The 72,089-nt window shown below is 40.4% G+C and overlaps 1 long non-coding RNA gene across 1 annotated transcript; it reads left to right on the forward strand.

Moving 5' to 3' along the window:
* The first annotated feature begins 13,013 nt into the window (after positions 1-13,013).
* On the forward strand, positions 13,014-51,141 carry LOC309862914. The gene is made up of 3 exons (XR_014310791.1): positions 13,014-13,046; positions 14,142-14,212; positions 51,094-51,141. It is a non-coding gene; the product is annotated as an uncharacterized lncRNA (long non-coding RNA).
* The last annotated feature ends 20,948 nt before the right edge of the window (positions 51,142-72,089 follow it).

Below are 72,089 nucleotides of genomic sequence, written 5' to 3' on the forward strand. Positions count from 1 at the left end.
CTGGTGATAAAGCTTTAAATAAGGATATTGAAATAACCGAGACAAATGATAGTGTCATCCTTTACCATAATATATTTTCATAATGTCTAACAGTCCCTCATTTAATCAAGAGATTGGCAGGACAGGGAACAAGTTGATAATTTGCAGTTGGGATGTAATAAAAATGTTATAATTCATAGATGAGACACCCAGACTGCATTATGTATTATGAGTCTAACTTGACTTATAACTCTTTCTGGAATTTAAACTGTCATATCCAACCATATGCGTTGACTTTTATAGTGATTTAATGAGTTGTTTGGTGAAAATAAATGTTGACAAAGTTACAAAATTTTCTTTCTTTCTTCCTTCCTTCCCCCCCACCCCCAAAGCCTGTTGTTTTCTTTTTGGATCCTAGAGCTGGCTGCTTTCCAATAATCTAAGAGTTTCTCTTTCCTCATCATCTAAAGATAGGATCTTGGCCTTGGATAGGTCTTTCCTGCTTGATCTTGGTGGATGAATCGTGGCAAAGAGAACCTAACAGAATGTGGTGATTAACCTTTGGTGCAGCAGCAAGATAATAGTGTAGGTTTGGAAATAACAATCCCTTATATCTGAAGGCTCAGCTGAATCCCCAGGAAAGTGTTTCATCTTCAGGATGTGGTTTGGTTTCAGCTGAGGCCCCTTCGCTGAGGGGCTGTGTTGCAGCGATTTGGGTTGCTGGTCATGATGTGGGGTTTAAAGGGTGAATGATTATCTTGTAAGAAACAAAACAAAAGAAAACAAAACAAACCCAACCAAGCTTAATTCCTATGGAATCTCAACGGAGAATCTCAGCTACTGGATTGATGCTGTGGATACTGAAAGAAATGAAATAATGCCAAATCGTAGTAGTAGCAGCATAGCAAAGAATCTTATCAAATGAGCTGTAATTTGAGCAGGCACACATTATACACTCATTAAGAAAAGTGAGGAACAACTAATTGGCTTATTATGTACTCTTTAATTGGTTCAACTAACTTTTAGTTACGGCAGTAGGGAATAAATGGGGAATCCTGTTTTGGGATTTGGCTAGGCCAGAGAGACCTCATGAAATTTCCCTACATGAGAAAAATGATTAGATGCACCACCATTTAACAAACATAATAAGGAAATAACCCATAATCTATTAAGGGCTGCCTAACCATCCTGACTGTGTGGTCAATGAGCCGGCATGAACTGAAAACACCCTGGGAATAAAGTGATCTGATGTGTGGGAGGGAATGACCTCCTTTAGGGCACCTAGTACCCTGAAGAGAGATTTACTCTCTTATCCTACAAAAAGCCATTTACCTCACAGGGGTGACATTTTTCTTACCCATGAATTTCACCCCAGCTGCTACTGTTATCTGTATATGTAGAGGGAAGTGGAAATTTGAGGTAATTACCTAGATCATATGGACCCCTGAAACACTTTCTCTTCAGTTGCCTAGATATTTCAGTTAAATGGTTTTTGGCCTCAGTGAGGACTACCTTAAACTTGCATTTCACATTGAATATGGGAACTAGACTATGTCAAAGGAGGGAAATATATTAAAGTCGTAGAAGGGAAAATTTTCCAAAATATTTGAGATAACCCATAACATCAAAGAAAATTTGCTTGTGATGTACAGTCCCATGATAATTGATGCATTTTTATCCTTCAGTACTCATTATTTAAGCCCAGGTTTTAAATATTTAGATAAATAAACAAAAAATAATAGCTATAAATAAATAAAAATGGGTTATTATCTTAATGCAAAAAAAAATGGAGTTTAATACTTTTAGCATCAAAACCTGATCACTTCACACCGTGTCCACTGCTAAGACCCGTTGAAGGAACCATCATCTCGCACTTGGGTGTTTGCAGGTCTGCCTCATCCACCCTTGATCTGGCTGCTGTGCTTTTCTACTTTCCACACAGTGGCTGGAGTTTTCCAATGAAATGCAAGTCAGTTTTGTCATTTTCCCTAAAAACTCTCCATGGCTTCCTTTTTCACTCTGTGCAAACACAGTGGTCCTCACTATGTGTGAGATTGGTCTCCAGCAACCTCTTTGTCATGTTCTTGAGTGGTTGTTGCTGATCTGAACACACTGGCATACTGGTCATTCCCTGACCACATGAAGCACTCTCTCCCCTTGCTATTTCTTCCTTCTGGAATATTTTTGCTCTACCATCTGCATGGCTCATTTGCTCCAGAATCTCTGCACAAATGGCCTCTTATGAGAGAAGACTTTTGCAACCATTCTTTATAAAATAAACGATACTCTCAATACCCCTTCCTTTTCCATATTCTTTTTCATAGAATTATTATCATTTAAGATTTCCTGCATTTATCTCTTGCTTTTTTTATTGTTAGGCTCCCTTTGTAGACATATGCACAAGGGCAGAGACTGTTTTTTTTTTTTTACTTTTCATAACATATATGGGTTTGCAAGATGGCCACAAGAGCTCTTCTCTTCTCAGAATGTGACATTGACACTCTTCCATTGAGAGATGTGTGGGTCTATGCTTCTTCTCCTTGAATCTTGGCAGGCCTGTGGCTATTGGCAGAAGTGATGTTATGTGATTTTCCAAGGCTAGCTCATAAGAGGCAATATGGCTTCCTCCTGGTCCTTTGGGATTCTCAGTCTTGGAACCATGCAGCCATGCTGTGAGGAAAGCCAGACTACAAGAATAAGCTATGTTTAACTGATACAGTGACATCTCCAGCTGAGGTCCAGAATTAACTGCCAGCCATGTCACTGAGGGAAGTCTTTGTGTTGACTCCAGGCTCAAGTCACCATCTGACTCAAACTGTTTCAGAGACCCCAAGAGACAACTGCCTAGGTTATCCTAGTCAACCTTTAGAACTATGTAGCTTAATAATAAAACAACTGCTATTTTTAAGCCACTATATTTTGGATATCTCATTTTGTAGTGGTAGATATCCAGAGCATTGCTATGTCCCCCAGAGTCTAGAAGAATAATGGAAAGATACCTCCTTAATAAATACTTTCTGATTAGCCAAATGATGGCAGAACTCTGGAGGTGAAAGCGTACTGGTTTCTTGCTGGAGACTTTTTCCAGTCTTCTGTAACTGAATGGTAACTCTTGACTAATTGATGTACATACTGTGCACCCGCTGGTATGTTTGGAAATTTCAGGTTAGCAATTTCCTTTGAATTTTTAAATACATAAATAAAAGAGTACACAACTCACAAGACTTGAATAAAGGAAGGTAAACTGAATAGGAGACTTAAACAAATTGTCTTTTTTCAGCTTTTTTTTTTTTTTTTGTCATTTCATTATATGTGAACCTCTTCAACAGAGAAAATGAGAGTAAGACTAGAGAAAAGGCTTTCATGAGCATGAACTAAGGTTTTTGTATTACCTGTTGATTGCTATTAGGCTTGCTGTATTACTTCCCAGTTGTCTTTGCTGATGGTGACTCACCCAGGGAATAGAAGAGCTCCAGCCCAGTTTACATTTTATATTATTACTATAGTAGAATTTCAGACAAAAGCAAAACCAAGGCAAAAAGAAAAAAGAAAAAAGGAAACTAGTTTTCAAAATCACCATAACTTGCCTGAAGTAAAATTATTTTAAGAGAGGCTCCTTTCTCAAAAAGAAAGAGCTGTGACATGTGGGACTATATTGTTTTCCTCTTCCCAACTCGGTGTCGAAGCAATGGGGTGTTCTCAGATGTAACCCTTAAAAATGTCACCCATGTCCAATCTTAAAAGTCACCCAAACTGACTGAGTCACTTGACTTGAGACACAAGGAGTCAAGCTTCAGTCTTGGGACAGTTTCAAAGAGGTCTAGGAATGGCCTTTCTTTTTTCATTCTTTCATTCAGAGCTGCTCCTCTCCTGGCCGGACTCTGTATGACAGACAACATTCCTGTCACTCAGCTCATGGTTCAGACGTGTGACTTGGGCCTCGTGCAGATGAGGTAAAAGGTCAGGGCCAGCCGCAGTTCTTTTTCTTCCAAAACATGCAGGAGAAACGCCGGAAAAGGCCGCCTCATTTACCGTCTCATCCTGAAATGTACAAATCGACCATCTCTTCTTGGCTCAAAGAGGAAACCTGAATGCTGAGGGCTACCCCAGGGCAGGGAAAGCAGCGCCTCACTAACACTTTTCAAATCTCCTGCCGCTTTCTCGACTTGGGCTCTGGGGAGAGTGGAGCCCTTCGGGCAGGGCTCCCCACGTGTTCTGTGGGCCTCTGTCTCTCTGATCTGGATGCTGTTCTCTTACTCCTAGAGGCTGACAGCAAGTTTGCAAAACAGCATGAATGAATAAAGTCGTATTAGGGGTTTAGTGTGGGAATAGGGCGGAACACAGGAGTCAGAGTCTAAGAGCTGCCTCTCAGAGGCAGTTCCTCGCTGGAGCTGGGGGTGAGTGGCACTTCAACCCCTGCTGAGGGATCCCAGCTGGCTGCCAGGGAGCTGAGACAAACCTTGTCTACCAAGCCCCACATTGTTTTTGTTTTGGGTCCTGAGTTTTTATTTTATTAAAAAAAAATTTTTTTTAGAAGATTTTATTTATTTATTTGTCAGACGGGGAGAAAGAGAGCACAAGCAGGGGGAGCAGCATAGGGAGACAGAGAAGCAGACTCCCCACTGAGCAAGACCCTGGATTTGAGCTTGATCCCAGGACCCTGGGACCATGACGTGAGCTGAAGGCAGGTGCTTAACCAACTGAGCCACCCAGGCGGCCTGCAATTCTTTTTGTTTTAAGCTACTAAGTTTTGGGGTAGTTTGTAACGCCATAGTAAATATTGGACCGCCATTCCCAGTCTTGCCTCCCAGAGGAAAACACATTTGATTACTTCTCTTTTTGGGATCTCCTTGTGGCTACTGACAAATAGCTGAAGAAATTTTCTGTTTTGTGATTTATTAATTATAGACATTGTATCTTGATTTTATCCTACGGTGAGTACATATTGCTAAGTTAGAATTTTATTTTAATTAGTGTTTTTGTTTGTTTTTAAGGCAAAGAGGATGATCAGGCTTGCAGTGGAAGAGCACGATATGGCCCCATTCCCTTCACCCTTAATTTCTGCTTCCCAGAGCCAACAATTTCCAATGCTTTTAGCTCTTATCTTGGTATTAACCTTTGAATTTCTCCATAACATACTTACACTGCAATCTTTTGATCTTTACATTTTACACATTATCTATTGACTTCCTATGATAGAAGCTAAGTTTCAGCTTTCTTAAATGGCACACCCCACCACTACCCACGTGTTGCTACGCACACTTTCATTTCTTTGTACTCTCAGTGGAATTATTATAATTTTGGTGTAAATTGGTATTTGGTGTCTACATTACTATGACTTTATAAATATCATTCACAGCTGGGCTACATATGTACTTTAGTTAACATTTCTTTAACAATCGCTTCCTCCCCTAGAGTTAATAATTATTCCAATTTTTCTTCTGCTCAGCTTTTTTTGGTACCTGTTAACACTTCCAGTCTGAAATGAAGTGTTTGTGAATGTATTTAAATGTATATTCACATTGAAGTAAATGAATGCATGTCTCTCTACCAAAAAAAAAAAAAAAAAACCAAAAAACCCAAAACTATATAAGCTTGTCTTATATAAGCTATATAAGACAATTATATCAGTTCTGATTTTTTTAGGTTGGGAGACATCCTTCCTTAGAGCCCTCTGGCTTCCTTTTCAACCCCAGACTGGATGCTAAGATTGCTCCAGGGCTGTTCCCCTGGGGCTTTCTTATCTTGGGAATTCCATTCACTTCTCCTCTGGGTTGGATTAATTGTCTATTCCTGTGTAACAAATCATCCCAAGATTTAGCAGCTTAAAACAATAAGCATTTATTTTCTCACAGTTTCGGTGGGTCAAGAATCTGGGAAGAGATTAACTGGAAAGTTCTGGTTCAGGGTTTCTCAAGAGTCTGCAATTAGTTGAAGCTTGACTGGCGTGGGAGAATCTGCTTCTAAATTTACTCTTGTGGCTCTTGGCAGGAAGATCCGATCTCTCACTGAAGGGACGTCTTTATGGGTTGCTCACATCATGGCAGCTGGCTTCCCCCAAAGTGAGTGACTTGAGAAAGAGTGCAAGAGAGCAACCGAAATGGAAATCTCAGTGTCCCTCATAACCGAATCTCAGAAGTGGCAGATTGTTACTTCTGCCATTTTCTATTGGTCACACAAACTAATCCTTGTCAAGCATATGAGGGAACGGTACAAGGGTGTCCCAGGAGGAGGGGCTCATTTAGAAGATGGGCTACAAATCTTTTATCGTGGATTCCATGTTTTTTCTCTTTAGTTGACTAATTCCTTTTGGTGCATTACATTTTCTTTTCTTTTTTTCAAAAAAGATCTTATTTATTGGTGTGTGTGTGTGTGTGTGTGTGTGAGAGAGAGAGAGAGAGAGAGAGAGAGAGATTGAGCAGGGGGAGAAAGAGGGGTAGTGGGAGAGAGAGATGCAGATGGAGGAGCCTGATGCAGGGCTTTGAGACCAGGACCCTGACATCTTGACCTGAGCCCACGTCAGACCTTAACTGACTAAACCACCCAGGCGCCCTGCATTACATTTTCTAGTAGCATCTTGAAAAAGGTTGGCTGGGAAGTAATCTTTTTCAGCCTTTGCCTTTGTGAACATATCTTTAATCTACTCTCATCCCTGAACAAAGGTTTGGCTTAGAATTCTAGGCTGATATTATTGTTCTTCAGAATTCTGAAGACATTGTTCCATTATCATCATCATGTAGTTTTCTGAGTTATTATTGTCAGTTCAAGCCATTCTGAATCTCCATTGTCATTATTCCTTGTTCTTTTTTTCTAACAACTTTGCGACTCTTCTCTTTATCCTTTGTATCCTGGACCTTCATATCTAGGTGTGTGTGTATTTTTCTTCTTCATATATCAAGCTTCCTTCTGGAGCTTGCCTGGGCTTTGCCTCTTGGTAAATCGCCCACATAGAAAGAGATATCACCTGCTTGTGCCAGCTAAGAGAGGGGACCTAGGAATAGGGATTTAATTGTTTCTGAGACAGACTTTGTCCTGGATATGTGACAGACTCTTTCATTTGAGGAGCTCGAGCTCTTTAATTTTGTGAAGTTTTTATTTTTATTTATTTGATGATTTTCTCAGGTTTCTTTTTTGGGGGCCAAATTTATTGCCTATTTAATTTGTATTGCTTCTCTGGTTTTCTTAGTGGTTTTTTTTTTTTTTTCTATTTTTCTTTGATCTACTTTTTGAAGGATTTCCTCAACTGTATCTTCCAAAACTTTTATTGATTTTTAAATTTCTGCTTTGATATTTTTAACTTTCAAGGAGTCCTTTGTTGTTTGATGAAGGTTTATTTCTTTTTTTCAAATTTTTTGCACTTTAATTCTGCTGTTCTCATTCGGTCTATTTTTTTCCCCATTGGATGATTTCTGAAAATGTTTAGCTCAGTAATGTTGGACTGTCTCTTAACACCGAAGAGTGATGCATCAAAAGCAGATTGGAACAGTGTGCAGGGGCAGGCCTTGTCAAAATGTGGGCTTTAATTTAGGGTAATTGGTTGGTATTGTTTCATTGATGGATATCCCAACTATCAGGATTTATAGGTCTTTTTTTCTTGGGTTGTTCGATTTCCTCAGAGAAAAATTACCCAATCTTTTGCTTTGGATGTGCGTGTTGGGGAATGGATAACAAACTAGGCTGCCAGGAATTTAAAAGCCAAATGGGGCCAAGGCAATTGGGATCTCATTGCACCATATGCATGATTTCACCCAGTTTTCTTATTTTAGTAGGGTGTTTCTCAGCTCTGGCTGACACCCTGAGTCTGGAGCTTGTCTGGCTTTGCCTCTCAGTACATTTATTTACTTTATTTGCTTTTGTAGCAAATGAAGCAAATAAAGACTATGGAAAGATTATGGAAAAGCATAAAAGAGATAGTCACCAGAGGTAAGAAAGGAGACCTAGGAGTGGGGAATTAAGTACTTCCTAGACAGGCTTTCAACCAACACTGCTTGGTTCAGACTCATCCTTCCTCCAGCCTTCTCCTTTGGGGGAACGTGTTGCTTTGCCATAATAGCATGTAAAGGGCCATTTATTAAAAATGGCGGTTCCCAGAGTGTGTTGGGCGGGGGGAGGGAGGGTGGGGATTCTGAAAGGTCAAAAGAATTTTTATAATAATACTAAGATATTATTTGCCCTTCTCATTCACATTCTTCTATGAAAATACAGAAAAATTTTCCAGAGGCAACGTGATGTATGATATCACAACAGATTGAATGCAGGAGCAGATAAGAGAATCTAGCTGACTTCTGTGAAGCCCAGACATGACAGAGATTTGTAAAAATGTGCAATAAAGCCATTCTTCTCACTGTATTTTTTTGTTTTGGGATATATAATTATTTTTCACAAAATATGTTATTTTTGTTAATATGGGCTGGTTTTGCTATTATTATTTAAATAAATTAATAAGTAAGTACCAGCTTTACAGTAAATATCTCCATGTCTATATTTATACATATAATACCAAACTGAACAAAAGTTCTTCCAGGTCTTCAATAATTTTTTATAGTGTGAAAGTGTCTTGAGACCCAAAAGTCTGAGATTACTGCATTAGAATAGTACTCCTGGGTTCTTCCTTCTCCCTCCTTTACTTCTCCCAAGGCAACAAGAGTGACTTAATTATACGGTAGGGGAAAAGTAGGCAAACAGTCTTTTCCTCTTTCCTTTCTTTTAGGTGATCCTAAAATCTAAAATCTTAAATTTGAACTTTTAAATTTTAATTTAAAAATTTAATTTAAATTAAAATTTAAAACTTTAAATTTAAATTTTAATTTTAAAATTTAATTTAAATTTAAATTTAAAAGTTTAAATTTAAAGTTTGTTCTTGTATAGAGTGTATAGCACTCTATACACTCTCTATATAAAGTTTGTTCTTGTATAGCAGCTTAGGGCCTGCTGGTTTACCCTGTGGTGGGGCTGGAATTGGCACTTCATTGCCTATAATTATGATTGGGCAGATCTTGTTCAGGATTGGAGTTAACTCATTCATCTGATTCAGGCAGAATAGCCTGTATTTTCTAATAAGAGCTTTATCAGTAATAAAAGAGACATTTAAAAAACATTTAAATGAAACATTTTTGAAGTCATTTTTAGACTTATGGCCAGGTTGCCAAAATAGTGGAGAGTTCCCATATAGCCTTGGTCAAGCTTCCCCCCGTGTTAATGTTTTATTAACCATGGTACAAAGATAGAGAGCAGGAAATTCACAGCACAATACAGTAAACCAATCCACAGACCTTATCTGAATTTCATCAGCTTTTCCACACATCCTTCGGGTCCAGGATCCAATCCAAGAGTCTTCTTTAAAGGTGACATTTTGATCTTCAATGGTCTGGCTCCCACATCTAGGTCCTAAATGATTATCTACTCCAACGACAAAGATTGGAGTTTAATTTATCAGTCAGCCTTGTCTCCCAGCACTTCCAAATCTTGACTCTTTCTGGAATCCTATGGTGTGAAGAGATAGTACTTTTTGTCTTTGCCCCATATTCTCCACTATGATACTTTCCAGCCCTTCCTCTTTAACTAAGTAAGTTACCACAAGGTCACCTCTTTTCTAGCTTCCAGAGCTATACTGATACTGTGATTTGCTTGCTGGGAGACTTGCCCTCTCTCTTAATCTAGGGTCAGTTGCCAAGCCCTTACCGGTGCTCTGAAAACACAAGAGTTAATATATTTTTATTCCTTTAATATTAATATTCGTTGGATTTTAGGAAGGAGCAGAGATAAAAGGCTTAATCTCCTTGTTTAATTAGAAATCTGACCCCTGATATATAATCCTCAATTTGTATATTTTTACTCTTCAGTTGAAAACCTTATTCAATACTTTTAATGACTACTGTGCTTAACTGAAGCTTAGTAGCCACTCTTAAAGCAAATAAAGACTATGGAAAGATTATGGAAAAACTGGGTAACTTAACTAACTTTACTGAAATACCTGTTTATGGTAATCAGACACATGTTGGCCTCGATTAGAATGCCTTTGTAGCTGACCTTGAATTGCTTGGCTTGGAATCAAAAGCCATGCCCTGGGATTTGCTTTATCCTTTAGGCTTGACTGGTGTCATGGTGCCTCCAGCTACTCACTGCTCCATTGACTACAGGTCTCTCCTGGTCTCCTCCTCTTCCAGGTTCTGAAAAGGAAGAATTGCCGAAGGAGGAAAGTGTTTTATCTCTGGTTCCCAGCTCCCAATTTCCTTCTATCATGTTCTCACACTCAGCTGAAAAGGAGGAGTGAGATTATGGCTGTGCAATACTTTTCTATAAAGTGTTCGACTGTCCTTGATTACTTTTCCTTGAATTCAAAAGAAATCAGTTTCTTTACACTTTGCAGTATTTATAGGAAGAGTAAAGCATTCTGTTCCCATCCCTTATTTTAGAATTTCACCTTGGTATATATCTGTTCATTGTCTTTATACTTTTGCTTTGTATTTCTGTATCCATAAATAATGTGTTATATTATTTGTGGTATATTTAGAAATTGCGTCCATTGTTTCCTGTTGGGACAGAAGGTGAGGGACGGGAAAGGCATTGGAGAAGAGTGTAGGGGACAGTATCTTTGACAGCAGTGCTTTTTCTTAATAGAGAAAGGTTTAGGGCACATCTGACAAAATATTAATGTTCTTTTTGAATGGCAGGAGGGATGTTTATGTCATTTGTACTAAGCATTTTTAAAATAAATTTTCCCAAATTTTGAAATAACTGTTTTAAGTAGGAAGATATAGCTTGGTGTTAATAGGAATAATAGTGATTACTTGGTCTTCTATCATCTGAGAATGAGTCATTTTCCATAAGTGCTATCCAACTGAGATGGAATTTATAGGTGTGTTATCTGAATTTCCCAGGCTACATCTACCTTGGTAAAGGAGACTAAAACAATAGTCACAGAGCAATGTTTCTGTGTATCTGTTCTCACTTGGTCCACAGAAAGTTCAACTTTCTCAGATTTGGTGACCTAGTCTAAAGGTCTCTAAGAGAAATATCTTCTCTCCTGACTTCCTGTAATGATGACTCCAGTTACTGTGGATGCCACGCTCAGCTGTGACACCAGCGCCCACCTCAAGTACCACAGCTGCCAATGTTCTTGTTACTTAATGCTGGGCAATGAGGATACTGACCTCAGTGCCCTTGATATGTAGGGCTTTGAAGCTGTCACCCTCCATGGAGATAATGTGCACAGAGCTGCCACCACCTGGCCACCACTAGTGCCAATGTTGCTGCTATGTTGTAGTCTGGGGGTCACATGGAAGCTTCAGAGAGAGAAGTATTTTGGTTCCTGTGGGTGTAACCTGCCACGGGTAGGGCTGGAGGAAAGTCTGAGTGACAGTCACATGCTATGTTCTCATTCATGTCTTCCTTCCAATCCAGACCATTGACACTATCCTGAGGATGAGTTCTTTCCTAGGAAAGACATTGGTCATTATTAAATGAGATCACTGGTGAGCTGCACCACTAGTCTTTTTGCAATGTCCAGAGAGACTAAATTTGAGAAGAACATATTCAGATTCAAGCTGGGACCCTGTTATAAGTTCTGAAGCACTTTTGCATATTTTACAAAGTTTTAGTTTTAATTCCAGTTAGTGTAATATTAGTGTAATATGACTTTCAGGTGTACAATATTAGTGATTCCACACTTCCATACAACACCTGGTGCTCAACACCAGTGTCCTTCTTAATCTCTACCAACCATTTCATCCATCACCCCACCCACCTCCTTTCTGGTACCCAGCAGTTTATTCTCTATAGTTAAGAGTCTGTTTCTTGATTTGTTGCTCTCTCTCTCTCACTTTCTCTTTGCTTGTTTGTTTTGTTTCTTAAATTCCACATGAGTGAAATCATATGGTTTTTGTCTTTCTCTGACTGACTTATTTCGCTTAGCACAATACTCTCTACCTCCATCCACATTGTTGCAAGTGGCAAGATTTCATTCTTTTTTTTATGGCCGAGTAATATTCCATTGTGTATATATACAGCACCTCTTCTTTATCTGTTCATCATTTGATGGACACTTGGGACTGTGAAACATTTCTATTTTTATTTTATTTATTTATTTATTTTTTAAATATTTTATTTATTTATCAGAGAGAGAGAGAGAGAGAGGGAAAGAGAGTGAGCACAGGCAGACAGAGTGGCAGGCAGAGGCAGAGGGAGAAGGAGGCTCCCTGCCGAGCAAGGAGCCCAATGTGGGACTCAATCCCAGGACGCTGGGATCATGACCTGAGCCGAAGGCAGCTGCTTAACCAACTGAGCCACCCAGGTGTCCCCATTTCTATTTTTAAAAACATGATATAAAAAGGAACTTCTCGTAATGTGGATTATTTGCCATCCTCACTTTAGAAATTATTTTTTATAAATCTAATGTAGGCAACAGTGAAAAGAAGGTACTCTTCAGTCTCTGGGAATTATCTATAAAATCAAAGCATAGTAATGACATTGGATATATGCAAAACATGACTTAAATACAGATACTGCTCAGATCCAGAAACAGAAAGTACAATAAAACTGGCTCTATTAGTTTGTCAAAAGCTATTGTGGGTTAAGCTGTATTAACATGTTATAAGAAAACACATGGCAATCAGAAAAGGAAGTAGATGGTCAGTAATGGAAGCTGGCAAAGTCACAGAGGCACACTGCTCTCCATCCCAGCTCTGACTAGGAGGGGATCACTTGGCCAGCAGGCTTCCTCTCCCTGACCCCCAAAAGAACAATCAATCACATTAAATAAACATCAGAATCTTAAAACCAAATATTATTAATTTGATTCTATAATCACCAAATCAATGAGATACAGTACGATTCCCCAGCAGTTAAATTTCTTAAAGACGTAAGTTGCCTTTGGGTTTATATATTAGTCTTTTGTAGGCAAGGTTAATGGGTGTTCCATAGGGGAGTGATCTCTCAGGTTGTGAAAAAGATCAACTATTTGAGATCACAAAGCCGAAGAAAAGATTCTAGAGTGCTTTGCATTTACCAAAGTTCTAACATGAGAATTCTTGGTAGCAAACTGCCCACTCTGGAAATACCCTACCCAGGTACATTGCCCATGATTAAAAGTAATGTAACTACTAACTACAGCATTAGAATATGGAAGAAACCAGTGGCATCCCACCAATGTTACAATTTTGATGTTACTATTAACTATTGGTGTATTTACACGTAAGTGTGTGTGTGTGTGTGTGTTGTATATATAATTTAGTTCCTGATTTTTAAGTTTAGCTTTATATATGGTCATTTAACAAATTTTTATTGAATTGTTATTATATTCCAGATGCTGCTTTAGGCATCTAGGATAAAATAAAAAAATAATAAAAATAAAAGCTTTTGCCTTCAAGGAGTATACCTTCTAAAACAAGGGACAGGACAGAAACAAAAGAAAGATTAAATACATGACATGACAAATTTTTATTGAATTGTTATTATATTCCAGATGCTGTTTTAGGCATCTAGGATAAAATAAAAAAATAATAAAAATAAAAGCTTTTGTCTTCAAGGAGTATACCTTCTAAAACAAGGGACAGGACAGAAACAAAAGAAAGATTAAATACATGACATGTCAGAGGATAATCAAGGACATGAAGAATAAATCAATCCATGGAAGAAGATTGGGGAGGTGGGTGGATCAGGGAAGCCTTCTTGGAGGAAGTGACATTAAATAAAGGCCTGACTCAATATTCAAGAGGATGTGCTATTAAATGAAAAAAGGGAGGATCTAGATTGAATAAGATTGGGATTTACTGATATATACTACTAAAAGTCAATTTATTTTTTTAAGACTTAAGAGTGGGTTAGATATATTATGGCTATTAAATCTCTAGTAGCTCTGGAATTTTAGAATATTGGACACATTTATTATCTTTGAATATAGGTGTGTATATTTGTGTGCACATTCATTGGAATAGACAGGAAAGAGTAATGTGTATATGTGAATGCTTCTGGGTGAGAACGAGTCTCCTGGCCCTCCTAAAAGATTCCAGGTCTTTCAAGAATCTCACTCTTTCTCTCTCTCTCTGTATATTAAATGCTAAAATAAAGTAACCCACCTTAATGCCTTCAGATGTTAAGTAGAATCACACTTCTAAGATTTTCCTATCATTTCTAAAATTTTCAGTTTGTATTCTCCAAATTAGGGTCCAGGCTCATGTCCTTGATAAGGCTTTCACAATCAAATGGTAAATGTCTGAATCATATTTACCATGAAGTAATTTCTGACCTCTCATTTCTAGCTAATCTACCTTTCATCCGATCAACACTACTCAAGTTTGTATTATGCACCAGTTATTGAAGAACTGAGACCAGGGATGGAAGAGAAAATCTTTGTCTTGACAGAGACTTACTAGGGGAAACACTCAAGGGAACTGTAAGATGGCGGGACCTGTTCTGTGATGGAGGCAGGTGTAGGGATTGGAGAACAAGGGTCTCTGGAGGGCAGGCTGGAAGCAACTTGTGAGGTCTCCAGAGTCCTCATTTTGAAAGAAGACAGATATTAAGAATATGTACCATAATTTAGTTAGCAGTTCCCTTATTTGTTGTACATGATGATTCCTTCTAATTATTCATTGAAATAAAATAAACCAAAGCCAATTCCACTTCTAAGTATACATCCCAAAGAACTGAAAGTAGGGACTTGAGCAGGTATTTGTATACTAGCATTCAGAATGAATAAATGGATGGATGAAATGTGGTATATACATACAATGGAATATTAGCATTAAAAAGGAATGACGTTTGGGGCGCCTGGGTGGCTCAGTGGGTTAAGCCGCTGCCTTCGGCTCAGGTCATGATCTCAAGGTCCTGGATCGAGTCCCGCGTCGGGCTTTCTGCTCAGCGGGGAGCCTGCTTCCCTCTCTCTCTCTCTGCCTGCCTCTCTGACTACTTGTGATTTCTCTCTGTCAAATAAATAAATAAAATCTTAAAAAAAAAAAAAGGAATGACGTTCTGACGCATGCTACAATATGGATGAATCTAGAAACATCAGGCTACCTGAAGTAAATCAGACACAAAACGACAAACATTGTGCCATTCCACATATATGAAGTACCTAGAATAGTCGGATGTATAGAGATAGGAAATAGAATGGTTTTTATCAGGGGCTGGGGGGAGGAAGTAATGGAGAGTTATTGTTTAATAGGTACAGAGTTTATGTTGAGAATGATGAGGACGTCCTGGAGATGGTTAGTCGTTGCTTAACAATGTGAATGTGTTTGATACTACTGAAGAGTACACTTAAAAATTGTTAAAATGGTAAATTTTGTGTGTGTATATTTTACCACAGTAAACCAAAACAAAACAAAACAAAACTGGATGATGTCCTAATGCATATAGGAAATGCCTTTGTCCTTTTGTGTAATACAGATTTCCCAGAATGTGGATTATTTCCTTATTTTTATAGAAAAGCTCTTACTCAAGGTTTATGGTACTTGATAAATATCACCAAATTATTTTGTGAAAACTGTTATGCAAGTTCACGTTTCTCTCAGGTACATACAAAGCATTGGCATCCATTAGAGAAACTCACATCCTTCTCCTTCCCAACTCCACATGATTTTGGTAGGGTTAGGACAATAAATTATATGAGATTTACCTGATATCTGGTCAAAGTATTGATACCCTGACCTCTAACCCTGACTACAGGAAAGAAAGTCAGTTTAATAATTCATAGTAAAGGACCAAACACTAAACTTAGGATCCACATTAAATTATAAGTAAAAAAATGAAGCCTTGTTTTAATGTGCACTTCTTTGTTTATTAGTGAGGTATATACTCCTTTGGTGTCTTTTTTTAAAGCTAGATTTATTTCCCATTGTGTGGATTCTCTGTGCTTTTAGAATATTTTAAAATTTATATCTCACTTTGTTTAAGGCAGCCTAACAAAATATGTACACAACCACAGAGTGTTTTAAAAGTGAGGAAAATTGAAGCCAAAGGAGAATAATGGTAGGAAAACAAACATGAAGACAAGGTAAGTTGTTATGTATGAAGCTTGCCAAGAGGTCTGGCTAGAGGAAGGCAACATATTTGTCTCTGAGTTTTCTGGAAGCCAGTGGAAAAAAGAGAAACAAGATCCACAGCTCCATAAGCTCAGCCAACATTTTCTTGGGTAGTATCACATTAATTCCTGGTGTAGGATCTGAAACAAATTCTTCCTGTGGGTTCATAGCGTAGACTCCAGCAAAAATCACAGGTATGATCTTTTCCATCCCATGTGATTTTCCTTGTCACTTCCATACAAGGGGTGTAGTCTATCTCCCCCTCCCCCCAACCCCCTTAAAGCTGGTGTTGTGACTGCCTGCCTTGATTAATAGAATATGGCTGAAGTAAGGCTGCAGGACTTCTGGGGCAAGGCCATAAAAGACAATACAGCTTTCTCTTGGCTCTCTTTCTTGGGACATAGGCCTTGGTAGCCTTGAGCTGACCTTGAACTGACATACTGGAGAGATCCCCTAGCAGAGATGAAGAACCCAGCCAGGGTTCCTCACTGAGCCCTCCTCTGGTTGCCGACTTTTGAGTGAAAAGAAGCTTTGCTTGTTGCTTTACGCCTCTGTGTTTTAGGGTGCTTTGTTTTGTAGCAGTAATAACTGGAACAGTTTATTTAAAGAGCGTTTAAGATCTGTGAATGGTCCTTTATGACATCTGTGGGCTACACACACACACGCATGAGGGGTGAAGGGCTGTTTTTTCAAGGGTACTCTGTACGCGCTGAAGTCAGAAGGCACAGAGCCTATCTGTGAAACAGTGATGTGGGGTTCTGAAGCAAAACAGTTGGAGTGCCTCTGAGTTTCCTGCACAGTTTTCTGGAACATGTGTCCCTCTTAGTAGTATGCCTACAGTGTGTTCAGCTCATAAAAAAACTTTTTAACATAAGACTATTCAGAGTTTCTTCTTAAAGGCCATTTGACTTTTGCCGAGATCATCTTACATAAAACTTCAACCGTTCCCAGGCAGAGTCTTATATTTATTTACTGGCAATCTATAGGATGTCCTAGACTTCCTTTTTCAAGAAAGGATTTCAGGTAAACCAGAAATAAATTCCAGATACCTTTTAAGAGCTCAAACTATATGTGCATCATTCAAATCCATTATTAGAAGGGTAGAGGAGTGATAAATACTGACTCATACTGCTGTTAGGCTCCTGTAATGCGCAAACTCTCCACAGTTGGGACCCAAGTGAGGAGAAAGAAATCTGGGCCTACCCAGGAAAACTGTGACTGACTGGAGATTTATATAGGACATTCTCCTCCGTGTTCCTATTTATTGACTGAATGGTCAATTCCTATAACAAAAGGAGGCAGGCCTTGCCCCAGCTATGAAAGCCAGCAGAGAGTCAGAATGTAGCAGGTTACCACAGGTAAGGACATGAGTGAGCATGAACTCTGGATCCAGAGAGCCTGACTTTAAATCCTGCTCACACCATTCACCAGCTGAGTGACTCCAGGCCAACTACTTAGCCTCTCCGTGCCTCAGTTTCCTTCTCTATGATGACAAAAAGGAGCAAGAGTTAAATAGCTTGAAAGTCCCTAGAATAATGTGTGGCCCTGAAGACGTGCTAAGTATTAGCTACTACTATTACTGCATACTATTAATGGGTACCCAGTGAAGTGTGTTGAATGAACAGATGCGTGAATGACTGCTACTCTGCTGTGTGTTAGAGTTCTCCTTTTATATATGTTCCTACAGTTTTTCTACTTCCCAACTCCATTCACCTTAGCTTTGGAAGATCCCATACCCCCTAAGGACTCTTTCATAGCATCGACCTGAAGATTTATCCATATCAACATTTCATTTTATTCACTCTTTGGCCTTCCAGGGCTCCAGAGCTTAGGTCCTCTTGTCCCTTCTGACCTTGATCATTTAAATGAAACTAGTTCATCCACAGTAAAATATGTGGAAGAACACGGAGGGCTCACCTTCTTCTTTTTTTTTTTTTTTCCTTGCTGCTTGTTCAGACTTCCCCCTTACTCATATGCCATTCCTTGTTCTCATTCTTTCTGGACCCTTGATCATTTGCCTCCATCAATAGCTCCTTGATATCATTTCTTCAGTTTACAGGCTTTGATCTGCTCTGTTCAACTTTCAGCTTGCACCTCTTGGGTCTTTTCTGTTTGTTTTCACCTGCAGGATGCAGGAGCTGTAGCTGCTCGCCCCACCTTTGATGATCCATGTCAGCCAGTGTGCTCTGACAGAGTCGCCACGAAGAGTTCTAAAACACACACCTCAAGGTCACCCTCCCTAACTCTGATCCTGTCAGGTCTGAGGCCGCATTCCACCCCAACCTGGGAGCATTCATCTGAATCCTCCATCAGTTTATAGACAGAAATTAGAAAGCACATCATACTGTGTTTCCATCATAGTTCCTATTAACACATCCCTCGAGTTGCATTTAAAGCATTTTGATGGAAAGCATTGTGTGTTTGTGTTGTATGGGGTGGAGTTTGTGTCTGTCTGTTCTCGATTTATGTTACAGTTTCTTGACATGATTTCTCTCCGTTTATGGATTTAGGATCTGTTGGTGGAAATAAGCAGGGAGGTTTAACCTCTGTGATGGAGTCTGTCATGTCTTGTCCAACTTTTTATCAGTCCTCTCCTCACTTAAGTGGGAGTTCCTTTGCTCTTAGGTTTCCATTGTGTGCTAGACATCGCATGGGCTAAACGGTTGGAAGATCTTGATTCTTGCTTCAATCCTTTGGGCAATTGGGCAGTTCATTTCAGTTCTTTCCATCTCAGGTTTCTAATTTATAAGAGAGCAGCAATAATATCCCTCGGAATTGTCTGAGGATTTCAGACAATAATTCTTGTCAGGTTCCCTGCTGGTACACAGGAGGGCTTTGTGAAAATTAGAAACAGGTGTCTGTACCTTGGGGGAACCGCAGTCCTGCATCAGGACGTGTCCCATGTGAGCAAGTGTGGGCTGGGTCCTCACACTCAACCTCTCAGCTGGAAGGGTGCCCGGGGACGGGCCACACATTGTACAACTGTGTGCAGAGGGTCCGTGACTTTTAAAGTTCAGTTTGTGATGACAAAATATCATACAGGTACTGGGAATTATTATTAAGTTCCATCTCTGTCTATTTTTCCATCTATCATTTCTGTTTAACCATTCCACTCTTTCCACAAAGGATTTGAGACGGCATTGATTAAATTATAGAATCACAGCTAATATTTGCCTAGTGTTCTCTCATTGATCTAAATTACTTTATTTAACCCTCATAATGGTCCTGTGAGGGGAGTATCCCATCTCTCATTTTACTGATGAGCCACGGGGCCTCAGATACATAGAGGAGGTGATGGGGCTAGGATGGGAACCCAGATTTTTGGACTTATCTTACCAATACCCTGCCAACCAATTAGCTTGTCGTTATAAGCTAATACAGTACGATAGAACTATTTTTGTATTTTCTCAGAAGTTGGGGCTGTTCTTCAGTAACTGAAGCTGAACAAAAATCAACATTTATTGTTATAAGCACAGCGGAGACACACAGAGTCAGTTTTCTCTTGGTTCGTACTCCGTCTTTAGCTGTTAGGGAATTTAATTTAATTTATATGGGAGAGAAGGAGCACATGCAACAAAGGATGTGGATTACATAGAAATGAGCTATGTTCAAAAGGGACTCAAGTAGCCAGAGGAAAGGGAGAGGAGGGCAACATTAACACTCACAGCTTAGGTAATCACTCACATCATGGATTGTGGCGACTGTATATTGCTATATAAATATATCACATAGGATCTTATACAAGGGGGATTTCTATAAGGAGTATTATTGCTAAACACAATTGGATTTTAGATAAATCTCATACATCCGTTTCATATCACCCTTTGTTACCGGATTTCAAAATGTTTGTGAAACAGTAAGGAAATGAAACGATATCTAACTTTTATCAAAGGAGCCAGAGTATTGCATTGATGATTATGAGAAACATAAGTCAAGCGATATCTTGAAATTGCATGTATGCCACTCAGAAACACAACCCCCAGCTTCAGAGAGCACCCATTGTTAGATATTTTCCTAGAAAAGATACATTTCCATGATTCCTTTTTTTGTGATTACTCATGCAGTTCCAACTTCATTTTATTGTTCGGAGTAAGCATTGTATTTTTTATTTCAGTGGTATCAAATTTGCGAAAATGTCACAAAGTAAACTGGATATATTGCCATAATTCCAGCTCATGGAGCACTCCTCCCCCACCCCCAAAGAAGAAGGTAATGGTTGACATCTCATCCCTGGAGCAGGGCCAAAGTCCGTTGGCTTTTGGAACCAAGAGATCCTGGTCTTCTTGTGACTGATGTTGAAGTATAAGAAGAAAGAGATTGACCCCTTCTTCTAGTTCTTGTTGGGGAAACAGGACAAACACATACACTCTAGTCTAAATTCATCAGCTATGTCTTAAGAGACATGATTTGATTTGTGGCAACACTGAATCCAGATTAGAGAGAACAAGAGAGCCCATATGGTGCCTGGCATTTTGGCAAGAAATGTGATATAGGAACTTACTGGTTTTAATCTCAGAATTATGGAGTTATTTTAGGGATATAAGGGAGCTCTAAGATAGTTTAGTCCAATATATTTGTCTTCTACAGGAAACTGGCTCTAGAGTGGTTAGATGACTAGCCCGTGCTGATGCCCAACCCGAGGCCTTTCAGATGCCAGCCAGTGCTTCACCACTACACCATTCGACTACTTCCTTTCTTCCTTCAAGATGAAGACAAATGTATTTATGTAAAATAAAAATCACAGAGATGAAATTTATTTAGAACTTTTTTTGTATATTGGGCACTGCACTTTCTCTATTATTTCATTTAATCTTCCTGAACCCCTGTTAAGTCCAAGTACTATACTGCACTATTGCTCCCCTATCTAACGGATAAGGAAACTGAGGCTTATGGAGGTGATTAAGGATCTTGATCCAAAACACACACCCTGTGAGAGCCAGGATTTCAACCCAGTCTTATCTCTGAGATTCTGCTCTCAACCCCCACCTGAAACACCTCTCCTTTGCTCCAGTCTTTCTGCTCTGGGTCACCTAGTGAAGGAGTTTCTGTTGAACAATAGCCCAAGTGATGGAGGCCGGGAAGAGAGACATTTCACTTTCCCACTGGTCACTGTCTGCTTTCTTTTTTTCATACTTTTCTTCCCTCTTCTTTCTACAACTGTTGCTCCTTGCACAATCTTGAAACCAGAAGGAGCCGATATCTGACTGAAGCATTCCACTTTCAAATTCCCATTTCCAGCTCCATCTGAAGTTTTCCTTCTTGTTTTATTTACATGTTTGATTGTAAAGGTCCTTAGAGCAGAGACTTTACTGTTTGTTTGGCACAGTATTATTTATTATATAAGGTCTTGTGTACTTTGGGCACACATATAAATATTAAAAAAATAGTATTACTCATTTCTATGGAAAGAGATTTATAGGTGGCCATTCCTTACAAAAAAGCAGGCAGTTTGTTCAATGGCTATTGTGAGGGAGGTTTTAAGTGGGTCCTTCATCTTTTCTCAAACTTATGCTCATTCTTTCTATGGGAGGCAAAGGAAGAATATTTCCTCTCTGACTTCATTGGAGTTTGGCAGCGTGGAGAATACTTGTTGCATTAAGAACATTTTCCTGTGTAGTTGAATGGTTTGCTGTCTTTGTCTCTGTATTTAAGAAAATACACAGTTTGTGAGTGAAGAATGCAACAGTGAGGGGCTTTGTAGCTAAAAGCATTTCTACAAAATGATAGAGCTTGATTTATGTGTGAATATTGTTTGGGGGACATAAATATGCAGTGGCTTCAATCTTTATCCCAGTAATCCAAACCACACAATTTCTTTGCACCCAGGGTCACTCAGTAAGTGAGATTTGTATGCCTGTAGTTGGGATAGGTTTGTACTGGTTTGTATGGGTTTGTACATGCATGGTTTAGATGTGTCTAACCATAACTAATGAACCTGGGACTGGACAGATGAAAGTTTTCCATTTGTTTTATTGGAGGCTCTGTAGCTTCCTAGGATGGAACACAAGCAGTATCCCCTGTTGGCGTGAAGATGGGTCTGGGCATTTCCACTGACCTGGTGGGATGCCCACTGAAGTCTATTTGCAGGGTGCCATGGAGACTTCTGGGAAAGCACCTGTCTTAAGTGAGGAGAGAGCCAGTTGTGAAGGGGTGAGTCAAGAGCAGGGGGAGTTGTTTGAGTATTGTTATGGGGCTTGGATTTGTCTCCTTGACACAGCCCCCCGCCCTTGTGGCTATAAACGAAAGCCAGATTTGTTTAATTGACTCTACCAAATAATGGTTACAAATCATGCTGCTTAGCCACTTCTAAGGAACCGTCCACAGAGAGAAGTTGTCCTTTCTTCCTTTTCCTCACTGTAAACCCTGCCCAGCTTGGCTCTATTAGGTCCTTTGATTGTCTCATTCTAGAACATTCAATTCACTGACAATCACTCTGTCATCCCTGCTCTGCAGAAAGCTCCATGCAAACAGGGATGACTCCTGTCTTATTTCCTATGGTATCACCAGTGCTGGTGTGCCTGCCTCACAGAGGCTCTCCATCAATATGCTGTTGGATGGATGAAGGTTGGGTGGGAAGTTGGGTGGAAGAATGGAATAACGCTTACGTCTGCCCGGGCGTTCCTGGCAGAGCTGGGGTGAACTCATGTGCGTTGTATGGAAGTGGGAAGACCTGGGGAGTGGAGCTACCCTGGGCTGTCACCCAATCATTAACTTCTACTTACTTCTAAGTCAGAGAGGACAAGGTAAACTGATACGTGGGCTTTTTGTTTGTTTCTGTTTTTCTTTTCTTTTCTTTTTTTCCAGTTTGCCATTGTTTCTCCAGATCTCAAGTTTCGGGACTGTCTCTGGTTGTCAGTGCTGCTCACTTTCTGGCCCCAGAATCAGAAGACTTTCACGTCCCTCGGCCTGCTTTTCCCACATTACCCCTTGTTATTTTGGTGCACCTGCTAAGTCCTGCCTTTGCTGTTGGTTTTCTTTTTTCTCTTTTTTCTCCGCGGAGCACATCTCAGTTTAAAACTTTGTCACCCAGTGTGGTTTTCACACCAGTTGTGAGAACCAGTCGCAGTTACAGATTAGTCCTGTGACACCTGCTAATGAGACCGGACGTGGACACAAGGAAGGAGCATGTTCCTAAGGGGGCCATTAAATCTCATTTCCATCAGAAAGTCGAAAACCTAAGAGGGATGAAAAGTTCTATGTGATGTTTCTGAGAGAAGAGAATTGTTCTGGCATCTAGGACAATGTTGCGGAGATTACTAGACAGCTAAACCCCTGCATAGAATGGGTAGTGATGGCATTTGTGGATGTTGCTAGGACAGTGAGGTCAGGATTGGCTTAAAGAAGCACCCTGGGTCTCACTATTTTCCTGGCACTTTCCTTGCTGGCCATGACTCTAAGTTTTCATAAGGAAAACCTATACTCATTTTTTAAGATTCAGCTCCTTAGTGAAGCTTCAACAAGTTCCCAGATGGAGTGAGGAGGGGCCCCGATCCCCTACCACATGCTTCTATAGCACGGTTCGCTGCACATCTATCTTGTATTCTTTACCAGGATATAGGGCAGGTAAAGGGTCAGATAGGAAACATTTTAGGTTTTGCCAGCCATATGGTCTCTGTTGCAACTATTCAACTTGGCTGTGAGAGGGTGTTAGCCATCATAGACAATATCTAAATGAATGAGTATGGCTGTGCTCCAATAAAACTTGATGACAGACCCAGAAATTTGGATTTCATGTATTCCTCATATGTTACAAAATATTCTTCTTTATTTCATTTTTTTCTCCAAGTATTTAAAAATGTAAAAATGGTTCTCAGCTCATGGACCATGCCAAAAACAGGAGTGGATTTGGCCCGTGGGTTTTGTTTGCCCACCCCTGATGCAGAGCATTTATTCAAACATGTCTGTCTCTTGCCTTTGACTGTGAGCAAGTTGAGCTCGAGAAGTGGAATCCCCAGGATATGGCATAGTTCCTGGCACTCTGGAAGGGCTCAATGAGCATGTGTGAAGTGAATGCTCACGTGGGCGTATGAAGCAATAATACCTCCCAGTATTTGTTGAACACTTATTATGGTGTCAGGCACCCTGCTGAGCACTTTATGCACATTTTCTCATTTAATCCTCATTTAATTTTGCTATCTAGAGACATTAAAGGCAACAATTATCATTAGACACTGTGCTAAACACTGTCTTTGTAGTCTCATTTAATCCTTTCCACGACCCTATGGTGAGTACGTACGGATGAGATCTACTTTTACAGCTGAGGGAAATTAAGTTTGGAGAGAGGATTTGCCTTAGGTTACCTGCCTGGGAAGTAGAGTGGGGTTAAGAAGGAGCCCAGGTCACTAGGTTTGAGGGTCTGTCCTAACTGCTAGCCCCATGCAGTAGAGTCCCAGGGCTTGGGTGCCCTATTGGTGAACTTGAGCTTGAGACAGGTTCTGGACCGTGGGAATGCTGAAACAGGCAGTGCAGACCGTCTTTTCTCCTTCCAGCCATTAGGTAATGTGTTAAAGAACTACCACAACTCTGCTCCTAACTGGCTGCAAAATGTTCAGAATGTTGCTTAACTTTTCTGGGTTCAAGCCTCTCACTAGGATAGCACGGAGTTTGAATTCCACGCTGTCAAAGGTCTCCTCTTCTGATAAGTTTCTGTAGTTTGGTTCTTGGCTGTTTTCTGCTTATATGTGCTATTGCCTGTCTCAGTTCTTCTCCCAACTGTTGACTACAGAAATCTCAGGTCCCATGGGGTCGCTTGGACTTGGAGGGCAGGAAGGGAGGAGGGAAATATCTATGTAGCCACAAATACATTTTTAAGTCCATGAAGTGGCCATTTTAAGTATATTTGCTTTTTGACTTTTCCTGATGAAAAGGTAGCTTTTCCAAGAAAAATAAGCAACATTGTCTATAAAAAAGTGTCAATAAGATAACATCTTCTATTTCTACAGCACTGTTTAAATGTATTTTTTGAGGGTATTATCTAATTCATTGTTCCAATATTCCTTTGAGGCAGGTAAGATGCTTTTTTATTAGAAGATCCTTTTATGTAGTGACAGAATGAGCCTTTCTTTGTTGTAAACCAAAGGTACTGAGTGTCCCAGAGAGATTTCAATAGCAGGCCACTAGGTGACCGGTCACTTCCCAGACTGATGGTCACAAGTCTTAAAAAAAAAAACACAAAAAACCAAAAAACCAAAATCCAGGCTTCTGCCAAGCCTTTTAGAAATGTAAAAATATATTTTCCTCCTAATATAAATGTGGTTTTTGATATTTAAAGACCCAATATCCTTGTATAGCTGGTGAATATGAGTCCGTTGAATTGTATGGTGTGGAAAGATCCAACACAGTCTAAATAACCCTTCACTGAGGAAGTGAAGGGATGATTGAGACATCTTCAGAATGGCAGGGACGGTATCTTTGGGGACTTTCCATGCAAGTGGCCATGTCTCTAGGTCCAAGCAAACTCTGAAGGCAAGCTCTTTAGTTTCTGTTAGATTTGACTATGCTTAAGCAACATCTCTGTTTTTCTATAGCTATTAAAATGTCTCTAGAACAATAGAGCTACAAAGGTAAAATTAAAAAAAATTTTTTTTTAGAAGTTTTTATAAATAAACAGGTCAAATGATCTTTTCTGAATACAACTTTTAGATTTATATAAAATACAACACCTTCAAAATGTCTTTGCAATGAAGGGCTTTTTATCTTTGTTAGGTAGTGATTACCACCAATATACCCTGATGACCAGGGAACCTCTTTGGTAGCATAACAAAAGAGACAGAATTTGTTTTGAGGGACTTGCAGCTTCCCTTTTGGCACCCACATCTCCACATCCTTGCAATGCCCTTGACCTCCCCAGACATCACCAGAGTGTCCCACCTCAGGGTTCTAACCCTCAAAACAACTCTACTTCTGTTTATCCTTTCTCTTCTTGCTTTCCTCTTTCTTCCCTAGCGCACTTAGCTCTCTGAGTAGGAAGTCAAATTGATAAGTAAATTCACATTATGGTATAGTTCAATGCTAAGATTTTGAATTTTACAAATCAGGGAAATTTAGACAGTTTTGAATTGTCATGTTCCCTTTCAGTTTCTATAACAATAATTTAGTAAAATAAAGGACAGCTTAATACCTTTAAAATTATGTTACATATAGTCTTATAATAGAAGGTATTTCAGCCTAATACAGGACAATTGGCAACTTTATGATGACATATGTATATATATTTTAATGATTATTTATTTGAGAGAGAGAGCGTGCAAGCATGGGGAGGGGTAGAGGGAGATGGAAAGGGAGAGAGAATGTCCAGCAGACTCCCTGCTGAACTTGGAGCCCGATGCAGGGGATCCTGTGACCCTGAGATCATGACCTGAGCCAAAACCAAGAGTCGGACGCTTAACCAACTGAACCACCGAAATGCCCGTGACACATATTTTTTAAATGGCATATATGTTTAGAAGATCGAATTAAGTAATATGACAACATTCATTTTTATTTTACCATTTTATATGTAAAATGGTCAACTGCACAAGCTGTATGAAAAGACCAAGGGTTGTTTAACATGAGCTGGAATTTTTTTTTTTTTTTGAAAGCATACTCATTGTCAAATACCAAATTTCACTTGGAAGAACTTGACAAATCCATATGCTTTCTTTTTAATTTGTTCATTCCATAGGAAATGTTCTGGGTGAACTGTAAAAGAAGTCCAGGGACCACAGTCTTCAAGTAGCCCAGTCCTTTTGCACAACTTCTCTTTGCAGGGCTGGTGAGAAGCCTGAGAAATTAAGCTGTGAGCAGGGTGTCTGGTTAGCAAATTTTCTGAAAAAAGACTATAATGTGAGCACCATGCAGCGTCTGCTGGCAAATAGGTCTATGAACCTGAGGGCCTGATTCAGCCAACCTGGAGTCATCAGAAATATAACTAAAAGGATAAACATTGGGGTGCCTGGGTGGCTTAGTAGGGTAAGCACCTGCCTTCAGCTCAGGTCATGATCCTAGAGTCCCAGGATTGAGCTCGGTGTTGGACTCCCTGCTCAGGGGATAGTCTGTTTCTCCCTCTCCCTCTGCTCTTTCCCCAGCCCATACTCTCTCTCCTCACTCTCTCTCGCTCAAATAAATAAATAAATAAAAGATGGGGAAACATTTCTGCTTGCATATGCCAAATGCTGACCAGTCTTTGAGAACTATTTGTGCAAAAAGCACCATTTACTTCCAAGGGTAATTTGCATTTGAAGAGCTTGTTAACCAGAGAAGTGTCCAGTGCCTTAGTTTTAGTGCGCTCAGTGACCCTTGGGGGAATCTTATGAGAGCCCTAGACACTTTCCTCAGGAAAATGTCACAAGCCCGCAAAAAAATTATACAATTTCAGGAGATTTATGGATTTACAAAGCTCTACTCAAAATAAATGGAATTTGGGAAGCATAAGGATGAAGTAAAACTTTTTAGAAGTGTGGGCATGGAATCTTCCCTACAATTTTAAATCATATCTATGGTAGGTACAAGTAGCCTTGGTTTTAATGTCTCAGAGTCTTAGGTATTTTTAATTAAGTACCTTCTTTGTCATACAACTGGAAATAAATAGAAGTATACTTATCACCTGATTGGAATTGAAAGGGATATATTTTTTGTTCTTCTAGCAAATTAAAGGATTGCTGAATTATAGCAAAATGGTCTTAGTTCATGCTTTGTACAGAAAAATACAGAAGGAATAATTGCCTTTTTATCTTTGAAACCCTCTTGGTGTTTGACCACTTAAGCCAAGGGATTCTAGACGGCCATGAGGAGTTCATGCTCTGATGTAATACAGCAACACTACTGGCATTATGTTGTCCTTCTACCAAACTCTGTCTTGTAGCTGTGATATTGAGAAGGTGCATAGTTTTCTTTAAAAAAATATTTATTTATTTTAGAGAGGCGAGAGGGGCAGATGGACAAGGAAAGAGAGAATCATTAAGGAGAGTTTGCACTGAGCCTGGAGTCTGGTGCGGGGTTCGATCTCAAGACCCATAGATCATTACTTGAGTTGAAACCAAGAGTCAGTTGCTCAGGCGGCTGAGCCAGCTAGGCGCCCTTAGTACAAACATAGTTAATACCTGGGTAATATTCCTTGGCCTCAAATTCTTCCAAGTATAACAAAATATGTGCTTATCGAGTCCTTGAGTTTTATCTCTGATATTTCTCCTTTTTCCAGTTTTATGGGCAAATCACAGACATATATCATTGTATAAGTTTAAAATGTACAATATAATGGTTTGATTTACATGTACAGTGGAGTGAGTACCAAAATAGTTTCAGTGTAGGTGCCTGGGTGGCTCAGTCCCTTAAGGGTGACTAAGTCCATTAAGTCTATTAAGCTCAGTCCATTAAGCTGCCTTCAGCTCAGGTCATGATCCTGAGGTCAAGCCCTGCATTGGGCTCCCTGCTCCCTCCCCCAACTCATGTGTGCTCTCGTTCTCTCTCTTTCAAATAAATAAATAAAATCTTAGAAAAAAATCACTCATACTTAAAAAAATAGTTTCAGTGAACATCGATCTTCTCATACAGTTATGATAAAAAAAAAAAGGAAAAAGGAGAAGAGAAAAAAAATTCTCCTTGTGATGAAAACTCACAAGATATAGTCTCTTAACAACTTTCCTATATATCCTATAGCAGTGTTAGCTCTGGTCGTCATGGTATACCTTGCATTCCCTACCACTTATAACTGGAAGTTTGTACCTTTTACCCACATTTCTCCAATTTCCTATTTGCTCCACTCCACACCTGTAGCCACAAGTCTGGTTGCTTTTTCTATGAGTTTTGTGTCTCTGATATTTCTATTGGTGAAAGAGATGTTAACAATTAAGGAGAGATTGCTTTGCTCAGTATGCTGCATACATTATTCATGATGCAGAGGCATGACTCCCTTTTCCTTGCTGTGCTAATGCAGACCATCCATAAGGTAAAGTGATTACCTATAAGCTCTTTCTTTTTATACCAATTTGTTCAATATTAGAAGACGGGTTTTTATTTTTTTTAAAGATTTTATTTATTTATTTGACAGACAGAGATCACAAGTAAGCAGAGAGGCAGGCAGAGAGAGAGGAGGAAGCTGGCTCCCCACTGAGCAGAGAGCCTGATGCGGGGCTTGATCCCAGGACCCTGGGATCATGACCTGAGCTGAAGGCAGCGTCTTTAACCCACTGAGCCACCCAGGCACCCCAGACGTTTTTTTTTTTTTGGACACATCACACACACACACTTTTTTTTTTTTGTATTGACTATTTCTATTATAAGCTATAAAAAGACATAGTAGAATATTTTTACACTTCCCCCACCCCATTTACATGAGAATTCTAAATTTTTGAATCTCTTAAATGCATATGGACTGAGAGGCACCTGGGTGGCTCAGTTGGTCGAGGGTCTGAATTTTAATTTCCGCTCAGGTTGCTGATCTGAGCGTTGTGAGATTGAGCCCGTCATGGGGCTCTGTCTCTGGATGAGGAGCCTGCCTTAGGATTCTCTCTCTGCACCCATCCCTCCCCTCACCAGATCGTGAACGCTCTCTCTCTCTTAAAAAAAAAAAAAATGCATGTGGACTGAAATAAAACCCATCAGCTAACAGACCAGTATAATTTTTTATTATTATGTAACCTTAAAAGTTCATGGAATTGACCATAAAAGTAATTTGAAGACAGCATCTCATTTCTCTTCTACTTTCATAAATAAATCCTGGCTGAAATCTTACTGTGTAAAACATTTATGGGAGGTATCTTCTGACAAAAGTTTCAATGATCCCAACTCTTGTATTCATACCCTTGTGCAGCACCCTCCCCTTGAGTGTGAGCTGGACCTAATGACTCACTCCTAATGAAAAGAACATGGCACAACTGTTGGGATCTTGCTACCGTGACAAAAAAACCTCTAATTTCTGTCTTGCTAGCCCTCTGTCTCTTGCTGGCATTTTTTCCTCTTCTCATTTGTTTGCACTGATGAAACCGGCTGCCATTTTGTGAGCTGCTCTATGGAGAGGCCCGGGTGGTCAGAAAATGAGGAAGGCTTCCAGTCAATAGCTGACCTAGAACTGAATCTTGCCAACAACCACTGGAGTGAGTTTGGAAAGCAAGTCCATTCCCAGCTGGCCCTCAAATGAGACTATGGCCCCTGCCAGCACCTAGATTACAGCCTGGGAAAGATCCAGAGCTGGAAGACTCAGCTAAGTCACGTCCAGATTCCTGAGTCACAGAAACTGTGGAATACTGAATTATACTTTAAGTCAGTCACTAAGTTGTGGGATAATTTTTAGGAAGCAGTAGATAACTAACATAGTACTCTCTCAGTTGATGAGGATATGATGATGGCTAAAGAATGATCTATCCTTAAGGAGCACATGGTTTTAGAGTAGGTTCTAGAGTAGCTATAGGAACAGCATTTTTAAAAAATTTTTATTTATTTATTTAGACAGACAGAGATGACAAGTAGGCAGAGAGGCAGGCAGACAGAGAGGGGGAAGCAGTCTCCTTGCTGAGCAGAGAGCCTGATGTGGGGCTCGATCTCAGGACCCTAGGATCATGGCCCGAGCCGAAGGCAGAGGCTTTAACCCACTGAGCCACCTAGGCGCCCCAACAGCATTTTTAAGGATGGAGTGGAGAGTGCTATTCTTTCTGCCAGGTGTTGTTAAAGGAAATTGTGTTGAGTTACTGGTTCTGGGCCTGATTAAGATTTCTTTACCTTAAAGAGTAAGAAGAGGACTGAAAGTGTGGGAACCAGCAGGGACAGGTGTGAGAGGAAATGGCATGTTTGGGAAACATCAGGTGGTCTAGTGAGGCGGGATCACAGGTGAATGAGGGGGGATCTGTAAGAGTAAGTGTGGGACAGGAGGCTGCAGAAATTAGTTCAGATGGTAGGAGTTGTTCTTTTTCTAGTGATAACATGAAGGACTCTGGGTTGAAAATGTGTCTATTGAAATTGTTGAATTGGTAAAAACCAAGGTTTGAAGAACATAGAACCCAAATATAGGGCAAGAAAAAAAAATGCCTTTGATATTTTATCACTCACATAGTCTGTGCCTAGATAATACCAAACTAACAAATTAAAAGATTGTCACATTATTTGGTTTGATACTTAAAATGGTTTTGTCTGATTTTTCATTCAGTTCTTTTTGTGTGGGTAAATATGTTTAAAATCTGTTTTGAGGTGATGGATGTATTAACTAACCTTATTGTAATCATTTTGCAACATATACATACATCAAATCATTACATTCTGTATCTTAGACTGACACAATATTACATGTCAATTATATCTCCTTAAAGCTGGAAGGAAAAAAAGTCTGTGAAAACACGAAATGAAACAAAAATCTATTCAAGGAAACTTACCCTTTTTTATGGGTTTCAAGGGCCTTTTGACAGAAAGCCATAGTCTTTCCCTAGGAATAACGAGGGAGAAGTCCATTTTTTTTTTTTTTTTCCCACTGAGCAACCCCTCCCCTTCACTTTGCATACTACTACCATATTCTTGAACATGGAGGTGGAGGTAGGGGTTGGGCTGTGTATTTATATTTAAACTCACCTATGGAGAGAATCAAAGTGCCAGAAAATTATTATAGCATTAAATCTCTATGGGCTATGTAAATAACAGAATCAGATACTTCGCAAGTTGATAACCGCATAGTGTAAGTAAATCCCATATGGTTCCACCACCGGTATTATTAATGAGAGGACAGTGATTCAGCCTGCAGCAAATGCTTTTGAAAAAAAAAAAAAAAAAAAAAGGTATTTTCCAATCCGCATTAAATGGGAAAGTTAAGATTCTGTGCTGGTGCCATTTTGCTGGGAAAAAAATGTGCCTTTGAATCATAAATACACCACTTCTCAAATTTCACGAAGTTTGTGTTCGACTCTTTCCCAGTTAAATGATCAAATAGTTTAGCATTACCCATTCTGCTCATATTTCTTCTGAAGTTTTACATTTTTCCTCCCTTGGGTTTATTTGCTTTATCCTGGGCCCTTTTCCCCACTGGTAGCCAGTACTAACGGCCTTCTTGGATAACTGATATTTGCTTTATTAGCTGCCCAGCTGGTGTTAATATTGGGATGCCCATTTTCACGAGAATCAGCAGGGCTTTTGAGAGGGAGGGAACTCCTATTTGTTGCTGCATGAAGTAGGACTGATGAAGTCCTGGGCTCCCCAGGGCTGGCCTGGCTTGGTTCAGTCATTGGCGCTCAGGGATGTTGATTCTGATGATGAGTCTGGCTTGTTAGATTCACTTTTTGCACTTCTTTCTCAGTTGGGGACATTTATTCAAGAATCATTGCTATAGCAGGCTGAGTGAATGGGGTCACCTTGGTGTATATGAAACAGCAGCACACATCTATCAATCCCAGATCTGGGCATGTTTAAGCCTGCTGCTTGAGAAGGGACAGACTCATTCCCTTGGTTGAGATTTATCTGATGCCTGATATCAATTGCACTTAAATCTCACTCCCCCACCTGGAGTTCCTGCTGATATCTAAGTCCTCTTTTGCACACTTCAAGTATGGTGGTTGCAGTTCCAGAAGGAGAAAAGGTTGAGTGGAGGTCAGGTCTATAAAAATATCAGAGAAAGCTTGGGTAGGTCTAAGAATCACTGTAAATTTTTACAGCTCCTCTATGTTCTCTAGTCTTACAAAAAAAAAAAAATCACATTTCTTTAAACGAACACTAAATCCAAATAAAAAAAATGAAACTATCTCTTTTGAGTTATATTCTACGTAACACCCTAACCATATATTTCATTATACCAGTCTTAAACATTCATTAATTCCTTTTTAAAAAAAAATTTTTTTTTTGAGTTGTGTTTTCTCCATTGTTGTCACTTATAACAAAGAACTTTCAATAGCTAGGGCATAAGAATATAAAAAAGGGAAGAAAATCCCAATCTCTGGGCTTCTCCCTATTTGGAGTCCTATTATTTCTACGAGATGTTCTAAGTCAAGAAAGTCAGGTTGTTTTGAAGGGTTGGGTGTTATTTCCTTTTCACAGTTTTCCAGAGCCAAACGTTTTATGTCCCCGTTCAATATTTCTTTTGTTCACTTTGCTGGTGAACGTTTCTCTGTAGGCCAAAGTAAAGCAGTGACTTGGTGTCTTTCTTCTTTTAGTGCTGACAGATGCTACTTTAGTGTTAAGAATGTCTCATAGTCTGTATTAGTCAGGACATGCTTTGATAACAATCAACTACAATCAATTACAATCAACTACAAACAATTTAGTGCTCAGTGTCCCACGTCCTCGTCACTCTTCCTTAAGCTACCGTATTCATCTGGCACATTGTTGCCTTCTGAGTTTTTACAGGCGGATAGTTCACTAAATATTGCACCACCATATGCTAGAGATGGTCATCCTTGGAGATTCTGATAATAGTTTCCTTTCTGTCCTCTCCCTGACCTTACAGTTAAGTGTTCTTCTGGTAGAGCAGAATTCTACTTGTAGGTACTGATTTCTGAATCAGTCAGGATTTGGATAGGTTATGCTGTAGGGAAAGACAACTTCAAAATTGCAGTGGCTTAAATGATAAAGTCTTCTCTCTTACTCCTATTTTAAGGGCTTCAGGTCTGTATTCCTCACCCAGAGCTCCAGGCTGAAGGAAGATCAGTATCCTCTTCTTCAGTTGCCCAGGATGGGGTCTTAGCTTACCTACTGCTGGGTAACAAGCAACTCCAAAACATAAACAACTATTACTTGCTCACTATTTTGTGCCTTGGGTTGTGCTTAGCTGGACAGTTCTGCTGTTCTTGCCTGGGATCACTTATGCAGCTGCTGTTAGGTGGTGGCTTGGCTGGGGACTGGCTGCTGCTGGGTGGCCTCAGTCACATGTGTGGGGCTGGATCTCTTTAACCACCCAGACTTTAATCTTCAAGGCTCCAGCCTGGGCTTGTTTACATGGCAAGACTGTTCCAAGAAAGAATGAGAGGCAAAGTTTTATTTTGTGGATAGTGTTCACATTGTCACGCTCGCCACTTTCTATTGGTCAAAGCAAGTCATAGAGCCAGCTCAGATTCAAAAGGAGAGGAAGAGTCCACTTTTTAAAAAATTTCTTTATTTTTTATATATAATGTATTTTTAGACCCAGGGGTACAGGTCTGTGAATCGCCAGGTTTACACACTTCACAGCACTCACCACAGCACACATCCCCCACAATGTCCATAACCCCACCCCCGAACCCCCTTCCTCCCAGCAACCCTCAGTTTGTTCTGTGAGATTAAGAGTCTCTTATGATTTGTCTCCCTCCCGATTCCATCTTGTTTCATATATTCTTTTCCTGCCCCTTAACCCTCCACATTGCATCTCTACTTCCTCATATCAGGGAGATCATATGATAGTTGTCTTTCTCTGATTGACTTATTTTGCTAAGCATAATACCCTCTAGTTCCATCCACGTCATCGCAAATGGCAAGATTTCATTTCTTTTGATGCATAGTATTCCATTGCATGTATATACCACCTCTTCTTTTTCCATTCATCTATTGATGGACATCTAGGTTCTTTCCATAGTTTGGCTATTGTAGACATTGCTTCTATAAACATTCGGGTGCATGTGCCCCTTTGGATCACTACGTTTGTATCTTTAGGGTAAATACACAGTAGTGCAATTGCTGGGTCATAGGGTAGGAGAGCCCCACTTTTTGACTGATGCAACCACAGAGAATTTATGGCTGTTTTAATCCACCACAGCAGGAAAATGGGATTGTAACAGAAGCAGGTACTTGTTCTTAAGTCTTTTGTCTGGACATGACAATTGTCACTTTTACTCACATTTTGTAAAGCAAAGCAACTCATATGGTCTTGCCAAACTCAAAGAGGATAGAGAAATGATTCCTATCCTTTATTGGGAAAGTAGAAAGCTGAAAGTATTTGGGAAATGGAAATAAGCATACTAATAGAAGTTTTCCAATAGTTGAACATAAAGCCTTCTATCGTTAGGAATTGAGAAGTTTCTTGGATTGGTTTTCGATAGTGTGATGCTCAAGTAGAAGAATTAACCAATCAGATTCAAGGATCTTACATTATATATGGGCTGTTTGTAAGACTTTTATGGTTCTATTTTGTATATGCCCAAGCCTTCCCCAATGTTTAATTATTGTGCAGCTCTGCATTCACTATAATGATCTTTGCTGTTTGTCATCAATATCTTTTTTTTTGAGTGTAGCATCAACATACCAGATTTCAGATACTGTTCTTAAAGTCCTCTCATAATGTTTATTACTTATTGATAAGATGAGTCATTGATGTGTCTTTTTATTTCCTTATTTAAAAAACAGTAATCCAATGGTATGGTTGTTAAGATGATTAAGCAAACTTCATACACATAATTGGAATCTCATATGTCCCAAGTTTAAATTTAATAGTATAATATTTGACATGAACTTTGAATAGATAGCAATAATTTGGAATCCCTGTGGAAGTCATACCGTTTCAGGCAGAGATGGTCTTTGTTTCCGGAAAGGCTGGTGAGAGATTAAGGCATGTAAATAAGTCATAGAGTATTCTTCACTGTTTTCTTTCTAAATATTTTATTTATTCATTTAAGGAGAGAGAGAGCCCGAGCAGGGGGATCCTCGAGCAGGGGCAGGGAGGGTGCTGGTAGCTGGGGTGGGGAGGAGATGGGGGTGACAACGGTGGGGCTTGATCTCACAACCTTGAGATCACGACCTGAGCTGAAACCAAGAGTTGGCTGCTTACCCGACTGAGCCACCCAGCTGCCCCTTCATCGTTTGCTTGATGAAATTAAATAAACCACATCAGGTAAATAGCTATATACAACTGATATATATAAAACTTAAAAAAATTATTTTTATAAGTATGAGTTTAGATTGAGTACATTAGCATTATAATCTGTTGAGAAGTCAGTCAGCTGGCAGAGTGAGGCAAGGAACTCCCTGCAGGTATGACTTTTGTAGTGGGCAAGAGTATGGGCTCTGGAGCCCCGTGGGTCTGGCTTAGGAACTGGCAGTGTGAGGACAAGCACACAGGTGGTCACATTTCTAAGCCTTCCTTGTAGCCCAGCGGAGGCCATGTGACTGAGTTCTGGCTACTAGAATGGGAGCACCGGGAGCAGGGCTTGTCGTCTTTCAGGCATGGACCAGATGTGCACCCTTCCATCTGTGATCCCCACTCCCCTTCCCCCTCTGCCAGCTGCATGGAGAAGGCAGGGGTGGGGTGTGGTGGGGTGTGTGGGAGGGGAGACAGGGGAGTGCCACGGTTGGGGGATGGGCCGGGACTGAGATGATAGAAGCTGCCTGGGTCCTTCTGAAGTTGACTTCCTGCACCGGACACTTACCCTCCCACTTCTGCCACCGCCGCATCAGGCAGCATGAGCAACATGAGCAACAGTGCTGTATTTTGGCAAACCACTGAGATTTGGGGGTTTGTTATGATAGCTAGTATTACTCTATTACATATGTAGTTTTAGGTGAAGTACATAGTCCTTAATCAACTTCACTTTCCTCACCTATAAATTGGGGCAACTAAAACCCACTTTATGGGATTGTTGTCAGAATTTAAAAAGGTGAAGTTTAGGGTGCCTGAGTGGCTCAGTCAGTTAAGCATCTGCCTTTGACTTAGGTCATGATCCCAGGATCCGGAGATTGAGTTCTGCAGTGGGGGGGGGGGGTCCCCTGCTCAGCGGGGAGTCTGCTTCTCCCTGCTTGTGCTGTCACTTGCGACAACATGGATGGAACTAGGGCGTATCATGCTTAGCGGAATAAGTCAAGCAGAGAAAGACAACTATCATATGATCTCCCTGATATGAGGAAGTGGTGATGCAACATGGGGGCTTAAGTGGGTAGGAGAAGAATCAATGAAACAAGATGTGATTGGGAGGGAGACAAACCATAAGTGACTTTTAATCTTACAAAACAAACTGAGGGTTGCTGGGGGGAGGGGGGTTGGAAGAAGTGGGGGTGGGGTTATGGACATTGGGGAGGGTATGTGCTTTGGTGAGTGCTGTGAAGTGTGTAAACCTGGCGATTCACAGACCTGTACCCCTGGGGATAAAAATACATGTTTATAAAAAAATAAAAAATTTAAAACATAAAAAAAAAAAATAGAAGAATGCCCTACTTGATTTATTTCTTTGGTGATGAGAAGAAGTCATATGGAACCAGCGAGATGAGGAATATGAAATCACGAGCTCCTAATTCACCATATTACTGGACATCAGCATTTGTTTGGTACGTCATAAGAATTGATACCAGTGTCTACAAGGCACTGTCAAGATGCTGCACATAAATTAACTCCTTCATCTTCACAGGATCCATATGAAGTAGGCACTACTATTATCCCCATTTCACAGATGAGGATATTGAGGCACAGACTGGTCAAGTATTACCTTGCCTAAGATCACCCTGCCTAGCAAATGGCAGAGCCAAAGTTTGAATCAGGCATCACGGCTCCAGAGTCCACGTTCTTGACAACCGTACCACACACTCTCATAGACATCAGCAGCATAGGTTGTCCATAAATATTTGTTCAATAAATGAATGATGCCACTTGACATGTTTTCAGAAGCCTATATCACCCATGGGGGAATAGGAACCTTATGGAGAGTGATCAGATCCCTGATCCTTTTAACTATTAAAATATGCTGAAAGGTGGTGGAAGGAGGTGTCAGAGAGCCACGCTAGATCCGTCAGAGGCTAGCTCAGCATTCAAGTTGAGTTCACTGGATGGGCACAGCCTCTGCGGGTACGGCGCTTGCTTTCTGGTTATAGATATTTGGATGGCACTCTGATTGCAGGCTAGCGTAACGAGACAGAAACAGGTCAATTAGTGTAAATGTCCACTTTCGGCCCTTGGAGAAGCTTGTGACCTGGGCTACGTGTGCTCTGCAAGGAGGTGTCAATGGACATTGTGCCTTCCACAGCCCTGTTCTGTGGTTGTGAGGAAAAAAGAAATGTCACTGGAAAATGAAAGCACAATTTACACTTAATATTCCCCGAATCACGCTTCGAAGCTTATCTGCTTTTCCAGCAATTTTGTGATAGATATCGTTGCTTATTTTGTGTTACAAGCTACCCACAATCGGTGGTTTTTTTTTTTTAATAAGAGATCATAAGGTGAGTGACAGTATAGTCGCCACTATCTGTCTCCAGAGGTGCTTGCACACATATATCTATATATAGATCTATATGAGCAGAGGAAATAGACCAAGTTGACCTATGATTCCTTTCTTCCTAAAATTTCCCTGTGTCTGTGTCATAGCTCTGATCTTAAATCTTATTTGGCAAGTCACAGAAAGAACTAGTTTATCAAAGAGATAAAAAATGGCCTATTTTTTGCCTTCTGAATTTCAATGAAAGAAGAGTATTTGTCTTCACTATTGATCTATTCCATTGAGTAGTTCTTGTGATGATTACCACTTTTCTATATTTATAGAGAATCAGCACTTCATAAATGTCAAAAGGCACTTTGCTTTACATAAGTGTCAGTGTTCTAACATTTCACAAAGTTAGCAATTATCATGAGAACCACGTGTGGAAAGGGGAAAATAAATAATTACTAAGGGAAGTAATTTTTTTTCTTAGTAGAATTGGAAAAGGAGGAAAAGTCCTTTATCAGCTGTCTTATTTTGATCGCCTGTCCTTGACCATGGAGTCACTGGGGTATAGGGACTTTCCTCCCTTTTTCACTTGTTCTGTGCATCAAAGGTCCTCTCTCATGGGGCTTGAATATCAAGTGGGCTATAAAAATCTCCTGCAATGTGAGTGGCCTGTACTGGGACAGAGAATATTACATTCGATCATAGGAATCAGAAAGGGCAACCTTTTGGGGTCCTATGTAATTATCGTATTAAGGTTTATAAAGAAACTTCTATATACTTTCATGACACTATAAGTGAAGGTTTCAGACAATTTTTAAAATTGAGGGTGGAGGGCTTCTAAGTAATGCTTAAGAGCTGTCCTGACCATTTACCCTTCACTGAATTGACCAGCTCTTTCATGTCCAGTAGGCATAATCTGTGCTGGGAGGTTCGGTTTTGTTTTGCTTTCCTTTTTTTTTGGTCCTCGGTAAGGCTACTTTGAAAAGTTGTCATAGCAACACTGGCCACTGGTCACAGATAATATAACAGGGTGAGGAGGTGGCCTCCTCTGGACTCCAGGCTTTGTTAGTTCCCGCTGTTGTGTGCTGGAATGACTTGTTCAGAGACAACATTTTATTGCAGCAAAAATGTTTGATACCAGAGACCCCTAGAAAAGCCATAGTTTGTTCTCAAAATGGATAAGCCACCCAAACCACCCCCTCCCCCACTGCCCTCTGTTCCGCACCACCTCTACTGTTGTAACGAGACCTATGTCTATTCTCTTGGTACAGGGATTGCCCTTCTCCACTAAGTCATTCCCACCACGTGCTTATCAGATGATGCGATATTGGGGCAGAGAGTGTTTTCTCAGTAGCTTTAGATGAGACAGGCAGCTTTCCAGCATTAGGTGGAAACCCTGTACAGTATTTCGTTGTTGCCGTTCAGTCTGCCAGCAAAGTTTGAGATGTCCTGGGTATTTTTCAGTGGAATGATGTCACCTACACATGGTTGTTATACATGTTATGGCTCTTGCTTTTAATGACTGTGCTAAATGATTTTACTCTCATAGTTCAGAGGGACAGTTTGCAAAGCTCTGTGTATTTCAGGAAACTGAAAGGAATGATGAATTCCATCTGTCTTCCTGGCACAGATTTTTGCTTCAGGTTTTCTGGGTTAAGGGTCCTGGGCTGTCATATTTATGTTGATTAACTTTTCATGTCTTTCAATGGGGGAAAAACTTTCTGCTTTCACATTTTGATGAAATGTTTGATTTCTGGGATTTTGAGAAAACTTCGGGATTTCTTCCGGAGTCGCATCTCTTCTAGCCCAGCTTCCTGAGGTCTTACCTGCCTCTGTCTCTTCTGTTCTGTTTTGCCAGCTTCTCACTTTGACCCTATAGGAGCATGCTAGATACCTTGTAAATTTTGATCATGTTGAGTTTTAGGAGAGTCAGAGAGAAAGCACAATGTGAATGAACACTATTTTACTAGCACATCTTTATGCCGAAGTCTCTCAAAGGGTTATGGCCTTATGTCAAGAAGTGGAATGGAGTTGAGCCTCTCCTGCTGATAACTGGCCATTCCCTGCTTGAAATCAAGCACAGATGTGTTGATTGCAGGCAGAGTATGTGAACTGACACAATTTTACAGGCTGAGCTGATAATTGAGAATATTCATATATTGCAAAGATGTCTCCAACTGCCATGGGAAGCTAGCAAAAAGAGAAGACAGTAATTCTTGCTCTGGGATAAGCCATTTAGATGTCTGGGCATTTCCATCAGATGTATTGCCATGATTATTTTGAATACTTTTATGTAGATTGACCAAAGAATGTATTTTGCCTTTCATCCCAATGACTCTGGTGATATGTGGTCCCTGATTTTGATCAGCTGAGGTAGTGCCGTGTGAGAGAGCAATGCAATCATAAATGAGGAGGCAGCGAAGATAAACTACTCTGTGCTGCCCACTCACCTCCATCCTTTAAACACAGATTGACTCTGGGACACGAAAGGACTACCGAGTAGTTAACCTGCATGAGCAGCAGTAGAGCCACAGCAGATGAACTGCCCTTTGATGAAAGCATCTCCTGCCTCCTTAATTATGTCCCCAAGGATCTGTTTGTCGTAACAACCATAATGACCACATAGCAGTGGCCACATGGGAAAGAAGGGAGAAGGATGGGAAACTGGCGGACTGAATTATGCAGGGACCGTGGTTCTCAGAATTCCCATAGACGGTGGAGAGGAAATCAGAGCGTGGTAGGGAATAAATCACAAAGCATCTTGACGCTGTTTCAGATTTCACTTTCCTCTAAACCTGCAATGCCCTCACATAACCCAAGAATTGAACTTCTGTAATTGAAAAGATTCTGGGATAAAATGTTCCCGCTTCCACTTTCCTGATGGGGTGGTGGGGGGAATGTCACATGGAAAGACTTCCTGCATTCATCTGTGGTACTGACTTGTAGCTCTAAATGGCAAAATTTAAAGATATCAAATGCCGGGGTGCCTGGGTGGCTCAGTGGGTAAAAGCCTCTGCCTTCGGCTCAAGTCATGATCCAAGGGTCCTGGCATCGAGCCCCACATCAGGCTCTCCGCTCTGTGGGGAGCTGCTTTCTCCTCTTTCTCTCTCTCTCTCTCTCTGCCTGTCTCTCTGCCTACTTGTGATCTCTGTCTGTCAAATAAATAAATAAAATCTTTAAAAAAAAAAAGGATATCAAATGCCATTATGTCCCCTGTTATAGGGAACCATAATGGTAGTGTGAACGATGGGGTCCCATTTACTATTGAAACGATGTTGTAGAAATCGACATTGGAGAGGGTATGGGCTATGGTGAGGGCTGTGAATTGTGTAAAACTGATGATTCAGAGACCTGCATCACTGAAACAAATAATACATTCTATGTTTATATAAAAAAAGATGTTGTAGAAAAACTAAATGCCATGAATGTATGAAATACAGTGTCATGCATGTATTTCTCATGAAATACAATGTCATTGGGCATTCAGCTGATGCTCAATAATGCTTTGAATCAAAGACAATGTGGACTCTGCTGCCTTATCCTATAATTTAGGGCAATGTCCTTCGTATATTTCAGTTCAATTCAGCAACCATTTACTACCAATTATTTGCAAGGCACTGTGTCAGGGGCTGTAGAGAATAATAAGATACAACTGTTGTTGTGTTATTGTTGGTGGTGGAGGTGACTGACCTCACCAGACAAATGTCATATCTATAAAACATGTAGTATTAGCCTTACAGGAGAGCTACCAAAAAGGTATCCCCAAAGACCATGATGTGGATGTATGAAAATTACTTCTCAAGTATGGGTTATAGGGGCAACCAAGTGGTGGGCGCTGGGAGCACTCCTTCAGTCAGGCACGATGAAGGTGATGCAAGATTGCATATTTGTAGCACTTTTTAAAGGGTGCTGTGTGCTTAGTTGGGTGAACACATATTTTCAGCCCAACTGACCTGTGTTCATATCCCCCTTCCACGCACGGCTAGCATTGTGAGGACTATAAATCTCTGTGGTTCTTAAGTCTTAGCTCCACAAATAGAAATGATGTTCCCATTAATACTAATTTTCAGGGTTGTTGGAAGGATGAAAAGAGATAACACATAGAATATATTTAATACAGCATCTGGCACGTGGAATTAGCGCCCTTCTCCGTCTTTTCTGCTTTTATTGCAGAGTGAGCTTACACAAGTCGGCTTATTAGTCTGCTGTTATTGCCTTGCTTGAACTGTTTATTTTCAGCTGCCCTAAAGAAACTTAAGAAAACGAGGAACCTGCGACTAATGAGACAAGCAATTCCCAAGATGGAGGGGACCCAATACAGGGAAGAGTGTATTGTCTGTGTTTACAAGACCTAGTGTTGATATTCGGGGAGTTATTTCAAGCCTCTTTCACACACATGATCTAAAATTCACCTCATTCACTGTTGAGTTCTATTTGAAAAGTAGCCCGCTTCTGATTATGAATTTGTTTGACTGATGAATATTTTATTCACAATAAGGCACGGGCCTATTTTCATTTCCATCCATATTTGGATTTTTTTTTTTTCTTTTTTGCTAGAATTGAATGACAGTATACCTCTGACTGAAGGTGGAGGTGGATTACATTTTTTTTTTTTTCCCCGTGGAGTCTGAGGCTCTGCCAGGTGTTAAATGCGTTCTAGTACATAGTTTTTCCTTCTGGCCTATCTTGGAAGTTTCTAGGTTCTCTTTCTTTCTGAAGGTTTCCTTGAAACATTGATTTCTCTTCACATCCCTATTCTCCTTTTCTCCCTTCTAAGATTCTTACTGAAGACAACCAGATTGTAAGCTCCCTGTAGAAAGTCTATCTGTCTTAAATCTCTTTGCTTAAGAAATACTTACATGCCCACAGCCCAGAAGAGTATATGGTAAATCAAATTCTCTATTTACAACACTTAGGTTCTTTATTCTAGTGACCAAAGCATTGCCTTCATGGAACATTGTTTCTAATTCTCTCTGATGGGTCAGAAAAAAAACACAAAACACTGTGCCTGCAGAGTCACAACAAATGGATATTTTTTTCATTTTATACAGGACGCATATTAATTTGTGGTTCTTGAAAATACACTGTCAGCATGGCAGATTTTCCATGATTCACTACATTGCTTGTTCCAAAAATGTATCCTCCATACTGTTCAGGCCTAATAGCTGTAACTCATGTTTAAATGAAATCACAAACAAGGGTGAACTTATGTCAATTCACCTAATTTTTATTTACTTATTTATTTATTTTTCTGGAGTGAGAGAGAGAAAAAAAAAAACACAGGGCGGGGGACAGAGGGAGAGAGAGAGAGGTGGTGGGGGGAGAGAATCTCAAGCAGGCTCCATGCTCAGCATGGAGCACAGCAAGGGTTCAGTGGCACAACCCTGAAACCATAGCCTGAGCTGAAATCAACTGAGTCAGAAGCTCAACTGACTGAGCCACCCAGATGCCCCAATTCACTTCATTTTTAAGTCATTCTCTCTCTTAAGAGGCATACAATAAATTGATGTTCTTCCCTTTGTTATGGAACTGATTTTTTAAAAAAAGATTTTGTTTATTTATGTATTTAGAGAGAGTGAGAGCCAGTGGGAGGAGGGGCCAAGGGAGAGGGAGAGAGAGAAATCTCAAGCAGACTCTTTGGGGAGCCAGATGTGGAGCTCGATTCTAGGACCCCAAGATCAAGACCTGAACCGAAATCAAGACTGAACCCCCAGGCGCCCTTGCATCACCAGATACTTATTGGGCTTTCATTATATTCCGGACACTGGGCTAGTTGCTGGAAATACATAGTGAGCAGGAGATCTAGGAACGAGAGTTCATGATTAAAAAGCAAACATTTTCCAGGCCTCTTGCAGTTCATGTTCAGTCAAGGTGTTTGAAGTTAGAAGTTCTAACTTCTTCTTAGTTAGAAGAGCACAGATAAGGACTTCTGCTGGTTAAATAAATTCCTGTGGGGGCACCTGGGTGGCTCAGTCCTTAGGCGTCTGCCTTCGGCTCAGGTCATGATCCCAGGGCCCTGGGATGGAGCCCCGCATCATATTCCCTACTTGGAGGGAAGCCTACTTCTCCCTCTCTCCCTCCCCTTGCTTGTGTTCCCTCTCTCACTGTCTGTCAAATAAACAAATAAAATAAAATGAAATAAAACAAACAAAAATCCCAGTGCATAGTCTACTAGACTATTGATGATAAGGAGAAAACTTTGTTTCCTGAAATTCCAGCACAGAATAGCGAAATTATTTTAAATCCTTTCAATGTAGAACAACTGTAATCATTTAAATGCCCTTTTGTTCACACAGACCTTCCTATTTTGTTAGAAATACTGACTGTCAGTTACTCCTCAGCACCTGGAGAGGTGCGTTAGGATCCATGCTAGTCTGCAGAGTCTCCGTGTTGAGAAGTTGGTGGTAATAGTTTGCTAACAGGCATTCTTAATAAATGATAAAAATAACCTTTTAGGTACTTAAATCATTTTGCTGCCAAGGGCATATAATCAGGCCCATTGCCAAATGCTAATTAATGATACAAGTGGAGGATTTTATTTAAATTTGTTATACTAATATATTGAAATATAAATAGAAACTGCCAATTGAGAGAAACTTGTCAAAGGGTAGAACATGTAAGGTGAAGGAACAAATACAAAACTTTAAAATAACAGACCTGTCGTGTCACAGAAGTTCACTTGAAGATCATTTATTTGTAAAAAGCTTTGTATAATTTAGAGTACTCAAACTACTGAAAAATGTATAAAATAATGAGGATTATTTTAGGTTCCCACTTACTAAATACGATGAATTCAACTCAGTTGGGAGGGAGGGTATGGCTAGATGTATAGTCTGAAAGCCGTCTCTTTTGGGGAACATATTTGCTTCTCTTAATATTTACATTTCTGGTTGGTGTTAATCCTGAGTTTATTTCCAGCCCCAGTAGCTGCTAATGTCATTTTAAAGTTCTTTGGAATTTGCAAAGACAGTTCATAGTAGGGATATGGCATCACCTATGGCCAATGGTTAGCAACATTTCTTACAGGCTCAGCAGAACGATGACATATTGCTCGATCCGGATATGTCAGTCTATCTTCCACTGGGAAGCCCCATGGTTTGGCTTTTTACTGTTCTTGCCCCTGACATGCCCTGATGGCTTCACTAAAGGCAGAAGGTCCACCGAAGCTGAGAGGGCGGTGGGGGCGACCCACTGTTTTATGTGAGCAAAACTGGGATGTGAGCAAAACTGAGAAGTTGTTTTTTTCTCTTTTTTTCTTGCGTCAGTTGAAAGATTGGATCTACGATCTCTAGACTGTTGTCTGGCAACTAACCACTTAAATTAATGAAATGAGTAATACTGGCTAAAGAAACAAGCACTTGGTGTCAGGGAACTGTTTATAATCATCGATCTGATGGGATCCTCCTCCTTGGGAGGCATGGACATAGTGAGTAGGGACCTGTCGACGTTCCCACATTGAACAACAGTGTGGGATTTCACCCGCTTTGTTCTGGTGGCTTCAGGATTTCCCAGCTCAGTGCTTTTGTTTTTGCTAGTTTCCCTTCCTAGCACAAGCGTCCTCCAGTTCATTCCTCGCTCCACATTCATCCATTCTATCCCGCTCCAATTTCTCTTTCATTGGGAAAACCTTGGAGCGCTCCATCTACAGTCGATGCCTCATTCAGCTGAAAGAAGGCATTGAATAAATTTAGAACGCACTGCTTGAATGATACTGCCTAGAATGATGAGACATTTGTCATCAACTAACTTGTTTTATAATTGCTTGGATACCTCTCCCTTCAAACAAGATCTGACACTCAGGGCAGGCCAGGATAACACCTTTGCATTTCCCACATCTCTGCCCAGTGCCTCGCTTAGGAAAGACACACAGTAAATATTTGTTGACAAACTAATGAATGAACACAGAGGACTGAACTCAAACGACCAGTGTCATCAACAAGCTGGTGACGACCGTGTGTCATTCTCACCGTGAAGCTATGCTACCCGCTTCCTCCACTCTTTACTGTGGCTCTAATGCCAGGAAGGGGCCTGGTGCATCTCATTAAGGGAAACATTAACTTTTTAACACGCATCCAAATGGTATAAACATCTGGGTGTGCTCAAGATAGACACATTCAATCTGCATTACCAACCGACTACAGAATGCCTGACAAGGCTTTTCAGTGTTTCTTTTTGCTTACAGAAGATCTCAGTCAACATTTGGATTCTTGTAAGCGTGGGGTGATGTAACTCCCTTGGCAGCACAAGGAGATCATATTTTTAGTTGCTCTTCTCAAGACCTGATATCGTCTACCTTGAACCCTGAGGACAAAATAGAACTCTTGCCTTTATGGAGGAAGAAAGGGAGGCTCACAGAGTGTAAAGGAGTTGCTCAAGGTCACTTGGCTTGTTCTCGGCAGAGCAAACTCGCAGTTTCTGTATCCTTCCTACTACCCATCTGAATACAATATAAATCAGACAGCTGTGCTTTTTGAGCATCAGCTAGAGACCAAACCCTTCATTCTGGACTCTTTTAGACGCTTTCTCTAAATTGGCTTGAGCCATTTTTATCTTCAGGTATTAAGTCTTGAACGTCTCTGTCAAGTAGGCTAATTCATAGGTGAAGAAGCTGTACCATATATAGGTTAAGATGGTTTGTTTGAGGCCAGTGATAACTAAGCCCATGCAGAAACCAGAGTTACCACCATTTGAGCTTATAATTTGACATTTAATTCTGGCAGAGGAAAAAAAAAACATTTATTTCTCTCTGCTGTTGGTAGACCAGCCCCCCTTGGGACCGATAACGGGCATTTATAATGAAAATTGTTACTCTATCTACTCACCCATCTGTGGAGGCGAAGCAAGGCAGGTGATAGGAAGACCCGGAGCTCCTGCTCCCGGCCCTGATCTGCCCCGGCAGGGCACTGAGCTTCCCTGCACAGACCTCTCCAGGTGCGTGGGGTGTTCCCGAGTGGTCAGGTGTGTACTGACAACCGAATTTTCAGCTTTAGAATTAAGCAGCATGGCTGACTATTTTCCTTGCTTTCTGGGGCGATCCTCTGACTCTCAGCCCTCAAAACCTCCCAACGGGGTCTCTTCGTTGCCACTTGTAATGGTGGCAGCTGTGAGGCCACGAATGCTGATGCCGAAAGCTGTCTTTTGCTTCTTCTTATGATACCCATCTTTATGTTTCTGAGGGTCAATGAATTCTACACAGAAATGGAGAATGGTTCTCTTCATTGTTTTGCCTCTCTTGGGCCCTTAAACATCACAACCTGGGGATAGGGTCACAAAAGTCTCTTTAGAAAACAGCTTTTTCAGGGTGCCTGGGTGGCTTTAGTCAGTTAAGTGTCTGCCTTCGGCTCAGATCACGATCCCAAAGCCCCGGGATGGAATTTGGCATCAGGCTCTTTGCTCAGCAGGGAGCCTACTTCTCTGCCCTTGACTCCGCTAGTGTTGTCTCTCTCTCTCTCAAATAAATAAATAAAATCTTTTTATTTTTTTAAAAAGATTTTATTTATTTAAAAAGATTTTATTTATTTATTTGCAGAGAGATAGAGAGAGAGCACAAGCAGGCAGAGCAGCAGGCAGAGAGAGAGAGGGAGAAGCAGGCTCTCCACTGAGCGGGGAGCCCAATGCAGGGCTTGATCTCAGGACCCTGAGATCATGACCTGAGCTGAAGGCAGCTACTTAACTGACTCAGCCACCCGAAATAAATAAAATCTTGGAAAAAACCCCGCTCCTTCAGACTCTGTCCTCCCTGACTTGAGTACAATATGAAGACAAGTGGCTTGATGGGGACAGGTTCTTTATTCTTTATCATCTTCCCTGTATTCTTCATTTCTCCCTCTTCTTTCCCCAGACCCCTCCCAAAGTCTCCTACAACAAAAAATCATTCCTTGCTGTCCTTCAGCAAAACACCAAAAGAGTCTTTCGTACTAAGGCATGCAAATAACTGTTGGAAAAGGGTGACAGACCCTGTTCCTCAGATGAGCGGGCACCACACAAATGTGAAACCCCTCGCTCCTGCTGTTTTCAGAGTCGCACTCTGTGTCTTACCTCTTGACACACACGATCATATTTAATTCTCCCAACAATTTGGAAGGTGACACGATCATCCCAAATTTACAGAGAGGTAACTAAAACTCACAGAGATTAAGTGAAGGTGCAGGAACTTGCCCATGTCAGTTACACGTAAAATATCTGGGATTCCAACCCAGGTCTGGCTGGCGCCTCAGCTGAGGCTCTTCTCCTGGGCATACTTGCTTTGGTGTTATGGAGTGGTGCAGCAGACTTTAGGATGCGTGACATTTGCTTGGCATGCTTGTTAAAATAGCGAGTCACTGGACTCCATCCGAGGTCCCGGGGACTGTCATTACCGCAGGTGATTCAAACCCCGAAGCTCTGTTGTGAAGGATGTCTGTGGGGGCGTGAGCAGAGCAGCATCCGTTAAAGTAAATGGAGTGGGATCTTTATACCCTCGTTTTTGCTTGAGCGCATCCATCTGGGGCAAAGGTCACACCAATTGTTAACATCCATGTTCCGGGGTGCATGTGGATGAACACAGCATTTCCTGAGGTCCCCAGCTCATCTGCTTCAGAATAGGGCATTTATTTAAAGATTGTGGATACCCCAGAACTCTCACAGATTCGCAGATCTGTGTGCTTTGAAGCCCAGGAACCTGCATTTTTACCATGCTCCGAGCTGGATATGATGCACAGTCAACACTAGACATAAAAACAAACAAACAAACCAACCCAGAAACAGATTCAGTAAATAGCTCTTTCTATGCAGCTTCCAAAATTAGTCTGTGTTTCTGTGTTTCAGGGGTAAATAAATGGAAAAAGTATTACCAAAGGCATCTCCAGTTTTGATTTCAATTATATTTGTCATCCGGGCTGTGCCTACCTGGTCAAATCAATACAGCAGAGAGGGGAGGCATGAGAACATTATGAGAAATAGACGAAATCAGAGCATATCAGATTAATCCTTTTTTTCCCCCCTGGGTCCATGAAGTGTACATTTCCTAGTTGCTTTTCCCCATAGGCTTTCAAAGAAGATGCTGGGCCCAAAGTCCTATGAGAATGCGGTTGATTGAAACTGCAAGAATATTGGAGCATAAGGGCTAGAATTAATTAGCATCCTTAAAACAGCAGCACTAGGCCCTTGAATTTTTGGAACATATGAATGGTAACTGTTGATTTCTCAACCCAAAGCAGAACATCTGTTCTTTTGCAGAGAGTCTAGCAAAGATTGCAAGGCAGAGTCAGGTGGGGGTAGTGTTGTCAGGATACGCCATTCATATCAGAGCTGTCCATTTGGATTTATTATTAGACGGCACTCAGCATAATTGCTTTCTCAAGAATTTTTAGATGTCTGACACATACACTGTACATCTTGTGGGGTTTTATTGGGCCTTAATCCTCTGTAAAGTTATTCTAATCACAAATGCCCACGCAAAGTATCCATAAAGTGTAACAATCTGTATTCAGAATTAATTTTTCATTAAACACAATTCATTAATTCCCATCAAGTCATACTCTTTGTCCTCTTGCCTGCCTGGATCTTTGGGGGATATGAGCGAGTTGGGGAAAAAAGAAAAGGTGCAGATGAAGGAAGGGAAAGGAGACAGATGACCTTCTTGTTTCTGAAGAAGTAAATGACTCTGCCCCAGAACAAGAGAACAGGAAGGGAGCATCAAAGCCAATTTAACACCTAAAAATAAGCAGAATTATTAAAAATATTAAGCACAGAGACATCCAGTGCGTAATCCTACAAAAAGTGTCATCATGATTTTTTCATTCATGTATTTCCGTTTTAACTCAAGGAGTCAGAGAGACCTCGGGCACCGTCCCAGTGTTACCACACACTCATTCCGCGATCGTGGGGCAAGGTGTTTAAATTTTGTATGTAAGGGGAGTTTACGTAAAATAAAAATAAGAGTTCCTTCCTTTCGGTGCTCCCGTGAGGATGAAAATAAAGAAAATAGGAGCAAGGGCCTAGCAAAGTGCCTGATGTAGAGGGCGTTTGAAAATGCTGGTTACTTTTCTTCCTTCTCCTGTTTTCTAAAGTGCTGTGCAGCTGATAGTTTTTATGTTCAGACTTGATAGAATTGGATTATTTAGTTGCCGCTTCACTAAATTAATTGGAAAGTGAACAGCTGACTACATTAATTTTCTGTCTGGTGCTCTACAAACAAATACAGGTTCTTGTTGTTAGCTGAAGTGGGTGGAGATCCGTTCCGTGAGGACCGAGGAGCAAGGTGATGCTTGAAAAACAGACTCATTTTCATTTTTATTCAATAGGTTATGTTTTGTATCCCATGGGAATAGAAATGAAAAATCAAAATATTGTGGCATTCTCTTTCGTTGCACATTCTGCCACATTTTGGGATACTTGAGGCATCCTTCAGAGTCTGCGTGGGGGAGAGGGCTTAGCAATGGGAGGTGTGACCTGGGGGCAGGTGCCCATACGGGCTTAGCTTCTGCTCCTTGTTTTGGGATGCCTCTGCTCCCTTTCAACTGCTGAGATTTTGATAGGCTTTGAAAACATTAAAAATGCCTCTCCATTAGTATTTTCAAATTTTGCAAACTATAGAATTTATTATAAGGTATATAAGGGGGCCTATTGAGTGGAAAATGAAAGGAGAGATCAACAGCCAGATTTAGATCGTTTGAGTCATTACAAACTTGGTTTTTTCCGGTTTATACCTTAATGGCTTGATTTCTAGTTACCTCAAGTTGGCTCGATGGTGAGTGATTAACGCTGTGTGTGTATAGCTAGCACCTCTGGCTTTTCTAACAGGCTTCCAAATTATGCCATTTGTTAACTAAATTAATTCAGCCTGGTGATTTTATTTCTCCAGCCTCCTCCACTGGTGAGTGCTGTCTCTGTGATAGGGAATGCTTGTAAGATTTTAGATTTCACCTGGCAACTGTTAGCTGCAATTTCTCTTATCCACTTTGTCATTATCACCTTGACACTAGGAATCGGAATTCCTATATAGCAGGAAGAGAGATTAGATTTAAAAATAAAAGTTAAATAACATTTTATATTTTCGGCTTTCACAGAAGATTCCCAAAACACTTTTCAAGGATTCCTCATGCCTTAATCTCAGGTAAGAGAGAGCTACATTTTTATAAGATAAAATAATACTGTACGTTAGCTGTAGACTTTGAACAGTAACTTTCTGTTTTCTTTCCCTTCTATAAGGATGAAATAGAGACAGTGGTGCTTCCAGAGTAAGTGACAGAAATGAAATGAGCACTAAGATTAGGAATCGACACTCTGGTCTGCCACAGGAAATAGACCAACGAGTTATGAAATGATCAAGTCTGGGTTTTTCTGTATTGGTACCTATCATCGATGTGACTGTCTATCTATCAATCATTTATCAGAGAGCCAAGATTTTGGTAAAGTCCATGCTGGTTGCTAGGGAAGCTCTGATGGATACTGCAGTAATATTAGACTTAGAAGATGTTGAAAAACAATCTAAATATTAAAAAGAAATAGAGGGTGGCTGTATTGGTTCAGATAACTTGGCAGGAAAAACAAATCCATTCCCATGGTTCCTTTTTCCTGTGCTCCCTTGCACAAGGTACAGTGTTCTCTTGGCAGGTTGGTTTTTTGAGTCGATGCTAGAAGGAAGACACACAGGTGTCACAAGTGTATTTTTTTTTTTTCCGGAGCCTCAAAAGGAAATCTCAGGTAGTTTTCGTTAGGAAATGGTATTCATTGCTGAACTGCAAATTAGATTGCAACTGCTTTGGGCATTCTTAGTAAATTATATAGCTAAAACCTGGAGCTATACTAAACCCTTTGAATTTAATTTGACTGCTGGCAGCCATCAATGGTTAAAAGATTTCAGAAAACCTGAATGCTAATGCTTGAATGTGCTGGTAGGGGATGTTATAGGAAAGATAGGTGGCTCAGGGTGCCAAATAAAACACTGGCCTTTTACAGACTATTCAAAAACTAATACAATAAAAATGAATATACTGCATAATATCACCAGTAGCGCTAATGTAATCAAGGCCCACACAGCCTTACGAGGCACAAGTTCATTTTCCACCTTCTGAGTTATTACTAGTACAATTTACCTCTCTCTACGCTGCAGTCTTTATTCTGGGAAGACTTGTCTCTCCCTGTATTGCTGGCCTGTGTCCTTTTGCATGCTAATGCAATATTCTGCTCTAACCTGACCGCAACAGATTAGCAAGTATCTCGGACTCCCTTTGTTGCCTAATGCGATGTCAGTCGAGCAGGGAACCTGACGTTTGTCTTAAACAGTCCTAAGCATTTTTCATATGAAATTCAATTAAACTATTTCCTAGTCTAAGTGTCTGTTCAGTTTCTCACCTTTCAGCAAAATGAAGTTTTCCTTCCTGTGAAAATACTTAAAAGCAAGCAATTGGAGGCAGGAGGGAGAAGGAAGAGTCGGGGGGGGGGGGGTGGAGAGCGAACCATGCTGTTTGGCGCAGTCAGCTAATTGTTTCAGCCTTTGTTTTTCTGTTCCCCTTGAAGATGAGCTGTATTTTAATTACTGCATAAAAGATTTGTCTTGATTAGATGGCTAGGAGGTGTCAGTGCTTCTGAAAGCGATGAAAATGCATAGAGAAGGGGAAGGAGGCAGGAAAAGTGGATTCATTTTGGAAACTTCCTAGGCTTCCGTGGTCCTTCCTCTGCCCTAACCACCACGCACCTCATTTCCGTGCGGCTTCATTTCGGGCACAAACAGAGCTGTGGGATATTTGATGACACGGAGGTCTGAAACACGATCCTCTAGGCTCGGAATGAGGAATGTGTGGATGAGAGTTTTGCCCGGAAAGACATTAGGCAAAACCTCTCTGTGTTAATGCCGTGAGAGGTAACCGCCACACAGCATCCAGGACTTGCTGCTTTGTTTCCTGAGATTGGAAAGAGAGCACAGCTGGCCAGCCAAGGTTTAGACACTGGGTAGGCGATGTGGGTATCAAGATAAATAAGGCTAAAACCTGTACTGGCAGGGCTCATAATCAGTGGGGAGGTGGGGGAGACAAATAAATGGGTGCCTTGCTGCATGGAAATTCTCTTAGAGCATTCAGAGGTGCTCCAGGAGGACAGAAGATGCAACGCCCAAGGTCGCCAGTGGGGCATGGGTTGGGTAAGCCTTCTTGGAGAAGGTCATACTTGTGCGGGCTTGTGGGACAAGTGATGAGGGGAAGGGACGGCCTGTGAGGTGCTCACAAATTTAGTAACAAGTTGGTTACTGGTAACATCAGTGAGGTCAGTTGAGGCAACTTGTGAGGGAAACAGGTTGTCCACCTTGGAAGAGAGAAAGGGCAGCAAAGGAACTCTTAAAGGTTTTGTTTGTTTGTTTGTTTGTTTGTTTTGAGATGTTTACCTGTAGAGCAAAGGAGCAAGATAGATACCTAATTAGAATGTTTTCAGTGTAGGCTTGCATGTACAGCCAAGAAAATCGTTGATACCTGGATATTTCTGGCCCTGAAGTATTGCTATTAAAGAAAAACCAGACTCCATTAACTGTATATTTTTCAGGTAGCTAACGCAATTAATGACCTCAGAAGACCTAATTTTGCTCAATTCCTAATTTTTCGTTTGCTCTGTAACACAGCCTTGTAAGGGGAATATTCCTCACAGGGAATCTATGAAATTGTCTTCTCTTTACTCTGGACATTTTTTGACTTTTTAAAATTAGCACAGATCTAGAACTTACTTTAGTTGAATACATTGGTTTAAAATAAGTGTCTAAGATATAAATGAGTCCAGCTTCACATAATAGCTAAAGAAGCAGTAGACATTTAACCTATGGTGAGATTTAATTGCATAAAGAGTGCTTTTTTTTAAACATGCAAAACACTTTGATTCATTTATTTTTTTAAATGATAATTTCCAACTTCTTTATAAAAGTCAGTATGAGACCCACAAATACCGTATTTTCTCCTTGTTTTCTTTTTATTATTAAACTGCATAACATTTTCAGTGCTCTCAATGAAAGGGATTTTCAAATTTGGGTTGTGTTAGAGGAATAAACATAGCTGTCCATTCTCCACCAAGTTACTTTTGCACGGTGAGGGAGGAACACAGGAACTTGGGGACTTAAGTGTCTTTGTGTGTAAGAATCAGTCCTTGGCTGGACACTGAGTTCAGGTTGATTCTGGGCTAAATATACATGTACACTTTGGAGTTTAAGCTTTCAGCATTCAGGACCACTGCCAAGTGGAAATGAGGAAAAAGAGTAAGGAAAGTGTTAAAAATAAAAAAAGAATGTTGCCAACTCTGGAAAAATTTGCATCATAAAATGGCATATTTTTATCGCGGCAGGAATAATTTCCCTATCATTGCCGCTGGAGTTTGTTTTACTAAAAGTAAGTGATTATTCAATGCCTGATGAATATGCGATCCATACATGGTCATTCATATTTATTTATTTATTTATTTTCAATCCTACTTCTTCAACTTTTTGGTTTTAAAAACTGGCAGGGACATTTTGAGGTCTAGTAAGATCAATAAATGTTGAAGCTAAATTTTAGGGTTGTGGGAATACTGTGAAAAGTTTGATTAGATTGTTTCTAGATAGAAAAATATACATTTGTCTTTTTAAAAAATTTACTCAAATTTGGAAAAAAATTACCCACAAATTGGGAAATGAATGTCAGAAATCATCGTGCAATGTTCTAATGTGCTAGGTCTCCTTCCTTGTGCCTTGTGTGGGAGACATTGAGATAGTGACTATGAAGCTTGATTTGAAGTAGTCACATACACGGAAGAAAGCCACTAGACCTTCAGACACCCGTGGGAGAGCCCAATTATTTAAAGAACATCTGAGTCAGAAAGCAAATACATGGGACAAGAAAGATCAAAGTCGGTAACCTTTTCTGAAATTTTCTGTATTTTTATATTAGTTTTTATGAAGCTAAGAAGCTTCTTGAACTTACTTAAATGGGGATCACTGAGGATGATTGTTCAGGCTTGTCCTTCAACTTGGTGACGTCGATTCACAAATTCAAAATAAAAGGAGTATAATTTGTTGAAAATCAGCAAATCATGAATCAGTTTGTCCTCAGAATGCCTAGTATTTTCTTCTGTTGCAGTGACAATGAAATGTTTTCCTCAGAGAGAAGACAGAAATTATGTACAAACTAGGTGAAGAAAATCTTATCACTTGCAAAAGGAAAGACCAGAAAGTTCTTATTGAAAAGTCTAGAAGAGGCAATTTGAATCTCCTACTAAGGGGACAGATTTTAACCTGTTATCCAGTGCAATAGAAGATATTTAAAGCTATGCCATACATCTGGTATTAGAATCTGCTCCCTGAGCTTGCCTTATTGCTGGCTGTTATTCAATAAAGCATAAAAGAGTTTTAGTTCAATTTATCTTACTCGTATTTGTTGTGGGGGAAAAAAGCCATATGAACCACCAATTTAAATTTATAGTTATTTCACAAAAGACGGAGGCTTGAAAGAATCCTAAAAAGTTAATGCAGTTAACATCCCTGTCAGTCAATTTATGATACTCCCTCAAAGAAAAGCAGTTTTAGAGAAATGATATTTCTCATAAGGTCTGAAAAGGCCTGTCTTAACTTTCTTAATTTCAAATTTAAAATGAGATATGTGGACATATGGAGTGTCAAAGGCATCTGTTAAATCAAATCATGGACATTGTGAGGGTTTATGTATGTGTGTAAATATGCACGAGTGTAGAATTTCTGTGGATTATACTGACTAACGAAAGGTCACGGAAGGACACGTTTTCCTTCCAAGCTTTAGAAAGCTAGTAATTTTAGGCTATTGAATTTCATGTTAATTGCATATTGCCTAAATAGATCGATCTGGTAAATGGAATTGTAATTACTATAAAAACACATATTTGGAAATTTTAATTTGATAGTTTAGTAGGACAGTATGACCGAGAGAGATGAGTTCATTGTTTATTCTGTGTACACAGGGTTCAGGTAGGGCCGAAATGGCATATTACGTGGATCGAATTTTGTAAGTGAAATAAACTCTGGTAAACATGTTGTCAAGTAAATGGAATTTTTTAGACGAAGAGCATTTAAGGAATATTTAGGACCCGTATCAGGAGACAGTTGCATGTCTGTGCTCCAATTCAGCCAGATCTTGATTAATCAGAAACCAATTCTCCCGACTAGGAATTACTCAGGGCTGCCTCTGCTGCTGGTCATTTCACTTCTTATTAGCATAATCCTCAAGCATATGGAAGGGAGTTGGGAGATAAAACTCAAATCAGCTTTGTTCCTTGCTAACAACTCTGGCAAACTGTTGACACTTCTGGCTAAAATGAAGTTTGGGTATTCTCTGTGGATTTTTATTATTTGTACTGTCCTTGTCTCCACAGATAATCAACAGCTCACTGCATAATATATAGCAGATGCAACCTGCCTCGTTCTTTTGAATGAGTAATCAGAGGTAATGCAAATTAACACCTTCACCTCAGAAAAAAAAAAAAAAAACTTTAGAATTCACCCAGTTCAGTAAATAGAAGAAGTAATCTTAATCATAGGGTTGTAATGATAAAGGATTGAGAGAAAAAACAAGGCATTTTCCTCCTGCTTTTTCAGTAGAAAATATACATCCTAATTATATTCAAGATCTACCGAGAGAGGGCAATTCAAGTTGGGTTGACCCTACATTTCAATGAAATTGAATAAGAAAAAACAACCCAAGTTAATTCTCTCCTCCCTTCTTTCCTCTTTCCCAGTAGTTGTGCTGGTAATTAATATTGGGGAATATTTGTTTGAAATTTAGAAGTAGTAATTAAAAAGCTTCATTTCATTTTTTAAATTTACATAGTCCAAATTTGTTGTATAAGCTTCAGAAGCCACAATAAAATATAAACACATTGGGGAAATTCTTACTTTTGTTTACTTATTTTTTTATGATCTCTTTCCCAAATGGAATCATATAGTTCATACTGCTTCATAATCTTCCCCCCACTCCCGTTAAGGTATTATGTTATTAAGTATCCTTCCACAATACAACTTTTAAATGGTGTGTAGCATTCATGCTAGTATAGTATTCAGTTCCCTAATGCTAGCTAGGTATTGGATTGTTTCCAGTTTTTTACCACTCTAAACAAATATCCTTTATAGCTAGATCTTTGCACAAATCCATATATATATGTATCATATATACATGAAAGGTTTTGCCAAGTTGTCCTTCAGAACAGTTACACCTATTGATAATCTATGTTTGAGATAATTTATTATTTATTTATTTATTTCTAAGATTCATTTATTTTAGAGAGGGGGAGGGGCAGAGGGAGAGAAGCGGGGAGAAGCAGACTCCCTGCTGAACATGGAGCCCCAGGAGAGGCTCGATCTCAGGACCCTGAGATCATGACCTGAGCCACCCAGGTGCCCCTATGTTTGTGATAATTTTTTTTTTTTAAAGATTTTATTTATTTATTTGACAGACAGAGATCACAAGTAGGCAGAGAGGCAGGCAGAGAGAGAGAGAAAGGGAAGCAGGCTCCCTGTGGAGCAGAGAGCCCGATGTGGGGCTCGATCCCAGGACGCTGAGATCATGACCTGAGCTGAAGGCAGCAGCTTAACCCACTGAGCCACCCAGGCACCCCTGTTTGTGATAATTTAAAGATAGGCCTAAGTCATGGGGCAAATGTTTCTATATGGGTTGTTGTTTGAACTCAACAAATAAACATAAACTTATCCGTGTAGACACAGCCCTGATGGCTGTGGTACTGAGTGACACCTGCCTCCTCCCTTAGATCTTTCCTAGCGTTTTCACACCTCAAGAATATACCTGGTTTTCTTCTGGGGTTTGGTGGAATCTGTTTGGCATTCAGGGGTGGTGTAAGACCCCCTGCAGAGATGGGTTACTCTAGGTCTAACACCTGTTCTCAACCCGCTCACTCTTTCAAGGTGAGAGATTCTTTTCATTTCTTTGAAATAATAGAGTTTTTGTGTGTGGTATGCAAGACCGCAAACACTGACCATGGCGTTCCAGAGACCTGTGAGGGCTGTTAGGGGAAACTTGTCACTGCAGATGGGTCATATGGAGAGAGACACATGTTAGAGGTCTTGCAGGTATGGTTTTAACTACCACAAGGCCTGTCTAGTGGTTCAGGAGTCCCCTGCTTTGGTGCCTAGAGATGGGAGCCTTTTCTACATCATGACTGCCTTTTGAGCAGGGAAAAATTTCCACTATAAGTGGGGAAGCTGAAAGGTACAGAAAATCTTTATTTAAAAGAAAAACACTAAATGTAAACTATATTCTAGAATATTGTGGTTTAATCAATAACATTAATAGATACCAGAAACCTCACCTCCTATTCACAGAGTCAGCTTCTGTAAAGTCTTGTTTAGAGCTCTGTTTCTTGCATCTCTACTCTCCCCATCGACCCATCGACTGTAATGGCTTTTAGGCTTGCATTCTAAGGACAAAACAGACCACAGATTGTAGAGGATTATAAAACTGGGATTTCCTGGCCAGGGATTATAAAACTTCTATTTTAGGGCACTTTGTTCATAGGCACGCTCTAATCTTATCTACCCATACTCCTTCCTATCACAAGCTAAGAAAAACTTACGCCCAGGATACATCTCACGACTCCCAAAAGGGTCTGTGGTCATTACACATTTTAGGCTGTAGGTCAAAAGAATATTAGAAAGCTGTGTTATGGGGGCATCTTGGTGGCTCAGTTGGTTAAGCGTCTGACTTTTGATTTTTGGCTTAGGTCATGATCTTAGGGTGGCAAGACTGAGCTCCCTGTCAGGCAATGCACTGGGCATGGAGCCTTAAGATTCTCTCTCACCCTCTGCCCCTTCCTCCCCCTCTCACCCTCCCTCTCAAAAGAAAGAAAAAGAAAGCTGTGTTATGGACCAAAAATTTTTCTTCTAGACTGGGAAGCATATATATAAAAACAGACGGTGAAATGCTTATTTAATTAGTAAGATAAACAAACATTCTGATACCTACCTCTTCTCCTTCTTCTTTCTAACTTTAATAATTTAGGATTTAGAAAATATTTTTATCAAAAATTAAAAAAGAAAGTTTGTTCTTTATGTGACTATCAACCTATAGTAACCAATGTCTTGGATTTTTCAGTGTTAATTTCAAAAATACTTTTCTCTCGGTCTCCACTGTATTAAATATAAAAAATGTTTTTAGGTCATAAATCATACTTTTTGTTTCAAGAAATGTGATCACCATATTTACAGTCAAAATACTATTCCTATCCCCCCCCCTTTTTTTATAGTCCTTTGTCTTCACCTTGAGAGTATACTTACTGCTATTCCCTGTCTCTTTGGGACAGATAGACTTGGGCAAGCACCCAAAAAGAACAATTTTGGATTCATAGAATGAGTCCTTTCATACAGAACTTATTCTCAGGTTTCAAGTTTTGTTTTTCGGTGGTGCATTGTAAACCCGGGTGAACAGTAAGAAAAGAAGACAACCCGTGTGTGCCCTAACTGTTAGATACCATCAATAACGGGGTGAGTTAGTTTTCTACTTGTGTCCATTGGCCTCTGGACTCAGAGGGAAGTCATGTGTGAAGGATGCTCTCCAGCCCCACAGCTACCCGTGGGAATCATCGTAAAGCAGTCTGCCAGAAGGAATGTGTGAGCAAATGACAAACGGTACCTGACTCCAGGGGAAAATAGACTTTGGGAAGCTTTTAATGCCAAGCTTTATAATGTTTAGGATGAAATACTGCATCAGATTTCTCATGAGGATGGAAACGACCTCAGATCAGTTTAACAAAGCATTTTCCAGCAGAAGAGAACATGCTTGAATAGAAACAGAAAATAAGCTAGTACTTGGAGCGTACAGAGGGCTTCTTTCTCTACCTGTTGCTGGCTCTCCCTGTTCTTTCATCCTGACTCCCGTTCTATAACTCCCAGTCATGTTCACTTAAAAAAAAAAAAAAAAAAAAAAGTCCGTATGGATTTTCTGAGTTAGTCCTGAGAGCAAATATTCTGCCCCATTGAACTCAAAAGTACCCTCATGATGGTCAGGCCATGTGTCCCATTTTTTTGGTTCAGGAGACGTGGACACCACCATTATATCCAATCGGTCACCAGTCCCTTTGTTTACTTTCTTTTAAAGTATATCTCATCTCTGTCCTGTTCTCCACCCTGTTTTCATTTGTCACCATCTTAACTTGGACCCTCATTTTCTGCCTGGATGAATGCTATTCCTTTTTTAAAAAATTTTTACTTATTTTTTACGAATGCCATTCTTTCCTCCCCATTTCCATCCAGACCGATGAGAATAGGAATGGTGGAATATAGGCAAGAGATATTTTCAAGGTAAAATTCACATGACTTAGTATTGGATATGGGGATGAAGGCATCAGTTATAATTCTTAAAGGATTCCAGTCTCATCTGGGTGACCATCTGTCAGGCATGTAGAGAAGAATCCTGCTTTTGATGACTTAAGGCATTCCACTACCATTTTAATTGCTTAATATAATTTAATCTAAGACTCTGATTCTAAGGATCTTCCCCCCAGTTGTGGCCTGCTCTGAAGTCTGTCTAGAATGATCTCTGTGGCATTTTTCTTTGTTTTGACACAAAAGCCATACAAAATGAGGAAGTAGGACTAGTTGTATGCAAAGTATATTCTACAAATTTCTAACTTGTGTTGTTAGGAAATAAGTAGTTATGTATCTGTCCACTCATCTATCTTTTCTCTAATTCCTAATTATATTATTAATTCCTAGAATTAAGGGATCTTTTCACATCTTTTGTTTCTTCTTATGTCTCATGAATGTTACATGATGAGAGGAACAGAGCTATAATAAATATTATTGATCAGTATTCAGTAATGAGGAAGGGAAAACACTGAGGATTCAAGATTTATTTATTTTTAAAGTTATCCCTGTGAATTAATTGACTTAATGTTACTTTTCCCTGTTTGGGATTTTCTATTGATGTGTAGATAAGAGACCTTTTGATGTATTCAGTGAAAAATTGTGACGAAAGAAGGGGAGAAAAAGTCATGTCTTAAGGCTTCTTTAAGAGCATTCCAGAATCTATCTTCTCCTGGTTATTTATGTGGCTGAGGTTGATGACCCTGAAATTAGAGCAGATTAGGTTTCATTGGCTTCAATCAACTTTTATATGATGAGAATGTTTTCAAAATAGCCCAATCTGAAGAAAACATGACCGAGAAGCCAGCTTATTTTAAGGTCTAAACTATACTGAGCTGCAATTTTAGAAAAGTTAATCATTTTTCATGGAGTTTACTTTTTCCATTGTAAAAGTAATACAAGCTCATTACAAAAAATTTAGAAATATAAAATAGAGGGAGTGAAAAGTTTCACCTGTACTCCAGCTACTGAAAAGTAAGTAGAGCCAGCCTTTCAGTGGGAGATGGTAGCTATCCAGTGCCCTTGGATAAATATATATATGATCCTTTTAGTATGATTTTTATACCTGTTATTTCCATGACAACTTTTAAATGGCTTCCTGATACCACATTTAATTGCCACAAATCATCTGTACAATATACTTACTTGTTGGGCATTTAGGTGCTATTCTACTTTTTGTTATCTTAGATAATGTTGTAACGAGCATCTTTGAACTTTTCCAGTAATTAGGATTAATTTCTTAAGCTTGATGATGCAAAGTGAATGTCCTTAAAGCTCATTACACATTTAGCCAAATTAGTTTTAGATGTTTTTCCATTGGCATATGTATCTTTTTTCTCTAACTTTATTAGGGCAGAGTCATCTTAGTTAAAAAGATATTAATGTTACAGGCCAAAAACTGTCTTAAATTTAGTTGTTCTTGATTTCTAGCAATGCTTACAGTTTTCTGGTGCTCATTATTACTTGCTTATTGAGTGTTCTGTTCTGTGAATTATTTGCATGTATTTTTTGGCTACTTATCAACTCCAAGCTCACTGGCTTTCATTTTATACAGAACTGATTGGTACACAGTGTTGAACACTAATCTTTATTATACGTATTTTGAATTATTGCCTATTGTTTCCCTTTTGGTTTGGGTTATTTTTATCTTAACATGCAACATTTTAAACTTCTATATAGTAAAACTGTAATTCCTTGTCAACTAAAAAAAATTCCAGGTTGAGCCAGGAGATTTACCTTCCTCCCCAAACATTGACCTCTACCAATCAACTGAAGATTTAAATAAGAATATAATTTACATTTTTAAAATAAGAAACAAAAATCTTGGGAAAATATTTATGACTATTTTGCTTTATGGTTACAATGAAACATCCAGGAAAAAGATTTGTGATTTAATTTTTTTATTTCCCCAACCAGGGGCTAGGTTTCATGATGTTTTACCTACAGGAATTATGCCTTACAACAGCGGTTCTTAACCGGGGGCAATTCTGTCCCCAAGGGACATTTGATAATGTCTGGAGACATTTTTGATTGTCACTACCTGGAGGGAGTCATGCTGTTGGCATCCAGTAGGTAGAGCCCAGGGAAGCTGCTAAGCATCCTACAGTGCACACAACAAATAATTATCCAGCTCAAAATGTCAGTAGTGCTGCTGGGGAGAAATCCTGCCACAGACTTGGTGCTAGTTGAAATGATTATTTCTACTATATGAGTGGGAGGGAAATTTCTACTATATGAGTGGGAGATAAATTTAATGTCAAATAACTCAAAATTCACCATTTCTTTTTCTCTTTTTAATGAGTAGAGTCCATTATTTTCCACTTTGTTTTCCTCAAGAGTTTTAATGACTTCCTTACTCCCCATCAGGAAATTGTCCACCATAGGGAAGGGGATGCATATATGGGGATGGTGGTTAACCCTCCTTTCTGTGTTAATTTTCCTGCAGTGGGGACCAGACTATGGACAAGTTCTGGGCCATGTGTGATCTCTGCTTTCCCTCTTTCCATCCTTTTCTTGTCTGGAGTGGATAACCTGGAAAGCAAGATATTAAACATCTTGAATGTGATCTGTTTGCACGAAACTGAGAGACATGGCACTGGGTTTGTGGAGTGCTAGTACTTCCGGGCTGCCTCAAGTCAGGCTGAATGAAGGGAAAGGGGTAAGGAAGGTTGTCTCAGTCAGGTTTCTTGAGGGGAAACCTACATTCAAGTTTGGGAGCATCTGTGCCAATATAAAATCCAGAAATAGGAATGAAATAAATAGTAAATGCTAAATAGAAATAGAAATGGGGAGTTAAATGAAAGCAGAATTGTAGTACAGAAGTTGTTACAAGCTGCATCTAGGCTAGCTCTTCACTCAGAAAACAGGGCAACAGCCTTTATTTAAGTATATTTCTACTGTGCACGAGTCTCATTTATATTATGTAAAAACCAACCGTCTAGCCACCAAACAAGCAAGCAAACAAAACTCGTTCTTTTTGCAATTAAAATCTCGAGAAAAATTTAAATAAATTTAAATAAAATTAAATTGAATTCTTTGTTGTCGGACTTCCAGAGTCTTTTTTTTTTCCCCCAGAATCTTTGATAGGACAGTTTGCTCTGGGAACCTAGATAGAGGGCTGAGAGACTCCTGCTTTCTACACTATCCTACTTGAGAGTCCTTGTGTTTCACCAGGCATCTTACAGAGCTGGTGTTGCACAGGGACTTTTCATCCCCAGTTGCAGATTTGAATGAAGATGGCCGGGTGAGTGGGACTTAAAATTCCCAGGCTCAGCACCTTGCAACTTCTGCGCAGTTGGGGATGAGAACCTCTACATTAATGGGATGAGCTTTGAGAAGAGCCAACAGAGACTATGTAGAACAGTGTCTTGAAACCTGTCAGTGCCTGGGGATCCTCTGAGTGCTCATTAAACATTTATTCCCATGTCTCCCTTTTGGAGATTCTGATTCAGTGGGTGGGTTCCAGGAATAAATATGTTCAGCAAGCTCTTTGAATGATGCTGTTGCTCAGGCAAGTCTGAGGAACCACCTGCTATTCTGCAGTCTTCAGGGGTGATGCCCTTAAGGCAAAGGGAGTGTGGCTCGTGAGCAGGGAGCTGTCCAACACTGGTACTACACAGTCTCATCTTTAGTGCGTTCAAGGTCTATTTTTGGTCCTTTGCATGACTACGGACCTTGAAGTGTGTATATATGTATGTACGTATATGTATGTATGTATATAAATACATATTTATTATTATTATTTTTTAAACAAATGAATGGATTTTTCCATAAAGAATTTCTAAGTGTTCAGCAGTCCTTTCTTCCTTTCAGGACCCCCAGGAGATTATTGGTTTCAAGGAAGTTTTGGAAATAAAATAGATAGCTAGTCAGGAGTAGGAAAGGCAAATGAGTGAGGACAGGGAAGAGAAAGAGAAAAAATAGAGGGAGAGAGAAAGATCTCAAAGTGCAATAAGGGGTGAAAACCTGGTTTGTACAACAAAGACCTGACTTGAGATAGAGCCTTTCATATTTGCCAAAATCAGAAGTCACACTCCATGGCTAGTAAATCTTCAGAGTCTACAGATGAACTTCAAACTGGGCAGATCTTGAGATAGTTATTATACTGATGCTGAACTATTGCATTAATCCTGTTTATACTTTTTATCTGATTTCCTTCTAGACTTCTAAAGCCCAAGTTGGCAATTATTTTAGGAAGAGGTCAAACAAGGAGGCCGAAGCTGCAAAAGATTTATTGCTATTTTGGTTAAAGCTATGAGGAGCAGTTATCAGCTAAGTGGTAGGTTTGACCTTAAGTGAAATTAAGAGTCAGGAAATATTTATCATATGGGCAACTCCCTTTAAGGAACAAAAGCTCTCTTCTTGTTATATGGGAATCAACAACTTGCCTACGCTGCCAGGCATGACTGAAAAAAGATCTCTAAAGGGATCTTCTAGATGGGAAGTTCTGACAAATGTTCATCAGGCCACTACTCAGCAAACCATTGTGCCTGAATCTCTGCTAGGGAGAACACAACAATGAAAGTTTTGTTACTTCCCAGGAGATACATTGTAATAGGGCTGTCCTAGACTTGTCTATTATTTAAGGCTGTACACTTAGGTAAATGTAGCTAAATTCTGTACCATGGCATCCCAAGAGTCTTGGTTGAGCTGATTAGGCCTGAATCAAGGCCATACACCCACCAAGATACATGTGGCATAGAAACATGAGATGAGAGGGGCCAATCACATTTGTCCTTGAGGAACTTGGAATCAGGAAGCTGAGAGATGACACCTGTTGGCACCAGAGACAGAAGACGAAAAGTGATGTTGAGAGCTAGGTCATGTAGTGCAGGCTGGGGTGGGCTTGTGGGTTGAGTCAAGGTAGGGGAAGCTGGCTGGGAGACACAGAGAGAAAGAGAGCAGGGGGAGGGATGAACAGAGAGGAGCAATGATGTTTTGACCTTAGGATCTTTGAGTGGGAGATAGAAAGAAAAGCTTCAATTTCTGACGGTTTTTATGTTCCAGCTCCTATGAAGCTCAGCTTCTCAGATGCCTGCGAGGCCCCTTGTATCCCTGCAATAATCCCACTCAGCTTGGTCTGGCTTGAGGGCATCTCTACTCTTTGCAGGGAAAGTGCAATGCCAAGCAGAAAACAGGCAGTTGCCAAGTTGTGCTAAGTTGTGCTCAGTTAGTGGGGGAAGAAATGCATGCTGTGGGGGGATCTGGAGAACACCCAGGCAGGATTGGGGGAGGCAGGGAAAGATTCCTGGAGGAAGTAATAGCTAAAAGGAGAATGGAAGGACAAGGAAGAGTTATTTGGGCAAACGAACTTGAAAAGAATTCGTAAACAGTGTAAGCAAAAGTCTGGTGAGTATCTGGAAACAGGACACTCAAGGAACCTGAAAAACAGCTGGAATGTTAACAGAGACCATGAGGGTTAACATTGATGAGATTAAAGAGAGAGACAATGAAAGCCCTAGTAAATCATGTGAAGAAGCTGGGAATTTTATCCTAGGGCAAAGGGGGAAATATATAAGGATATTAAGTAGAGGACTTCAATAATATGATTTGCTTGTAGGAAGGAACACTCTGGCTCCAGTGTGGAGAGACTAGGTTGGAAGCGGGAAGACCAGTGGGAGGACGTCATGGCTATCTGGGAGCTCGCTGGGAAGCAGAGCTATCGGAGCCTGGTCATTCCTGAGAGTTGGGGGTAGGGGTGACATGTGTGTTAAGAATGAACTTCAGGTTTCCACCCTGGGGCATTTTTACTGAGCAAGGTCATATTAAGGTGATTTAGCAAGGTGCTATTAGAAAAAGTAGTTTAATTGGAGTGATGGCTCAAGAAGCTGGAATAAAGAGGGGCAAGTTATGAAGGGGAGGGAGGAAAGGGGAGGGAAGTGATGTAGAGGGGAAGTCTGGCTAAGAAGGAAGAGGGATGGAGCCAGGCTGGGGAGAGGGGGTGGCTGGGCTCCCAGAGAGGATCGGCAATGTGCTAGTAAGAACTTCAGGAGCCTAGTCCTCAGGGTGTCATAGCCTTGGGTCTGTGAAACTGTGGAATAGGGATATAAGTTCCATGGCACTATAGGAATAGCTAGGAACTCAGTTTCCTGGAGGAGGACACTGAGCTTAGGCTAAGAATTAGTGAGACTTTGTTGGATGGAGGAAGGTGTGGGAGAGGGGAAGATGTGTCACACATGGATAAAAAATGGAATATGAAAGGATTTTGAGGAGGGAAGAGTGTGGGCCTTGCAGAAGGGACTGGGTGCACCTGGGGTCTGGGACACAAGGAAGCCGGGGGTAGACAAGTCATTCTAAATGTCTATATTCATGGTCGGGTCTGCAAGGATTTTAGCAAATGTAAAAACATCCAATTCACTGAAAAGTGGCCTAAGAGGACTCACAACAGTGTGCGCTTTTATAAATATGACAGTGGTTTTCCCTTGACATTTGATCTGTTCTGGTCTCAAGGAAAGATTGCTGTATATTCAATAAACTTTCCTCCTCACTCACCCACCTGTACTCTGTCTCCAAGCTCACAGCCTGGGGGTGGAAACCCAGTGCCCAAGCTCATATGTATCTTCTTGGGCTTGATACTACACTGATTTATTATTTAGGTTAGGTACCTAATGGTTTGCATAGAACCTTGCCCTCTCACCATCATCATAGAGTGGATTTTTTTTTTTTTTTTGAGGCTGCAGCCAATTTACAGTAATTAATGTGCTAAGGACAGCAGCTGTAGCAGTCATTAATTCCTTAATCTTGGAGTAGAGAGAAATGGATTAGTTAGAGATAAATATAGCTTATGGCATTTTCTCCCGAGAACAAACCCTTTAAAAACAGTGTGTTTCTGCTGCAGAGTGTGTGTGTGTATGTGTGTGTGTGTGTGTGTGTGTGTGTGTGTGTGTGTGTGTAGGGGGGTGGGGCAGGTGGTAGGAAAATGAGAAGCCCTTTTCCTTTCTTTGGAGAATTATTCTTGTAAGAAGGAAGGGATAGGGTTGAGGTGAAATGGAGGTTCATTTAAAATGAGACAAAAAGGCTGACCCTGGACACCACGGAGGCTTTCGTCTTCACTCCCAGGACCCTGAGCCCCTCTGGGTGAAGACTCGCTATTTGAGCTTCTGTGTGCAGGCATCAGATCTCTGCTTAGGAAGCCAAGCTGGGGGTGGAGGGGGGAGGGAGGCAAAAAACCAACCCGATTCTCTTCTGCAGAGTGAGCCATTTGTTTTAAAATGAGATGAGAGGTAGCTCAAAGATGTTAATGGAAATCTTCGCAAACACAAACTTAAAGTTTCTTCAATCCGAATAGTCACTCAGCCATAAATATGTGTGGGTTATTTAGATGCTTCCAAAGGTTACTTGAAAATTGCCTATTTTTCCACAAAGAAGTGAGCTGTTTATTGCTTCAAAAACGTGCCTCAGAGTGAATGCTTTTTTTCTTCCAAGAAGGGAAAATAATGCTACCATACACACAGTGCTGGGAAAGGTTGGCCGGAGCACAGAGAGTTGTCTGGGGCCTGGGCTTTAGCGTGGTTGCAGGAGGGAGAGGAAAACGCAGGCAACCTGGATTCCCACGTGGCTTTGGCAAGTGCTAGTCTCTTAGCAGGTCAGATAAAATGTCACTAGGAGGCAGGCTATGGGGCAGGGAAGGGGCCTCTGTAGGGGAGTTAGTTTCTAGCACAGAGACCCCTGGGGGCTTCAGACTAATGCCTCTGTGAGTGCTTCAGGACTGCTACCTGCCTGAAGAGAAGAGCTTTGCAAAGCTCTTGATGGGATCTCATTACTTCATGGCTAGCCCTATTGCCTGGTCACAAAGTAACGGTGCCCAGTTTGTATTCTTTGGGGGGGAGACCCTATCATAGAGAATATTTGCTGACCTTAGGCAGATTTACACTAGATCCCAATAAAGTGAAGGTTGACATTTTGTAAGTATATTTGTTGGGATACATCTTTTTGTGGACTGGCTGGTATGGCCTCACCTGGGATTGTGTCGAAAATCAGGGTTGAGACGGGGTGGGGGTGGGGGGGTCTTAAGTATGATTGTAATTCCTGTAGTGGTTGCTGGGGGGGGGGTGGCAGGTCATCTTTTCCATGGGGAAATTGAAAGGAGGCCGAGAGAGGACATTGACTGAGGATCTACCATATGCAGGGCTGTGCTAGGAATTTTTCATATAGTATTTTAATGTAACCTCAAAATCACCCTGAAAGGTATATTTCCTCATTGTCCCACACGAGCGAAGTCATTTGTTCAAGGTTGAAAGAAAGGGAGATTCACACACACAAGAGGGTTGAACCTCCTCACGCTGCCCTACACTGCTGGGTTCACTGGGCCTCTTTGAGCCCCTCACATAAATGTGGCAGAGGGTCCCAGTTCCCTTAAATAGCCTTGAACTGGGCAAATCAGTTGGAGTCAACTGGGTAAATGCCACCTGCTGCTTTGGTAATGCATGTAAGGCTTTACAGTGTGCACGTGGTCCTTCCCCTACCCTCTTCCAGGGTTTCTCAACAGGCTGCAGAAAGCAGGGTCCACACTGAGGATCAACACGATAGGGTTTTCCTTCTCCTCTCCCAAAGCCCTGAGGACCGAGACAAAACGGAATCACGTAGTGTTATTATTTGTGCACTAACTGAAAAATTTATGACTCTTGTAAAAATATAGACGAATATGTTGTCTGCTGAGAACTGAAGATAAGAAATAAACCAAGTTATTGGCAACATTTCCCAGGGGTTCCACTTGAGTGAGAATGAATCATTCATTGGATGTTCATGGCAACAACCACCACCACCAACCTTGCTGCTTTTAGAAATGGAAAAAAAAAGTTTGTTGTACTGCTGTTGCAGGAGATAATAAAGCAAATTAATTTTGAGTTCACACAATGCCCAGCATTCTCCTTTGGTATGGCTTAGATTCATGAGTCTGTTTGAGGACAGGCCTTTCTAACTTGTTCACTCGGATGGTTTGAACCTCTTGGAGGATACTCCTGCTAAGTCAGGCTGATTTCAGGTCCTGTGTTTTTTCTTATTTATTTATTTATTTATTTTTGGCTTCAAAGCTTGACTCAACTTGCAGGGGTTTTATGCAGAGTAATTTGCTTGCAACCCCATTTAATAAAGCTGGCTATAAATTTGGCCCATTTTCACCTTGTCAACGGGCAGTATAAGGGTTTCATTGGAATTCAGTTTTGATCGTTAAAATGGATAGAAGATAAACTGCTTAGCAGCTCCTCACAACCACATAAATTGGATGTCCAACAGTGCAAAACTCCAACATGCATCTTTTAAACCTGTGAAAAGAAGCATTAGAGGCAGAATTTAGAATTTGTTTCAATTGAGTTGACAGTAATCCCAGACACAAGGGAGTGTCCTAGGTACTATTCATTTCTTTGAAAATTGATATGTTATGGCTAAAACCAGCCAATAGCTCTGGAAAGAAAAGCTAGCACATTCATGAATTATCCTTGAGTTTTTGTGCTTTAATTTAAAATTGTTAAAGTCATGCTTGACTCTACCACGAGAGTTTTGACTGACTTTGGCTACCCGGTAAAAATTCAATAAAGTAGGGGCACCTGGGAAGCTCAGTTGGTTAAATGGCTGACTCTTAGTTTTGGCTCAGGTCCTGATCTCAGGGTCTCATGATCGAGCCCCTCATCAGGCTCCGTGCTCAGCGGAGAGTCTGCTTGAGAATTTTCTCTGTCCCTCTCCCTCTGTACTCCCCCCCCCCCCTCACACACACACTAGGACTCTCTCTTTCTCCAAAATAAGCAAATAACTCTTTAGAAAAATTCAGTGAAATAAAATCTAAGTTACAAGAAATTTTATATATTAATGTTAATTAATGATACCGACATATATGATTAAAAAATAATTAGTCTTTTCTTTGAAGTGTAAATATATCTTATAAATTTGTTATTGTTCCTTCTTTATTAGAGGTAGAGATTTTCTTTGTGGTAAGAGACAAACTTCTCTTTCTCAGCAAAAGCAATGTGCTGCTTGAAAATCTATAGTAGTTAACTATAAATCAGACTACGGGAAAATACCCAAATTCCCGATCTGGCTTAAGGACTTATCTTGTCAGCCTCATCAGCAGGACTCCTTGGAGCGAATACTTCCTGTGTGGACCCAGATTCTCCCAACCTAGAATGTTGCTGCCTTCATCTCTAATTTTATGCCCATTCTCCAAACTTCCAGATGAATCTCATCTCTTCCATGATTTTATTTTTTCTCTCCATTCTAGATGAATTCCTGTTAGCAAATGTTTGCATTATTTCTATGTCATAAAGGATAAACCTCTATAGGCTGATATGGAATTAGTAAAGAACATAAATATTAAGCAAAAATCCCAGACTTCCCCTGTGGCTACTTCCAAATTAAATGTAAGCCCCCATTTGGCAGGTCTTTTGGTAGGGCAGTTGAATGGACTCTCTGTTTCTGTATTCTGAAGGGTTCCCTGGGCCTGGTGTGGAATAAAGTTGAGTTCATTCCCCCACATTCCCCTTTCCTGGCTGATAAGTGGGATTGTTTCTGGGAAAGGAACTAGGTATTCCAGTTTTGAAAATCCTCCTGAATGTCCTCCCTGAGAGGGTCAACTTTAAAGGAAAAGTACTAAAAGGTGTTTTTCAGGTGTTCTGGGTTCTTTCCACTGGAGAATGAAGTACTGGTTCCTTTACTCTTCCTTCGTTTGCATTCGAGAAACCTGCATCTAGAAGTTGGGTCGTTGCTCCTGAAGTCTTGGCTGGATGAAGTCCCTTGTTCTGGTTACTTGGACCAAGTGGCATATAATTAGTTTTGAGCTGTTTCTGTCTTCTTCCACATCCCATGCTGAGCTTGACTAAGTTTCCAGAGACTTCCTGTGGACCCTGCAAACTCTTTGGTGCCTGTGCCTACTGTTCTGTTTTGTTCTCACAGCACTATAGCCTAGATTAGAAACTTAACCTTCCTAGCTCAGAGGCTTGCCTAATAACCTGATAGGACTTCTGACTCTTCTTTACATTGATTGCCTGGTTGTGGGGGGTGAGGGAAGGGAGAGGAGGGACTACCTTCCTCCCAATCTCCCTACCAAGAACTATATTCTTTTTTTTTTTTTTTAAAGATTTTATTGATTTATTTGTCAGATAGAGATCACAAGTAGGCAGAGAGGCAGGCAGAGAGAGAGAGAGGAGGAAGCAGGCTCCCTGCTGAGCAGAGAGCCCGATGTGGGGCTTGATCCCAGGACCTTGGGACCATGACCCGAGCCGAAGGCAGAGGTTCAACCCACTGAGCCACCCAGGCACCCCACCAAGAACTATACTCTTATTGAGCAGGTGGAAACTAGAAGCATCTCTACCTTTTGCCAGCTGCTGTTTTCCTTTTGTGGGGATGCCAGCAGTGGGCTGTGTCATACCTTAGCTCCTCCTTTCCCTTTTCCTAGGGTTTACAGTTTACCCTCTGTGGCATTAATGAAGGTTCTGGACAGCCTTATATGTGTCCACACCTTTCAAAGACTTTGCCTTTCCTAAGTCATTATGTGTGTGGTAGACGTCCTAAGTGTGTGCACTGGTCACTGGTGTAGTCTCCTCATCTAAGTGCTTCCACTGGGTTTGTTCCACAGTTCCAGCCATCCACATGCTCAAAGAAAAATAATCCCAGGACAACAATGTGGTCTTTGGAAGCAAGCCTACCTGGGATAGAATCCAATTCAATTACCTACTAGCTATGTCTTCTTGGACAAGTTCTTTAGCCTTTCTTCTCTTCAGT

The sequence above is a fragment of the Mustela nivalis genome (genome assembly GCF_964662115.1).
Source record: "Mustela nivalis genome assembly, chromosome: 4".
NCBI lineage: Eukaryota > Metazoa > Chordata > Mammalia > Carnivora > Mustelidae > Mustela > Mustela nivalis.